General features: G+C 41.9%; 1 protein-coding gene and 1 long non-coding RNA gene across 45 annotated transcripts; one reads left to right on the top strand and one right to left on the bottom strand.

Annotated features, from left to right (window-relative positions):
• The first annotated feature begins 2,496 nt into the window (after positions 1–2,496).
• Positions 2,497–8,961, top strand: LOC147356080 (uncharacterized). Its single transcript, XR_015142602.1, has 3 exons — positions 2,497–4,638; positions 5,529–5,707; positions 5,902–8,961. It is a non-coding gene; the product is annotated as an uncharacterized LOC147356080 (long non-coding RNA).
• A 4,027-nt stretch (positions 8,962–12,988) lies between these two features.
• LOC147356079 (membrane cofactor protein) lies at positions 12,989–51,994 on the bottom strand. Of its 44 annotated transcripts, none has more exons than XR_015142587.1 (16): positions 51,729–51,994; positions 48,252–48,440; positions 47,804–47,906; positions 38,170–38,258; positions 37,084–37,281; positions 27,564–27,746; positions 27,103–27,168; positions 26,947–26,988; positions 26,793–26,834; positions 24,594–24,641; positions 23,880–23,933; positions 22,353–22,388; positions 21,577–21,637; positions 20,969–21,012; positions 18,012–18,100; positions 15,247–15,500 (listed from the first exon to the last, which is right to left on the bottom strand). XR_015142587.1 is itself a non-coding variant. In XM_086342215.1 (15 exons), exons 1-14 carry the CDS (start codon positions 51,847–51,849, stop codon positions 21,003–21,005), a joined length of 1,242 nt encoding a protein of 413 aa, XP_086198341.1. In that variant the 5' UTR covers positions 51,850–51,994; the 3' UTR covers positions 12,989–15,500; positions 20,969–21,002. The 44 variants fall into 44 exon arrangements, 33 of the variants coding, with proteins under 33 accessions (XP_086198341.1, XP_086198337.1, XP_086198345.1 ...); XR_015142589.1 differs by having other exon boundaries at positions 15,385–15,500; positions 22,357–22,388; XR_015142588.1 differs by lacking the exon at positions 20,969–21,012 and having other exon boundaries at positions 12,989–15,500; positions 22,357–22,388.
• Between the last annotated feature and the right edge of the window lie 20,095 nt (positions 51,995–72,089).

Below are 72,089 nucleotides of genomic sequence, written 5' to 3'. Positions count from 1 at the left end.
GAGAATCCTGCTTGTACCTGTGTAATTCGGGCCACCGTGCATCCAGGTCCCCTGACTCTGAGTGTTCTAGCTAGGGGACCCAGGGGTGGGGTGGGGACGGGGGTGGGTCTTGGGCAGTTGACTTGGCCATTCCAGGTCTCAGGTCTTTTCTCTATATATTGAAGGGGCAGGAAACCTCAGAATATCTGGGTTCTCTGTTTTTTCAACTCTCTCGGAGCTCTCGTAAAGACTGGCATGTGTTCTGTCTCTGGGAAGCCAGCCATGCACCATGCGTTTCTGGTGAGGTTTCTTGCATTTGGAAGCTTCTGGAATATGCTGTGCTTCCGACCATTCTGACACGTCTGTACAGCACTTCATGCTTGTGCATATGGTCTGCTTCTGCCAAGTAGCTCTCTCAGAAATGAGGCCTCACGGTGGGGTCTCTGAGACTGTTTTCCCATCGGACTTGCAAGCGTTGCTTATGGAGCTCTGCCTAGCTGCTCGTTACCTGTTTGCTCGCTGCTTAATGTGCAGCACCTGCTGGAAGAGCCGGCTGATGTGCGATGGGAACATGCGCTTCAGCTCTGGTTGTTTGCATGATGACTGATTGGAAGAAGTAGGCCTTTCCTGTGGAGAAGAAGGTGCTCAGAGAATCCTTGGGCAGCCGTGTGTTCTGAGTACTGAGCCCAGCCCCCACCCTCCACAAGGGCTTCTGAAGCAGAGCGTGGGCTGCACGACTCCTCGGCCATGTGGCCCTCTGTGTGATCTGTATTTGGTTAGGAAGGGGGAAGGAGTGTTTGTTTATAGCATATTTAACCAGGGTGACTTAAGCTTTATCTGGGTGGTGTTTGGGGAAGGATTGGGGTTGGCTGGGGGGGGGGGGGCAGCACACTTCACACATCTGTACCTCGTATCCCCTGATTGCAGCCCCAGCTTGTAGAGAAACCCTGTGATGGGCAAGCCACCTGGGAGCTGTTTTGGTGGCCGCAGACTTCAGGGACTTGACGTGTGAACGTTTGTTGTTCTGGAGTCTGGCTGTCTGGAGGATGGAGCGGAGGAGGTCTGCACCAGCACAGGGAGGGGGTTTAGGCTACACCCCGGGGAGGACCACCATGGTGTCCCGACGGCTCCCGAGGAGAGACGAGGCTTCTTTGAGAGGGGGAGCCAGGCGGTCCTCGGGAGGGTCCTTCGGGCCTGTGTTTGTGGACGCCGGGAGCAGCAGGAGGTGTGGGTGCTAGGATCCCCGGCGGGCTCCGCTAGTCCTTTCTGCCTCTGAGGCACGCCTAAGCTCGGGATGGGGGACACGCGAACGTTGTTTCCCTTTGCAGAGAGGACTTCTGGCACCGACCCTGTAGGACTGATTGTATTTGCGAATAAAAAGGGAGAAAGGCACGTTCGCCCCTCATCCCTGCCGGGAGAGCTCTGAGCTCTCTGATCCTGATTTGTATCAACACCGCCGCCATCCTGCCGACTGGCTTCTCTGCACTCTAGGGATCGCGGACAGGGATCAGAGATGCGTTGTGTGAGGGAGTGTGTGTGTGTGAGTGAGTGTGAACTGTGTGTGTGGGAGAGAGAGTATGTACATGTGAATTTTGTGTGTGGGGGAGAGAGAGAGACTGTGTGTGTGTGAGTGTATATGTGAATTGTGTGTATGTGTGACTCTGAACTATGTGTGTGGGAGAGTGTGTATATGTGAATTTTGTGTGTGGGGGGGGGAGAGAGAGACTGTGTGTGTGTGTGTTAATGTGGCACGTGAGGCAGGGCCATACGTCTGTTGGCTGGAGAAAGGCAGGAGAGGGAAGAGGAGCTCTCGGGGCAGGTGCACAGCTCTGGGACCACCGGCATTGCTGGCTCTTTTAAAGGCATGGGGGTGTGTTGAAGCACACCTAATGTACTATTTAGAAAGGACTAAAGTCCAAAAATCAACCAGTTAATGTCTAAATGAGGGTTGTGTTAAATACAGAGAATCATATATCCTTTAGTATTACAACCGCCTGCATGTTTAACACAGAAAGACCTGACAAGTCAGGAGCCTTCCACTGCCGAGCCCCTGCCTGCGGCCACCACGTCTATAAGCTCCTGCTGCTTTTGTGTCAGTTTTCGGCCTCCCTTCTTGCCTGTTTCCCACCCTCGCTCACTCCTTAGGCATACAGGAATATCTGTCCGCACGCCCGTGGTCTCGTTTCCTTGGGGACCTGTTCTTCCAGCGTCTCTGACATCGTAAATGGTGTTCCCTTCGTTTCACATGTGAACACAGCGTAGGCTTGCTGCAGAGGTGAACCATTTCTGAGACGGGGCGGCTTCCCGCCTGGTCCTGGAGGAGGTCGTCTAGACCCCTGAGGAGAGGGGATCAAGGGTACCCACGTGGGGGCCAGCTCGGGGGCCCCCCGCGCCAAGCTTCCTGTCTGGGGCGGGCGTTGCTCAGGCGTGAATCCCCCAGCCATCCTAGCGGTTGCTGCTTCTCAGCTTGAGCCCTGAGTAGCGGCCTGAAAGTCTGAGACCCTGTCCCCCTGCTAGGTTGACAGTGCCAGCAGAGAGGGTCAGAGAGGAAGTGAACATGGGCTCCCGGCCACGGGGCTCCCTCCAAGCCAGGTGAGCTCTGTTCAGAAAGGAACGCGTCTAATCTTTTGGCCCTGACGGCCCTATTTGTGTTTGTCTCCTTCTCTCTCTCTTCCCTCCTCTCTCTCCCTCATCTCCCTCCCCCGCCTCCAGAAGAATTTAATCTGCCGGACAACAAACAATACTGTTATAAAACTTGGAAAACAAGAGGGCGAGGCCTCCCTGACAAGGGAAGGGCACGCCGGGTAACTGCCAGGGAGCCTGCCAGGCCCGAGATGGAGCCGGGCGAGGGCCCAGTTGGCTGGGCACCTGGGCGCCCGCCTGGGCCTGGCCCACCAGCCGTGCCATCCCCGGTCCAGAGGGGGAGGAACCGAAACGCAAGTGGGGGCCCAGAAGCGCTTGAAAAGGGGAAGTAGCCTCTGTTCCCCTCTCCGATCTGATGGGAATGCACTAGACTGTGAAACTCTCCTCCCGCCCTCCTCCCCGCCCTCCTCCTCTCCCTCTGCCCTCCTCCCCCTCTCCCCTCCCACTAGTCTCTGTTGCAGGTCCCGGACTGGCAGACCCAGGTCCCGAGGCTGGCATAAGCAGTTCAGGCGCAGCTACCTGCTGGGCCAGCTGCAGGCGAGTCAGGAGAGGAGGGTGCTCCGGGCCACCCGGCACTGCAGACCTACCCCCTGCCTGCCTTCCCCGACCTAGGAAGTGGAACCAGGTCAGGGGTGTGCCCCGGTCCACGTGCTCTGCCAGGTGTGGGCCCAGGTACCAGGTAGAACTGCCACTGGGAGGTCTGTGGATGCTCCCCGGGCCTCCTGGTGCCCACAGGGGCCGCGCTCCCGGGAGGATGTCCACCTCCGGGAGAGGCCCCGCTCTCCTTCCAGGAGGAGTCCGGCGGCGCCGCAGAGGCCGGGCACGCCTCTGGGCCTGTTCCTGCTGACAGACACAGTGCTCCTCCCCACAGGCAGGCCTGCGCCTCCTGTTCACTCCCCGTGGCAGAGACGCTGGGCTCTGGGTGTCTCTTCCCCCAGCTTCCAGGGTTAGATTTAACCTGAGCCTGAAGTTTCACCTCCGAGTGCCTCCTCACCGGGTCAGTAAATGATGCTGGGGGGACACGCGGGGAGTGTTGGCGAAAGCTTCTCCTGGGGACCCGCTCTGGCGCGGAGCCGCGTACTGTGGTGGGCGGCGTGCGTGTGACGGACCGTCCGCACACCCCCTTTCCTGCTTGTGGAAAGTGCCAGCTTCCGTGAAGGCAGTCCAGGACTGTGCCCGCCCGTACCCAGGCGGAGCCGCGCTCTGGGCCACAGGGAGTCATCCTTGACCCCATCTTCACGCCCCCCACCCCACCGTCTCTTGCTGCCCCCCCAGGCCCCGCAGCATCCCTGGGCAGGATAGCCTTGTGCGTCCTCCCGGCCCAGGGCCTCCATGCCCTGTCCTGAGTCCAGGCCGTGGGGAGATTTCCAGACCCAAGTCTTTGGTGGTGGTGTCGAGGAAGGGACGGAAGCCTCAGAACGTAGGTCCCCCGTACCCCAGCCCCAGGAGAAACCAGAAGTGCAGGTGCTGGGCCCATCCCAGCTGAGAAGGCAGTGATTCCTGGCGTCATTATCTCAAGGGCGATGTGCGTGCGCAGTGGGGAGGGGTGATGGTTAGTGGGTCCGCGCCACCCCCACTTTGGGATCCAGGGCTGGTGAAGTGTGGTGGTTCCCGACGCTGAGCCCTCCGTGCCCTCGTGCTCCCGGCCCCCTGTCCCTATACCTGTCATTTTATTTCCCTTTCCTGATTCATTAACCACAAGCTAGTTGGCCACAGGCCCCACCCTGATCACTTGGAGACAAAATGTTCAGGACACTGGGCCGGGGCTGGAGCTGAGGGTGGCAGGAAGCTGGGCCGGGCCTCCGTGTTCACAGGGACAGTGGTCCAGGAGCGCCTCGAGGGCAGACCGCTCCCCGTTCTCCAGGAGGGCCTTCTCGGGGCCCTTGTCTCCCCAAGATGACTCTTCCTCACTACCCGAAGCCCCGAAACCAGCATTCCCAGCGGCAGGAAGATGGATGAGCTGGCCTCCACTTCCGGCTCTCCTCCCCCGCGCCGGCTGGAACTTGCGTCAGTCGTGTAAGTAGCTGTGACTCAGCACCCAGCGGGTCGGAGGGAGGGGGAGGCTGCCGCCTCCCAGGAACCTTCCCGGCTCTGGATCTGAACACGCCGTGGTGGCGCAGGACATGGCCGGTAGCCCTGGTTCCTGTGTGTTCTGTGTCTCTGCTTACAGATCTCATAAATAAGGGTTCTTCTCCTTCCTGTTTTCCTCCTTTATTATTTTTTTTGTAGGGGGTCACCATACTGGGCATAGGATTCTTAGGGCTTTAAATGACGCAGACAGCATCATTTACAGAATGCAGTAGACACTCTCTTTGCCATCTCTGGACTGTTCTGGACGCAGAGGCCCATGAATTGTATTTAACCCTCAAATGTTTGGTTTTGGCCTGCGCAGTTTTTGTGTCTTATTTCTTGTTTAGCTGCATCTGACTCTGCGTGCCTTTAGACTGAGCGGGGCCACTGGACTTTTGCTGCACACTGTCCCCGCTTCGCTTGTCTTATTTCCGCCTGGCCCTCCTTACATTTGAAGGTGCAGTGACCAGTCTGCCCCTGCCCCTCTCTTTTCGGATGAGCACCCTGAGGCCCGTTCCAGAAAAGTCCAGGCCCCCCGTTCTCAGAACCTGGGCTGAGCAGAAATTAAAGCTGCCGCTGTGTTCTGATGCGCTGTGTGGTGACCTTTCCTCCGCCCTTGGGTCCCTGCCCAGGCAGAGGAGTTTTCGTAGGCATGAGGGGGGTGGGGAAAAATCCTCCAAATAGAACGTGGACACGGAAGTGGCCTGGAGCAGCCCTGAGGCCCCCAAAGCCTCCTGTGAGGTGGCACCTCCAGGGCCAATGTCCCCACTCGTCCAGGGCTGGCTCTCCCTCCTGGGCAGCCCGCTAAGCCCCTGTCCACTGATTGGCTTGCCCAGGGCTGCTCGGTTGCGGTGGGAAGACCTGGAGGCTTCAGCACGCTGGGGCTTTCCCAGGCCGCCTTCCTCCAGATCCAGGAGGCCTCCGGGCTGGGTGCCAGGGAGAGCGTGCCGCTTCCAGCCACCTTGGATCACCTGGCTGGGTGCAACTTGGGGACAGAACCAGCGGCTGGGTTCAGGTAAGCGAGTCGCTCCCTGCCCGACTGACTTGGAGAAAGAAGCTTGGTTCTGTCGGGAGGTCTGAGACTTCAACAGACCCTTTTATCTGGTGGGCTTGGGAGCGCAAAAGCTTTGGACCCTAAGGTGACTCCCCTGTGCCCTTTTAGAGTGTGCCACAGCAGTGCGCTGCTGATGACCTCTTGTCTCTCTCCAGGGCACTGAGTCTTTCACAGCTCCGGAGCTGGGAGCACACACACGGGTTCGTGCCCCCGAGCTCCCTCAGTGACAGTTGCCTGTCCACCATGCATGGCCCGTGCTCCGCACTAAGAGCTGACACTTCCCGGGGAGCTGGGGATTAGTCACCCTCGTGACCTGATGACCCGAGTGTGTTCTGAAGGACCAGAGCAAGGTGGAGTGTGAGGGGAGCTTAACCAAATGCTGGGCTAGACTGGGGTGCTTTCCTGAGGATGGGGTAGCCCCGCTGAGACCTGAAGGAGGGCTTGAGACCACCAGGCTTACTGTGCGGGAGGACTGGGGTGGTTCAGGGCTGGGAGTTTTGGGACAGTAGATGCAGAATATTCCAGCAAGAGGGAGCGGCATGTGCAGAGAGGCCTTCTGGAGGGGGGGAGACATTCTGGGTCACCAAAGGAGTCCTGTAATACCTTCGGAAAGGGGGTGGATAGTGGCAGCTGGATGTCACTAAGGAAGAAGAGTTCGGCTGCAGCAGAAAGCAGCAAAGCTGAGAATTGCCAAATGCAGATCTCCTTCAGCCCCTCCTTTTATATTTTATTCGTATCCTGTAGTCATGACTCACTCTCAGTCTTGACCTTAAGCCTCAGTGATGACCTGATTCACACCCCAACCCCACTGACCCCACCTCTGCTGTTGACCGCAGGTGCCCATACTTAGAGCCCTTCCCCGCAGGCAGTGCCGACCCCTGCCTGGCCCAGACTCCCTGTCTGTGACTGAGGCCCTGCAGAGCCTCACAGGTTGCAGAGGCGTCCACCAAGGTGCTGCAGGGCCTTCCTCCCCAGCGTCTTCCTCACCGCCGCAGCCGCGCAGTGGAGACCACGCAGGCACGGCTTGAGGGAGAACGAAACCAGTGTCAAAGCACCGGGTGTGTTCCCATCTCCACCCAAGTTTAACACGCTGGACAGTCAGCAACACCCCGCCATCTATGCAGAAGCACTGCCTAGGATTCCCACCTGCCCTCAGTCTTGCTCATAATCAGGGGCAAGGGCAGAGGGAGACAGTCGCAAACCACAAAGCAGGCGCGGTGGGCAGAGGGGCAGGAGCGCAGACGCTGGGGTCAGACCTAGCTTGGACCCGGCTCACCAGTCATGTGACTGTGGACAGGTTTCTGAACCACACTGAGGATCAGTTTCTTCTGCAAAAACAGGAATAATCCCTGGTTCCTGGTGAGAATTGAAGAGCACAGCTCGGTGTTCGCATTTTATTTCCTTCTCTTCCCTAGAGCAGCACGTCACGTTATTTCCAGGAGGCAGAAAAAACAACGTTTTTATCTGGAGTCTTGAAGAGTTGGTAGGGAACCTGAGAGGTAAAGATTTTGTCTCTTCTTTCTCTCGGTTATGGTATCAGGAAATACAGACATACTTTCTTAGCTTCACCCATAGGAGATGGAAGTCTGATTTGAACCCTGTGCGCACATCTTATTTTCAAGCTGAATTTGAACACAAAAGTCCATTCTTGTATTAGAGAGTTGTCTACTTAATACAATTTTAGGACCCCAGTAGAGAATAAGATTGGTGGCTCACGGGGTCATACTTGAACGTCCTGACCGCTCATCTGTGATGGGGAAGGGCGAGCCGGTGGTCTTCCTCACCAGGGTCTGTGGGCGAGTTGCCCTGGTCCAGGTGAAACCCACCTGTGTGTAGTCGTCAGCGCCTCCCAGGCAGAAAGGGTGCTTGTTTCCTGATGCAGGGAGATAAGATCAGAAAATGCTTTGCAGACTGTGAAATAGTTTACGAAACAGGGCAAAACTAATGTAAATGTTCACACAGTTCAATGATAACTTTCACTATTTTATTTCATCATATATATAATAATGTGAAGGAACTGGTTGTGGAATTGAATAAACTAGCCTAGAATTCATGACTTTTGTAATGCGATTGTCTATGTGACTTACCAGCTTTGACTTTCATGTTCTTTGAGCATCACTTTGTAACTCTTCTCTGTGCCTTTTGAAGGGACCCTTATGTCCCGTGGCAAGTATAACTGCAGTAAGACATCTTTTTGCTCAGGCAAAGGCTGGGTCTTCTGATCGCATCTCCCTCCTTTCTTCAGTGAGATCCTCTTCTTCTGGAAGCTGGTTTCACATGGTGGCTTAGATTTTTCCATCTTTGTATCTAGCACCATTTGAAATCAGTGTTTTAGGAGTAAGAATTGCAGCACAGCCAAAGGCCACCTTCAGAGGAGCTGCTGCCCTGGGACCAGCTCCCCTCTCCTGCCAACTGAGCTGGTTCAAGAAAAGAAGAATTGGAGAAGAAAAGTATATTCTTGAACATGTTGGGTTGGGAAAGGGGACAGTGCAGGGATGGGGCTGTGTTCAGTAGAAACTCAGAGGCTTGAGCAGAGCCAGGGTTTGTGATGGTCTTCCTATGGACAGGTAGCAGCAGCCACCAGCAGGAACCTGTTGGTGGGGCCTTTCAGTGTGTGACTGGGCAGCACTGGGTTGGGTACGTGATCACAGTCGGCAGCGGGAGGGCCGTGGACCGGAAGGACTCTCTCATCACACCAGCACTGTCCACCTGCTCCTACGCGCCGTGGAACATTCAGCTGCAGTTGCTGAGTAGGTGAAATCAGACTTGCCACCTGTACCATCAAGGTGTGGACCCCACTGAGCACCACCGGACCCATCTCTTACACAGGCTGACCGATTTCTCCTGGTGTTCAGAGTCTGTTTTTGTCTAGCACCATTTGAAATCGGTTATGATGTAGGGGGAAAAGCAGCAGCCTCGAGGTCTCGTGCCAAGTCTGGTCAGCAGCAGCCTGTGGCTTCCTGGAAGATGGATGGGCAGAGAGAGGGGGAGGGAGGTTACACCTTTTCCTACTGACTTCCTTAACTACATCTACAATACTTTATGCACAGGTAATAGATCATTTAGTGGATTTTTAGAAACAAATCACCATAGTGTACCTAATGTCCTCAGTTTGCTAAAATGTGATAGTGCTGTAAACTCCAAATTGATTTCTGTTAAATTATCTTTCTGTTCATGCATCCTGACCTTAATAAATATTTACTGTATTAAACTTACCATGTGTTTGTTTTTCATAGATTATTTTCCATTCATAATTTTATGATAAGTGGGGCCCTGAAAAATTAATTTGCTATATGCAAATGTTACCTATTTCATAAAGAGTTCAAAGTCGGTTAAAGCGAACAGATATTAAAAATGTAGCCCGTTAAGAATGAAATTCTGTGAGCCAAGAAATAAAGTGAGAAAAACAATGATAGAGAAGTGTTGCAGACCTGAGTTGAAGGGGAAACTGACCTCAGTCGCAAATAGGCTGCAGCCCTGGAGCCTTTGCAGTCAGCATTCCCGCAGAAATGTTTGCTTAACTGAGCCGGTACTCACGTGGCCTCTAGAGGGAGGTGCACTGATGAATTCAGCGATGTTAGGAGAGATGCAGACGTTCTCTACTTTTGTTCTTCCTTTCTATCAACCCTTGAGGACAGAGTGAACCAGTTCTGTAAAGGTTCTCAAGAGATGAGCCAGATTTGACTTCACAGGGGGTTTCACTTGAGGAGTCTTCAGGTTGGAGAGCTGTGTCCCCTTGATTGACCTTTTTGAGCAGAAAGTGCAAGGCCAGCCCTAATCTACCTGCAGGACTTTGATTTCACATCTATTCTCCATACATGGTGGCACCTCAACCACTTGGGAAGCTTTTTAAGGTCCAGTTCCTGCCAGTCTCCCCCCAGCTGGCTGCCCTGCCCGGTGGGGTGGGGTGAGGTGGGTGAAGCCTCTGTTGGGAGAACTTCCCTGGGAATGGGGGGCACCTCCCACTGTAGCTGTAGGGCTGTTTGGGGCTGTTGACTGGAGAATTCAGGTTCTGGTTCCCAGGATGTGGTGGGAACAGTTAAGACCCTGGATTGTTTTCTTCACTTCTCTGCTGAGGTAGCTACAACAGACCTATGGGCATAAAAGCTTTGGGTCAACTGTAAGAAACTGAACAGCTTCTGATTCACCTACTGTGTCCCTGGCTCCAGGCTGCTGCTGCCAAGTCACTTCAGTCGTGTCCGACTGTGCAACCCCATAGACTGCAGCTCACCAGGCTCCCCTGTCCCTGGGATTCTCCAGGCAAGAACACTGGAGTGGGCTAGGTATTGCCAATAAAGCAAGTCACCCGTGGATTCTGCCAGCGGGTTGCTATGATTCCAGTCCCCAAATGAGAAAGTGCCAGAAGATCTGGGTTTAACACGAAAGGATAAAAACAATGACTTGGGACATCTTTTCCATGAAAGTAGTTTCTGGAGTTCTCATGAATGCTTAATTTTAAACAAGTGCTCATGGCTGTGTCATGAGAAGCAAAATGAAAGCCCCTTGGTTGTAACTGAAGGGCCACTCATGGAGGATTATTTTTCTTTATTCATCTGAAGGTTGACAGCTTTTTAGCTAAAATTAGCATCCCAAGGTGGTTTGTGCTAATAGATTGCTGAGCAGTGTTTATTTTGAAGACATCTTGAGTCTGCTTTTGTGACCATGCTTTCAACTTAGAAAATGCTCTGCCGGGCATGGGTCTACCTAAGTTTTACCACATGTTTATGGCTTTCTGGGTGGCTTAGTCAGTAAAGAATTTGCTGGCAACGCAGGAGACCTGGGTTTGATCCCTGGGTTGAGAAGTTCTCTGGAGAAGGAAAGGGCAATCCCGTGGGCAGAGGAGCCTGGTGGGATGTAGTCCATAGGGTTGCGAGAGTCCGACACGACTTGACTACGCCACAACCACTTGTTTATCACCCCGTACAGGTCTTCTCGAACCATCAGGTGAAGAATCGGGGTGGGGAACTTTCTCAGTGTCATCCAGACGTGGATCGATGTGGTCACCTTCTGGTGGTATGTACACCAGAGGAAAGGAAGATAAGTTTATTGACCACAGACCCCTATATTACGCTTCCCCCATATGTAAGCCATAAGGGACTGAGGTTAGCCATTTTTAAAGGTAATTCTTTAGAAGGTAAGTAGAAAAGAGCTAGTTAATTAAAGTTGAAAATGACTTCTATGTATCTCAGCAGTGACTAAAACCTCTGAGTTTGAACTACGCAGAGAACGTGTCAGATGCCCTCGCAGTCCACAGGAGGGCAGCAGTGTGGTGGTTTTAAAGTTTGTCCGCACTATGCCAGGGTAAGGTTTTCTAGATGAGCCTGGAAGTGATGAAAGCAATGCAGACTGGGAAAAGCAAACAACGTCCCCTCCCCACCCCATCCACAAATGTGTGTGAAGATCAAATGGTAACTCACTCCAGCATTCTTGCCTGGAAAATTCCACGGAGAGACACCTGGTAGGGTATACAGTCCATGGACTCGCAGAGTCGGACAGGAATAAACGACTAACACTTTTCAGTTTTGTATCATTTCTGGAAGACGAAGACTTTTCATTATCACCGTAAAAGCTCTCCCGGTATATCTTATGAAAAAGAAAAAAAAAAAAAAATACAGCAACTGGAGGACCACTGGTTAAAAATCTGCCCGCCAGTGCAGGGTTCGGTTCCTGGTCTGATTAAGAGTCCACGTCGCAGGGCAACTACCAAGACCACGTGGCAGAAGCTATGCTGCCCGTGCACCGTGGAGCCCACGCCCCAACAGAAGCAGCCTGCCACCACAACCAGAGAGGAGCCCTGCTTCCTCCAACTAGAGAGCCCTGTGCAGCAAGAAGACCCGGCCCAGCCAAAAATACTACAGTAGTCTCAGGTTCGGTTCGGTTCAGTCGCTCAGTCGTGTCCGACTCTTTGTGACCCCATGGACCGCAGCATGCCAGGCCTCCCCGTCCATCACCAACTCCCGGAGTCCACCCAAACCCATGTCCATTGAGTCGGTGATGCCATCCAACCATCTCATCCTCTGTCGTCCACTTCTCCTCCTGCCTCAATCTTTCTCAGCATCAGGGTCTTTTCAAATGAGTCAGCTCTTCGCATCAGGTGGCCAAAATATCGGAGTGTCAGCTTCAACATCAGTCCTTTCAATGAACATTCAGGGCTGATTTCCTTTAGGATGGACTGGTTGGATCTCAGGTTACAGGTAAATAAAATTTGGCAAAATGTTTTCTTTATAGCCAAGCTAATTCTCAGCGTTGGCATTATAAAGATTGTTTCCTTTCTTTTTAACCAGATAGCTTCTTTGGATTAGCTGGGTGACAAGATCTTAATTCAAGTCTTGGTCATTTTCTGACTTAACAGGCTGAATTACAAAAACACATTTTTTTCTTGCAGATATAAACACCTCTGTCGTTACAAGTTTGTATGTGCAAGTTCACATGCAGACGTGGACTCTGAGGCTGAAGAACCACTAACGCAGAGGTTCTCCCTTAGCTGTATATTATAGTCACTTGGGAAGCTTTACAGATACCTAATGCCCAGGCACACCCCAGGTCAACAGCATGACGGGGAGCGGGGGGGGCACCCAGGCATTAGTAAAAATCCCCAGGGGATTCCAGAGTGCAGCCGTGCTTCAGAAACATGCTGTGCTTTCATGGTTGGGACCCGGGTTTTTACTCAGCTACACCCGTGCATAAAAGTGATATGGAAGATACGTCTTCCACCACACACATAGACGTGTGTGTTCCCTCAAGGCCAGGAAATCATGAAGGCTGAGAGCCAGGCGGGAATCAGGAGGGGCTGCACACGACGGGCTCTGTGAACTGGGCCTGAGTGATGCCCAGGATCAGACAGGACCAGAGGCCTTCAGGCAACAGTGAGCCAGGAGTACAGCAGTGAGCACAGGATGGGTGGCCTGGGTGGCCTGGCTGGCTGAGAGCAGGCTATGTGAAGTGCTGCAGGTGGAGAAAAGCTGGGCATTAAGTGCAGCAAGTTTTCAAGCTTCATGAAATGGACGTTATGCTGCGGGTAACGTTATGCTGCGGCTAACTGTGGGACTGAACGCCGTGAGCAGGGGAGGCGCGAGGCAGGCTGGGAGGGGGGAAGCCTGGACAGACTTCAGGCTCTGAGACTGGAGGGCTAGAAGGGGTGACTGTGGGAGGGGAACGCTTCCAGAAGGTGGGCCCGATTAGAGGCGCACTCTCATCTGAGATAAAACACTCCAGAAATAAATGCACCATCACAAATGAAACTTCTCCATAATGACATATTATTTTTTAAACAGACTCAAAGGTTCAATTCTCAGAAAACAATACAGACATGAGACGTCTCATTCCACTGGGGATTCACTCTTGCAGTTTTAAGTTTAAATTCAAATACACTTTTCCCTCTCATTCAGACAGACATTTCTAGAAAAAAATGGTTTCTCCATATATTTAAGTGATTGACAAGTTATTTGCAGACAGAACATTATTTATATGTACACATATTTCGATCTTACATATAACTATGTTACACTGGAAAACCAAATCTGAAGTGGAAACTATTGTGAAAGCCTATTTTGGTAAGCACAATAAACTTTGGTTGAAAACATTTCCTTGAGGTTTTAAGAAATACATACTACAGCCACCCCCATGCTTCTGAGAAACTGTTAGATTCTTAAAGAGCATGTGATAAAAAGGGTGCAGCAAAACTTCACCTCTGGATTTGTCTCAGAATTCCTGAATTTATTCTGCTCAAACTCATCTTCCACGTGCCTTACCCAAGATTACAAAGGGAAGGACCACTTACAGAGGGCCTTACAAACATGTCCTCAGGGAGAAAAACAGCATCTACTCTTGTTCACCCTCGAGTCCTCATTCATACCTTTGTAAGGCAGCTTTTCTTTGGCCCAGTGTGTGCCACTAACTATGAAGTGTGACGACTCCCACTTCTTGGTGGTCCAGTGGTTGGGTTTCTGTGCTTCCACTGTGGGGGGCACAGGTCTGATCTCAGCTTGGATAGCTCTGCGTGTCAAGGTATGGCCAAAAAATTTTAAAAAAAAGAAAAACAATTTTTTTAAGGTGTAAAACAAAACCTGTAAAAATCTGAGTCAGAGCAGAGTCCCTCCTCTGTGGCCGTTGGCGTGAGGACAGAGAAGCGGGCTGGGGTCTGTTCCACCTGAGTGTCCAGACCCCCCCGAGCTGTCTCCTTTTTCCTTCCCTTTCTGTGACCTACAGCTAATCCACGGAGTTGAGTTTGCTTTTCTAAAATACAGGGCTTCATTTTTACTCTGCCCTTTACAGATGAGGTGAGGAGCCCACAAAGACTTAAGATTCTGATACAACCTGAGGTTATCTGATGAATTTATTCCCTACAAAACTGCTTACATTCTGATGACATGTGTAAAGACAGACATATCTTTATCCAAGTGGGCAGAGAAAAGCCCCTAGAGCCAGACTTTAGAGTGGATTCTAATTCTCTTAGAGAGTAGAATTCTTCAGCACAAACAGACACAACATTGTTAAAAAAAAAAAAAAAAAAAAACTATAGTACAATAATAATAATAACAAAGTAGAATTCTTCTTAAGCAAACTGTAAGGCCACAGCATTCACTTTGTCCTGAGCTGGCATTATTGCCATGGGTGCTAACAGTACTCTAACTTTGTATAGAAGCCTGAAACTGATGCTGAATTCTTGGTTTCTCAGACTGGCTTATTATAAATAAAAGGGGTGAAGAACAAATGCCAGATAAAAACTTAATAGCATCTCTAAATTACCACGAGGTTACACATTTTTAAAAATAGCATTTTAATCTATTCAATGTAAGAGTATTTTCCAGTAATATTCTTAGTTAAGAAACTCAAAGAATGAACCTTAAGAATTGGTAATCACCTCTGAACAAAAAAAGATTTCAAAATCACTTTCTTTGCAAATGAAATGTAATGTCATTTTGCAATATATTTCTCTGAGTTTGGAGATCTTATAGAAGAAAAAACAAACACATTTCCCTACCTTAGAATGCCATGTTGACCTACCCCATAAATCAAGTGCTATTTAAGGAAAAACAGGCAAGGTGTTTAAACCTAAATTCATACATGTTTCAAAGAAGCATTACAGAATAGTGACTATACTTCTGCCACATTAAAATGTTTTACTGTTCCTATGGCTATCGCTTAGCAGTTTTATTTCTGACAGTGTAAGAAAGTGGCAAATAATCTTTATACTTTTTTTCCTTCAGTATTGAGACAAAATTGAGAGAGGGCATTGCGTTAAGTTTAAGGTGTACAGCATGATTTGATAATGTCAATACTACAAAAAGCTTTTTTCTTCCATGTGATTAGAACTTTTTAAGATCCACTCTCTTAGCAACTTGCCAATATAAATACAGTATGAGTAACTCATGGTAGCCACTGTGCTGTAATTATACCCCAGTACTTTCTCACCCTATAACTGAAGGTTTGTATTTTCTGACCACCTTTACTCAAACCCACCCCCACCAGTCCCCCACCGCTGACATCGACAAATCTCATTTTTCTTCTGTGAAAGCTTGTTTTTTTCGATTCCATGTGTAAGTGAGATCAGACAGTACACGTCTTTCTTTACATGACTTATTACCCAGCAAAGTCCCCTCAGGTCTGTCTGTATTGTGGCAAATGGCAAGGTTTCCTTCATTTTCATGGCTGAATGGTACATGCGTTCCTGGAAACGGTTCAGTTCATCTATTCTGTTGCAGTGGCTGCTTTATCCTGATAAGTGGTGTACGTAGCGCTACATTCTGCTTTCCTATAAGGGAATAGAACAGTATGTACTGTGACATTCTGGTTTCCTAAGAAGCAAGGTTAAGAAGACAGCATCAGAGATGAACATAATTAATAATTAAGTACATACATTAATTCCAGAAGCCCATTTAGAATAGGGAAGATTAAAAAAAAAAAAAAAAAGCTACATACTAGTAAGAGTCACTGAACTAGGAAATACATGATTTTTTAAAGTTATTCCAATGTTCAACCAGGCTCACTCTACAAACTCTTTTTTCTAATTCTGTAGTGTAGCTTGGATTTCCTCCAAGACAAGAAACAGGGCAGTCACATATACTTAGTAAATATCCTCCTATCTTAATTTAGGACCAACGGGAGAGAATAGAGAGAAGCACATTTTCGTAATATTCAATTTAAAATCCAGCTCTGAGATGATTATACAAAAGTAATGATTCTGAGTGTTCACGTTCAATAATGCTTCATTTACACCTCACTGTCAAGGAAATCACATATTCTGGTTAGAGCCTCCTAAGTAACTAAAACTCACATCACACAGTTTTGGTGTTTGTTTTTTTTTGGTAACAAGGAACATCTTTCTAAACCCTGTTATTCAAGTCCAGCGGTTTCCAAAGAAATATAATGCAAGTCAGACAGGGAATTCTGAATTTTCTAGAAGCCATGTTAAAAAAGGGAAAAGAAAATTAACTTTCATATAGTTTACGTAACCCAACATCCCTGGTTGTACATTTTTTCCCCATGAAGTCTTTGACTCTGATGTGTAACTGTGCACGCGAGCTCACTTTACGTAGGAGGAGCCACTTTTGACATTCGCAGCAGCCACTCAGGACCACCAGCTCTAGAGCCGGGAAACGCAGTTCCACTCCTGCTTCGGAACCGGACTACAGCAGACAGACTACAACCGAACGCGGACGCGCCGGTTACTGACAGTGTGCCCGCCCAGCGAACCCTCGGGTGCCTGCCTCATGAAGAGCTGACCGTGTGAACGCCGGAGACTTCATTATTCCCCTGGAGGGGAGGCTTCACTATGAGCCGGCGCTGCCACGCGCGGTACTTGTTACATGGCCGTGTCCTCAGGTCTGCTGTGGAGAGCGATTCAACAGTCAGGCCTCTCACTGAATCCTCCAACACCACTGTATTCTGCTATTTGTTGAAGTGAATACACTTATTTTTTTTTTTTTCTCTAATAGTAGTGGAACACTTATTTTCTTAAATAGAATTTTAAACAGAAATCCAATATATGAGAAGGATAAATAAGCATTTACATAAAGTTAAAGAAACAACTCATTGGATATAACATCAAGATGATTAAAATGTGAAAGTGAGTTAGTACTTACAGTTATAAGTCATATTACCTTTAGCATTCACTAAGGTAACTTCAAGTGTTTACAGACAATTTGAAGCTCACGGATTGTCTGAAAACCGCTTTCCTGGTTGGTTGGAGCCTCAAAGGACTCCTTAGAGAACTGAGCAGATACATAGGGCGGGGTAGCTGGTATATTTTTGTCTTCCCCTCTGCCCCTGTGATCAAAGACATCGCTCTGCTTTTACTAAGGAACTGTCCATCTTACTGGTCTTTGTGGAATCTGCTCTCAACTTCATGACTGTCACCTAGGGTAGTGCCTTGCACGTGAGTGTGGAAGTCTATCTCCTCTCTTCCTAGCTATGCAGAGACACTCAGGCAGAAAAAGAACTTCCAGTTCATTTCATTCAGAGCCAGAGATAGAGGGGATTAAATGGCTAAAGGGAATGCATTTCACATCAAATTTGAGGATTTTTGTTGGTGCTGGTTTATTTTTTATATGCTAAAAATATAGTGGCTGAGGGAAACAGTTAAATGCCTTTATAGAACTAATATTTACAAGCTGAAACTGAAATTCTTTACCGAAATTACATAAAATGTAGTTTGGTTTCTGTCAATAAAAAACCTAAAAGTGAACTTCAAGTGGACCGACTATCTGATTATTTCCCATTAGACTAAAAAAATTCCCCCAGATTTGGATTTACAGCTGCTAGAAGGTAGAGCTGAGTTGTTTCTTTAGGTTTATATAAATGCTTATTTATCCTTCTCATATAATGCATTTCTATTTAAGAAAATAAGTATTCCACTACTACTAGGGGGAAAAAAAAGTGTATTTATTCACTTCAAATAGAAGAATATAGTGATCTTCAAGGATTCATTGACAGGCCTAACTATTGAATTGCTCACCACAACAGTCCTGAAGAAATGGCTATATAAAACACTTGTCACAGTCTGACCAAAGGTCAAGGGGTCATTACTCTCTGTTGGTGCCTATGTCAAAGCAAAAGCCTGTCAGTGCATATTATTTTACATTAAAACAGGGAAGGAGAAAATATAAATATCAATAATCTCACAAAGGGGAACCAGAATCCAAATGTCCTCCTTGCTGTCTACTGTCTACTTAGCTCAGCTCAGGATATCGATATCTAAATGTTCATCAAATACTTTACAGAAGAAAGGACATCTCTGAAAAGAAATGCAACAGAAAGCAGATACCTTTTAATGATAAAAGCAAACGTTTCTCTCATCTCTTCTCAGAGAGAAATAAAATGTCTTGTCTGTGGCTCTCACCAGTTACGTATATGCTGAACAGAGGAAGGGGAAAGTGTTGAATAAAATAGTGAGGTCACACCAAAAGGAAGCAAGAGTGGCATAAAAATGGGATAAAATCAATGAGGGGGGAGAAGGGAAGTAAAGCTGACAATTAGGCCCATACACTATGTCTCTCCTGATTCTCATTAGGAAGTTGAACCAAGAATTTGGTGCAAGAAGCAACTTTACCCTTGCGGTCTTATAGATCATACAGCAGGTAAACAGACTCTAAATTTGCATATAATCTGTTTACTTCTGAAACCGCCTAGTCTCAAGTGAATAATGTACACTCGTTTTCTCAGAATGAGAGTGTATGGGGAGACACGGTCCTGGTCTCCAGCAGCACAGCCTTTGAGGCGATACATGGGGCCTGTATTAATCCCATGTAACACTGTCTCAGAAACTGATGTCATGACATCCTCCATTTTCAGATCCATCTTTTGCATCAAGGACAGTTTCTTCTTGTGCACAACTGTTTCCACCTGAGGGAAGACCTCTATAAAGCATTACATGACTTCCCATTTTTCTAGGATGGATCTAAATTTTGTAAATATGCTCTCTCAACTAATTACAAAATCTTTTTTATTTACTAGTTCTTGCTTAAAAATTTTAAGGCCTTTGTTGAATGGTTAAGAATTTGAGAACCAGGCAGAAAAATGTTCAAGTTAATTTGACCATTCAAGTTTTGGACCGTGTCGTTACACTTCACCACCTGAACTGGATTTACCATTTACAGTATATCCAAAAAAAGCTTCAGTAAGATGCATTTAAGCAGACAACTTAAAAGTTACAACATTTCTCGATCAATCTTTATTAGGATAACATAGTTTACAATTGCACAAGTAATAAATATACTTAATGGAAAAAAAGAAAAAAGGTATTTAGTTACTATTACTAAAATACATAAATTATTTCAATAATTCTACTGAACTTAGCAAACTCTCATTTATCCCGTGATGATTTAACCCAAGCAGAGAAAAATGATCCATTTATGAAAAAAAAATATTCACCACAAATAATTGAAAACATTCATGTTAACAAAAGACATCTGGAACCACATAGTCAGGACATGCAAACAGGACTTGGGCAGGAGCAAAGGAGAGAGCGAAGGGCTGTGGATCCAAGTCTGAAAAGTGTGGCAGAAGAGCTGGTTAGGAAAGGAAGCTGTGCAGGAAAAGGAAGGCGTGTGCACATGGAGCCTGTCAGCTCACCTGGGACCCTATCCTCTTCTTCATTGAGAGCTAAGAAACAGAAAACTATAGCAAAATGCTTTAACCTTGTGGCCATTTTTCATAATTTAATGATCTTTAAAAAAACAAAACAAAACACTACTTAGGGGATTTCCCCGGTGGTTAAGGCTCTGCTCTTTCTATGCAGGGAGCTTGAGTCTGATCCTTGGTCAAGGACCTAAGATCCCCTCCACAAAAAAAACTACTTATTTTCATGCTTTGGTATAAATCCTGTAGGAGGGTAACTGTGTTCCCAAATTATCGAAAATACAAGCTCATATCGAATCCATTTTGTATCAAGTTTTAACAGCAAATTTGTGTTTTTGATTTGTTTTGAGGCTTGTAGGATCTTAGCTCCCCAACCAGGAACTGCACTCCTGCCCAAGGCAGTGAAAGCCTGAGCTCTAACCACTGGACTACCAGGGAACTCCCATTAACAGCAATTCTTGCGCCTGGTATCCTGCTTCCAGATTTATCCCTACAAATAGAGAAGGAACTGCATATAGTTTAAAGTCTTGTAAGGGAGTTTCCAAAGCAATGAAAGCAATTTGGGGTGGGGGAGAATGGACATTCAATAGTGCAAAAAATGTATCAATAATAAAAATAATTACCTCTTTAAAAGAAAAGCAAACTAAAGCTAGGTATTATTTCACATTCTTTTAAAAAGGCATGCAACAAAAATGTGGAGTCTTTAAACAATCCACTTGATTGTCTTGAACAGGTGAACCATTTCCCAATAAGCTTGATGGTGCTTCTTCAAAGCTAAAGAGCATGGGCACATCGTTAACAGTCTACACCCTGCTTTCTCTAAGTGTCCTCCAGGCCCAGCAGCAGCAGCCTCACTGGGGAACTCTTTAGAAATGGGATCTCAGAACTCTAATGCCCCTGGTACCTTAACCTGGGGGTGTGATGCTCAGATACTTGTTTAGCTTTAAAAGACTCATTCACTGGTAGACAGAGTTTGGCTAATATTTGTTAGGAAACTGTATTTTTGTGTAATGATGTTTTACAAAGGCCAGTAAGGAGCAGAAAGCTATTTTGTTCTGCTTTCTTTAGAGGTTACTTCTGGTTAACAAATTTTAGACTTGTCAAATATCTCCCTGATGGTGCTTCCATGTTATACCGCCTGTGTATACGCAGTTTTAAAATACACTGCTGATAGAGAAATCAAACGTGCATATTATATGTTCTATGAATATAAGATTCAAGGTTCAAATGAAGGCACTGTGGCTATTTTTAAAAGATTACCAAGAAATTTAAAAAATATATATTTAGCTCTTTATGAGTGAAGAATGTACTTTTATTACATAGTCCAAATGCAGTGATTAAAATAAAAGGAATATAAATATCATAAAGCCATTAATACCATTCATTTTTAATTATTAGTTTGATTTACAAAGCAATAGGGAAAAAAATCACGAAAAATGAGAAATATCAAAGCACTAATCTTGGTCTATGTTCCAGTTTTATTCTAAGTCTTTCATTAGATTTTAAATTACTTCATTAAAATTTAAGATGACGTTTAAAAGGTACAAATTATATATTTGTACCTTTTTGCAATTTTAACTCTCTCCCTTATTTCATTTTTATAGATAAAAAGACAAAGTTCATGAGGTTCCTTGTAAATCTTACCCTCTCAGCAACTTTTAGTTTAACCCCATCAGTTTTACTTCAACCTAGTAAATTAAGAGAACATAAGAGGGAAATCAAATGATGTTGCTTTAAATTCTCCAGTTTAACTGTATAACAAATCTAAAAGAAAAAAAACAGATTTGGTATCTGAAGGAGACATCTATGTAGCTTCTTACAACTACCTATCTAAATTATACAGACAACTGAAAACTTTCACCATCAAAATTGCAGTGACTACAGCTATCAAAGTCTCCACAGGGAATCATTTTATATGTAATCTTGGTCATTAGTCCAATCTAGGAAGTTGGGTATGCCTACAGTAGAGAAGACCCCAAAGCGGTCCATGATTCATTTCAGCACTTATACCTCAAATCCCACAGAAATTTTTCTTACATCATAATTAGTTGACACGACCTGCACAGATTATTCGTATGGCAGTGATATTAAAAACAGGTGAAAACATTTTTAGCGAAGATGTGTAATTCACACAGCACACTCAAGCAGGAGCAATTTTTAAAAAACACGTAATACAGAGTACAAACGAAAACTGCACGAAAGAGTGTCAACAGTGAGAAGGAGCAACAGGTGAAAAGCATGCTGTACTTTACCCTTTCTTCCTCTGTCTGCAAAAACAGCAGTACAGGCAGAGCAATAATCCAACGCCAATAACTACGAGAAATCAGGAGACAAACGTCACATGACCAGGAAAAATCGCTGCCAAGACTCAAAATCTAGCAGAAGAAAATGAATGCTGATCAGAGGTTCCCTGGAGGCTCAGATGCTAAAGAATGTGCCTGCAATGCAGGAGACCTGGGATCAATCCCTGGGTTGGGAACATCCCCTGGAGAAGGGAATGGCAATCCACTCCAGTATTCTTGCCTGGACTAGAACAGACAGTGGAGCCTGGTGGGGTTGCAAAGAATCAGACATGACTGAGTGACTAACGCTTTCATTTTTGGCTTTCAGATACCCATGGCCAGAAAATGGTATCTAATTTAAGCACATATACATTTCTATTCCATTTGGACTCTTCAGTATATTGTATTCTTTGGATTAAACAGTATACAGTAAGTCAGAGAAATTCTTGATTAATTTATAAAATTACCCAAAGCATATTTGGGATGAAAACTCATATGAAAAAAACTCACCTTTGAAACAACATATATTATTTAGAGTTTGTGAGTATGTGGACAGGCAGAATAGACAGGAATAGAGTAATACTAATACAAGGTAGTGTATTATGTAAAAAGTCAGGTTTTCCTGTTTTACTTAATTTCAAGCTATAAAGCTATAAATACTGAAAAACCCTAAAAAAAAAACACAAAACTACACTTCTTCAGAGCAATGTTTTGATTCCATTGGTATCAAACTTGTTGACACTTACGTACAGCAACAATGAGGAGCACGATGTATCCTGCACCTGTGAAAAATGAAAACAGTTTGGGAGATAAGTGAGTATCTGGGATCTCCTAAGAGCGGCTGCACCTTAATTTCACCAGACCATCCGTAACTACAGAGAAACAAACCTGCCAATCTAGTTTAAGCACAACTGCTCGTGCTTCCAGGTTATCTGCACCACAGAACCCTTCTGATCAGATTCCAGAGTCAGGACACTAACTCTGTGACACTCTTAATAAGGAATCTCACTTTTCACTGCTGTTTGCTCTGGCTACCATGCCAGGTTATTTAGTGAAGGTTAACAATTAGAATTCACTAGTTCGGAGGCAAACCATTTTTAAAATGTGAGTATCCAACTATGGATGGTTTAGTTCGACATTCAGTTCTTTCATTACTTATGACTTTAAGTTAGACATTTAACGTCTATTTTTCCCTGAAGTCTGTGGGATAAATCTGAACCCATCAAGAGTCTTCATCATATCACCACAGCTCCTACCCCACTTTCTCCCCAGATGAAGACGTGGCCCTAACTCCCTAGGGAGACTCGCTGAAAGTAATGCAAATTAAGACTGTAAAGGGAACACCAGGGCACATGATAACACTAGGCACAGAAGCGTAAACATGCATTTTTGACTCTCCGGAGGGCACTGAATATACCACCAAATCTTAATTCTTAGAAACGCTGGTCACTGGCACCTCTGCTTCTAAACTGCCATTACTTTTATTATCTATAACGTACAGCAGGTAACACAGCATACAATGTCATGTACAGCTCTGCTTTTTATTCCATAAACATTATCGAATGTAAACATCCTGAGATGGCACTGGATTCTCTTGGCAGAGTGCCAGTGTGACCACAGTTTTCACAGGGAAAATATAACAAGCCCAAAGTGCATTTTATAAAAGGACTAACTAAATAGTATAACTAAACTAGTCTAAAAATAATAAACTATTTTTCTTCATTTCCTTATCAGTAAGTCTTTATACTTCATGTAACTGCCACAACTATACTTCCATCAAGTTCTCTAACACATACTGTGTGAACTACGTGTGCAAACATTAAGTGTGCTACCCCACCCTTGTATAGAAAAACTAATCCAACAATAGTACTTCAAGCCTTTTGTTCACAAGGTACCAACAGAAAGAAAATTCATCTACAAATTGCCATTATAAAGTAAAACTATTACATGGAAAATAACTTAAATGTTATATGTGTTAGACTACGTATAGCCATATTATTATTTTAAAAAGTAAACTTATTATTAGGTATCCTAAGTTGAGCACCCTCCTAAAATCTGTATTATCTACATGTGTCTAAAAGTACCCCTTAAATATGTCATAGGATCTGCACCTTTAAAATTCCTTAAAACGTGCAATTTTACAACTACAAACTGAACAATTATCACCAATTTTTAACATGTTGTTTCTTCTCTAATTATAGACAATGGTAATATTTCCACATAGAAAACTAGGGCCTTATGACACAGAGTTATAATCAGTAACAAAATAATACCTAAACCCTCAGCACCGTTAGGGGGTGATGCATCAGTAGGACGGGGGGGATGTCCTAGAAAAAAGGAAAAAAATGCAAGTTAAAAAAAAAAAAGAAAAAACAATAGAGCTTAATGTCCTCTAAGTTCACAGGTTTTGATTTTTTTCACTTTGTACAAAAACTCTTATAATTTCATTCTCCTTATATAAACTACATTAATGTTTGTCATTAAAAGTAGTATCAAAATATTATAAATTTATATTCAATACCAAAGCATTCTACTTCTTGTCCAGTAACATTTCCTAGGACAATATTCTGTGGTACAGCAAGCAAATTTATCATTAGTGTGGTGTCAGAATAACCCTATGGATTCGATGTGATTATACTTAAAACTAAAACAGAAAAGCACATTTGTGGAGGCTAAACAATATGCTACTAAACAAGAATGGATCACTGATTGAATCAAGGAAGAAAGTTTTTAAATATCTGGAGAAAACGAAAACAAGAAAACAAATCCAAAATCTATGGGATGCAGCAAAAAGCAGTTTTAAGAGGGAAGTTTACAGCCACATAGCCACAATCATCAAGAAAAAGTCGGCCCCAATTAACAAAATCAGAATGAAAAAAGAAGGTACAACCCACAAACACTGAAAAAATTTCAGAAGCTATGTAGAACAATTTAAAGAAGGACATGAATAAATAAGTGTAGATGGAAAAAAAGCTCAGCCACTGAACCTGGATGACTTAGTCCTGAAGTCATGGTTGGAGAAGTGGGCTTGGAATCTGGAATGGAAAATTAGATTCAATTCTCCAGCCTTATCCATACAAAATTATGGATTTAAATCTGGTATTTGATTTTTTATAAAGATTCTCAAAATGAATTATTTCTCAAAATGAAAAATACATGTACTCCCTAAATTTTGCAATTCTACTTCTGTAAAGCTAACCTAAACACATGTTTACCGAAGTGCACAAGAATGTTGCACGGGAATGTTCCCTGTGCCTTTGTATACAGTGGAAATCCTAGAAGTTAACTAATGACAAACCATAAAAAAAACGTGCTCAGAATAAACATATGGTTCTTTAAAAAAATACCGTCCATATAGTTTCCTGTTGCATAACTTGTATCCTTCTCCAGTTAGTATTTTGCCTACAGTTTTTCATATTTGCAAAATCAGATCTACTTGACCACCGTTATATGTTGCTAATGATGTTTTTCATACTAAATGATGACAGAAAATGATTGACAGTCTCATGAGGAATTTTGATTTTTTGATATTTTAAAATAATCCATAGTTTTATCTTCACTGTACATCTGTCCTCAGAACTCTTCTTTTAAACTGTATCAGTGCTTTATAAATCCTTTATGAAATGCTTATGTCAACTCTTCCCTGGGGCTCAGAGGTTAAAGCGTCTGCCTGTAGTGCAGGAGACCTGGGTTCGATCCCTGGGTCGGGAAGATCTCCTGGAGAAGGAAATGGCAACCCACTCCAGTATTCTTGCCTGGAGAATCCCATGGACGGAGGAGCCTGGTGGGCTACAGTCTACCGGGTCGCAAAGAGTCGGACACGACTGAGCGACTTGACTTTCACTTTCCTTTATGTCAACTCTTTAAAAGTCTGCCCGACTGATGCTCTTTCCACCCTTCCTCTAGTCTCTAGCTTCTGCGGCAACTAAATACAAGCCAGAGATAGCAGCCCTGAACTTAGGAAAACAATTCCCTCCAACATATCAAAATACTCATTCAAGTCTCAGGCAGAGGAGCTGATCAGCAGCCCCTGCTAGAATTCCTCCATTTCATTCCAATAAACAAGGGCTTTTTCTGCCTTTTAGTTGTTATACCACTTACTTTCTGTTGCCAATTCCCCCTTTCCCCCTCAAAAAACAAAAACATCCAAAACAAACAAAAAATGCTCAGTAAAGAGAAAAACAATAATTGTTAGGAGTGGGAGAGTGACGGAGGTGGTAGAAATACTAGTCTCATTCTAGAGACAATGGTAGTCTCCCAGTTTATAAAAAAGAACCAAGCTGGTCAACCTGGGAAAGGAAACAGTCCTGGACCCAGAAGACACCCTGTACAGGTGTCGAGAGATCACTTTTAAAATGAATAAATCATCCGTGTTGATGACACAGAAAACATACATGCTAAAAAATAGAACCTGTGGACCTTCCTCTACACTAATATTAATCTGAGTGTAACTGGTACAAGCTGCCTTTTAAGAGCTTTATAGATACCAGGGGCTATGCTAAGTGCTTTAAATGAATCCCACTTTAAATTTACTGTCACTAAGTAAGGAAGCCGAAGAATTGATGCTTTTGAACTGTGGTGTTGGAGAAGGCTCTTGAGAGTCCTTGGACTGCAAGGACCTCCAACCAGTCCATCCTAAAGGAGATCAGTCCTGGGTATTCATTGGAAGGACTGATGCTAAAGCTGAAACTCCAATACTTTGGCCACCTCATGCAAAGAGTTGACTCACTGGAAAAGACACTGATGCTGGGAGGGATTGGGGGCAGGAGGAGAAGGGGACGACAGAGGATGAGATGGCTGGATGGCATCACCGACTCAATGGACATGAGTTTGAGTAAACTCCAGGAGCTGGTGATGGACAGGGAGGCCTGGCGTGCTACAGTCCATGGGGTCGCAAAAAGTCGGACACAACTGAGCAACTGAACTGAACTGAACTCAAGTAAGGAAGGTTTGAAATCATTTTACACATAAGTAAACATATTAAAGTTGACTTAACTTGCTATCTGCTTGTATCTGCAGACTGCACATAATTTTAGAATCACTCAATCTAAGAACTAAAAGGGCTGTGAATATTTCATTACTAAAATTGATAAATGAGTATAAATCATTGGAATTTAAAAGACTTTGAAAAAAAGATCAAAAGAATGTAAAGGATTTTGAAATATATAAGCAGGAAGTTACTAAACCTGAGACATTGGGAATTGGATGTTGGGTGCTGCGAGTCGACACTGGGGGGGAAAAAAAAACGCAGATAGGATCAAACATTTGGGAGTTACTACTGGCATTTTCACCAGGAATCTAAAAGATTTTTGAAAAAATATATGTAGGAAGTTACTAAACCTGAGACACTGGGAACTGGATGTTGGGTGCTGCGAGTCGACACTGGAAAAAAAAAAAAAAATGCAGATAGGATCAAACATTTGGGAGTTACTACTGGCATTTTCACCAGGAATTTAAAAGATTTTTGAAAAAAATATATGTAGGAAGTTACTAAACCTGAGACACTGGGAACTGGAGGTTGGGTACTGGGAATTGGAGACTGGGTGCTGGGAGGAATCGACACTAGAAAACAAAATAATGGAGACTGAATCAAAAATCTGGGCATTAATACTGTCTTTTCATTCACATGAATTATGCCTTTCATTCTTGACTTATTTAGGTAAAACTCCCTACGCTTCAGTTTACCCTGAAAAATGACTGCTATCCATTTTTACATTTAAGAATGCCTAGCAAGAGACATTTATATACCTGTGTTATGTACGTGAAATGCTAAGACCCTACAAAGACAGAAAATCGCTGCAGCGGATTTCTTGTGAATTTGAAGTCATACAACTATCATAGAAATGAATATAACACAGTTAAATATGAACATTGTTTCTCTTCAGTTTTTCTTGCATCATTGATATTTAATGTGAAAGAAATAAAGAACAAAAACAAAAGGAAGATAGTACTTTTACCTTTAATACACTTTGGTAGCTCAGGCTCCCAAGTACTGTTCTCACCACAGACAACTACACTGTTGCCATGAAGGTTAAAACCCTCATTGCATTTAAGTACAACCGTCGCTTTGTAGTAATATTTTGGTCCAAATCCTGAGACTATGGTTCCATATTCAATGGCTGGATATACACATTTGACCACTGAAAAATTGAGAAATTCCAGAATTAATGGAAAGCCGCTTCTACACGGGACCAGAAAGACTAGTGTGAAGTAATCCCAGGGAAGAAGCAGGAGAGAAATGAAAGATGCTAATTGGGGAAAAAAGAAAAAAGAAACCTTTGAGCATCTGAACTCCAGGTAAAGAGATCTAGAGAAATCTAGCAATGTTTTTTTTTTTTTTTTTTTTAAAACCTAGAACAGACTGTCATAGTTCATTTGCTTTTCTACATTTTCTTTCCATTACTGACAAGTTTTGAGAACCGTCTGATACCAGATACAAACTCAGGGTAAGGTCAAAAGTAATTTTCTTCAGTTTGAGGATTTTTTTTAAGATCATTCTGACACTGATTACATACCTTGCTCTTTTAGAAAGGTAGCAAAAGCTTTTCTGAGAAGGTAACGTTTGAGCTCAAATTTAAGTTGCAGAGAAGCTAGCCATGCCAAGATACGAAAAAGAAAGTTTTCAGGAGGCAACAACACACAGAAGCTAGAAGTTCAAGATGTAAAGGCAGTGGGGTTAGGGCAGTGTTTTCCAAACGCTCTGGGCTACATCAGAGATCAAGAAACACATTTTATGCTGTCAACCAGTATATAAACCAACAGGCCTGAGATAATCTTAGTAATGGTATGTCCCATTCTGCTGCTGCTGCTGCTGCTAAGTCGCTTCAGTCGTGTCCGACTCTGTGCGACCCCAGAGACGGCAGCCCACCAGGCTCCGCCGTCCCTGGGATTCTCCAGGCAAGAACACTGGAGTGGGTTGCCATTTCCTTCTCCAATGCATGAAAGTGAAAAGTGAAAGTGAAGTCGCTCGGTCGTGTCCGACTCTAGCGACCCCATGGACTGTAGCCCACCAGGCTCCTCCGTCCATGGGATTTTCCAGGCAAAAGTACTAGAGTGGGGTGCCATTGCCTTCTCCTGTCCCATTCTACTCCACTCATAAAAAGTACTCATCCTGACGGTCTCAGTTGACTTTAGTATCCATTAATGGGTTTGGCAGAATTGGGGGAAAAAAAATCAAGAAAACACTTGCCTGAGTAGTGAGTTCAAGAGAACATCTTATGAGATTAAATCCGAATGACAGATAAGGGGCAGATAATATACAGCCTTTTAAACCAGAAGAGTGTTCTTTCTCTTTCTTTGGGTCTGAATTTCCGCCAGGTATCATTTCTCTTCAGCCAGAAGAACTTCCTTATCAATTCTTATAATCCAGGTTGTTAAAGTTGCTCAGTTGAGTATGACCCCATGGTCTATACAGTCCATGGAATTCTCCAGGCCAGAATACTGGAGTGAGTAGCCTTTCCCTTCTCCAGGATAATCCAAGTTGACCAATGACAAATTCACACAACATTCTACATTAAGTGTTATTTTTTGGGGTTTTGTTTTTCCTTCAGCATATTAGCAGAAATTGTCTTTTACTTTCAATAGTTCCATGAAAGTCAGCTGTCACTCTCACCTTGGGGTGAGCAGAAAAAGGAGACAAGCTTTCCCGTCTGTTTCTCCCTCTCATTGGCTGCTGCCTCTTTCGTCTCCAGGAGTTCAAACATGCTGTGCTTAGCTTAATTGGGGGTTTCTTGGTAAATTTTTAAAATTTATTCTGCTAAGGGCAGTGAATTTCCCAGACATGTGGGGTTGTTGTTTGTGATCAAATTTACATAATTTTCGGCCAGTATTTCTGAAATGATTTCCTGTGTTGTTCTCTCTTCTGAAACTCCAATTAGATGTATGTTTGGCTGTTTGCTCTTTCTCCCAAAGGTTTCTGTCTCTCTCTCTTGTTTTAATCTTTCTTTTCAAACCATGCTCGATTTCTATTGCCCTGTCTTCAGGTTCCCTGATTTTTTTTTCACTGTTGGGCCAATATGCTCCTAATTGCACCTAATGATTTTCTTGTCAGTTGGGTTTAGTAGATACAAAGTGCAGACAGTAAATCTCACCCTTTTCTAAGGTGTACAACTGTATTAGTTTTCATAAACCAAAATAATCATGTAATTACCAACACAGTAACAAAAATTCCATTATCTCCACATACTTCATGTCACTTTGTATCAACCCTCCAGTTCTCAAGCACCTTCCCCACCCAGCCCAGCACTCATCTGTTTCCTGCCTGATAGTGCTGCTCTCCCAGGATGTCCGAAGAGAATCACAGCCTCTGAGTACGGGTATTTTAGTGTAATGCACTGGAGATTCCTTTGCTGCGTGATTCAAGAACTCATTTCTTTTTATCACGGAGTATTATTCCATTGCATGGATACAGATTAGGCTGTTCATCCATTACCAGCTGAAGGACATGTGAGTTAATTCCAATGTGGAATGATTATGACTAACGCTGCTTTGAATATTCTCATGCAGGTTTCTATATAAATATACGTCTTTTTCCTTACATTGCTGAGTTGTATGGTAAGTGTATATTTAACCTTATAAGGGATTGCCAAACTATCTTCCATAATATTCGTATCACTCTGTATTCTTACCAGGAATGCCTTGAGTTCCAACTGCTGTATATTCTTGCCTATTAATCATATTGTTAGTCTTTAGTTTTGGGGTTATTTGTTCAGCTATTCTAATAGCTGTTTACTGACATCTCATTGTAGTTTTAAATTCCATTCTGTAATTTACTATGACACTGAGCAACTTTCCATGTATTTGGGGATCCATATATTTTCTTTGGTGCAATAGGTCTATTCATGTTGCCCATTTTAAAAAACTGGGTTGTTTTCTGATTGTGTTTTGAAAGTTATTTATATTGTAGATACAAGTCCATTAGCAGATATGTACTTTGTAAATGTTTCTTCCCAATTTATGGCTCATTTTATTCCTTCTTTTAATAATGTATTTGAAGTAGAAGTTTTGAGTTTTAATAAGTCCAGTATATTAACCGGAGAAGGCAATGGCACCCCACTCCGGTACTCTTGCCTGGAAAATCCCATGGATGGAGGAGCCTGGTGGGCTGTAGTCCATGGGGTCGCTAAGAGTCAGACACGACTGAGAGACTTCACTTTCACGCATTGGAGAAGGACATGGCAACCCACTCCAGTGTTCTTGCCTGGAGAATCCCAGGGACGGGGAGCCTGGTGGGCTGCCGTCTATGGGGTCGCACGGAGTCGGACACAACTGAAGCGACTTAGCAGCAGCAGCAGTATATTAACATTTCTTCTTTAAAGAATCATGGTTTTAGAGTTGTATTTAAGAGTTGTATTTGTGCCTTTGACTAAGGCACAAATATTTCCTATGTGCTAAAGCAAAAACCTTTTGGTTTTAGATTTCACATTTAAGTTTTTGGTTCACTGTGAGTAAATACTTGCAAATGGTGCTAACACAGTGTTGAGGGTTTGTTTGGGTTTTTTTTTGAAAGGTTGTAGTTCTGGACACTGCTGTTCCACGCTCTACATGGCCGACCTCTCACCAACACTGCACTGTCTTGATTACAGTCCTCACAGCAGTGTTTATCAGAAGTCTTGACAGCAGGTAGAACGAGATGACTTTTTTCTTTCTTCCAAATTTCTATTGACAATTCTAGTTGTTTTATTTTTCTAAATAAATTTTACAATCTTTTTGTCAAGTTCTGCTGGGATTTTATGGGATTGTCCTGAATTTATAGATCAATCATAGAGGACTGACATCCTTATTATATTGTATTTTCTAACCCATAATCACTGACTTTTCTCTATTTATTAAAGTCTTGTTTAATTTCTTAGGTTTAGTTATTTTTACCATTTAAATATTTCACATTGTTGCTAGATTTACATACAAGTATTTTGGGTTTTCAAGTTGGTGTAAATAGTACTTGAAAATTTTCAATTTCTATTGGTGTTTTACTAGTGTATAGATGTACAGTTGATATCTGTGCTGATCCTGATAAAACTTCAGTCTTTTAAGTTTTCTACAAAAACAATCTTGTTGTAACTGAATAAAGTCTATATTACTCCTTTACTCTTCAATATGTATGGCTTGTTCTACTATCTGCTGCTGCTGCTGCTAAGTCGCTTCAGTCGTGTCCAACTCTGTGTGACCCCAGAGACGGCAGCCCACCAGACTCCCCCGTCCCTCAGATTCTCCAGGCAAGAATACTGGAGTGGGTTGCCATTTCCTTCTCCAGTGCATGAAAGTGAAAAGTGAAAGTGAAGTCGCTCAGTCGTGTCCGACTCTTAGCGGCCCCATGGACTGCAGCCTACCAGGCTCCTCCATCCATGGGATTTTCCAGGCAAGAGTGCTGGAGTGGGGTGCCATTGCCTTCTCCAGTTCTACTATCTAAGAACTCCAAATACAAAGCTGAGTAGTGTTTTAACAGAAGACATTTTTTTCTTGTTCCTACCTTAAACATAACCAGTCTTTTACTATTAATTGTAATATTAGCTGGGGAATTTTTATAGCTGCCTTTTGTCAGCTTCAGGCAGTTCCCTTATATTCCTCATTTGCTGAGTTTTATAATGAAAAGATGATGAATTTTGTCATGTTTTTTCTCTGTGTCTATTAAGGTGGTCTTTTTTTTTTTCCTTCAAAGTTTCTTGATATGGCAAATTACACTGATTTTTAAATTTGAATCATTCATGCATTCATAGAATAAACTTCACTTGAGTATGATGCACTCTTATTTTTTGTAAGAAAGGATTTGATTTATTAATATTTTGTTTAAAAGTTTTAGTTCTAAGCCCACTTTGGATACTGTATAACACTTGTCTTGCAGTGTTTCTGTCTGGTTTTGGTATCAGAGCAACACTGTTCTCATGAAATAAGTTAAGAAGTATTCCCATCTCTTTAATTTTCTTGACGACTTTGTATAGGGCTGCTGCTATGTATTCCTTCCTTAAATGTTCGGTATAATAATACCCTAGTGAGGACCTGGGGCCTCTACTACACTTCATGAGGTTTTGGAAAAATATTTATTGAATATAGTGGATCTGCTATCCTGTGTTAGTTTCAGGTGTGCAGCACAGCGATTTACTTGTTTTTTTCCCAGATTATATTCCATTACAGATTATTACAAGATATTGGATATCATTCCCTGTGTGTGCATGCTCAGCTGCTCAGTCGGGTGTGACTCTTTGCCCACCAGTGTCCTTCTCCCATGGGATTATCCCAGGCAAGCGTACTGGAGGAGGCTGCCATGTCCTCCTTCAGGGGGTCTTCCCAACCCGTGTCTCCTGTGTCTCCAGCACTGGTAGATGGGTTCTTTACCACTGAGCCACCAGGGAAACACCAGATAATTCCCTGTACTATGTGGTAGAATCCTTGCTGCTTTATTTTAGGTGTAGTAATTTGTATCTGTTACCCCTATACTCCTCATTGTTGTCCCTAACCAACCCCTTTGGTAACTATGTATTCATCTACTTCACCTGAGTCTGTTTTTGTTTTGTAGCATCACTTGTATTTTTTTATTCCACATTCAAGTGACATCACATAGTATTTGTCTTTCTATGTCTGACTTAATTCACTAAGCACAGTATTCACTAAGTCCGTCCATGTTGCTTATTTATTTCAGGTATAGCAGTTTGTATCGGTTAACCATCCCGTGCTTCTAACTCGCTGCTCCCTCCCCTCTTCCCACTGGTAACTGTAAGTCTGTCTTCTACATCTGAGTCTGAAATCATCTGTATTTTTTTTTTGATCCCACATATAATATTGTGTGTGTGTTTTGTCTCACTTATTACACTGAGTATAATATTCTCTAAGTCCATCCATGTTGCTGAAATGTATTTTATTCTTTTTAAAAAACCAAGTAATATGCCAATATACACACACAAACACAAAACCTGTTAATCCAATCACCTGCTGATGGGCACTTGAGTTATTTGTCTTGGCTATTGTAAACAGCGATGTTATGAACACTGGGATACTTGCACCTTTTTGAATTAGAGACTGCTTTTTCACATGTATACTCAGGACTGTGTCTGCAGATCATAGTTCTATTCTTCGTTTTTTAAGGAACCTCCAGACTGCTTTCTTTACTAGCTGTACCACTTTCCATTCCCACCAACAGTTTAGGAGGGTTCCCTTTTCTCCACACCCCCTATAGCATCTATTATTTATAGACTTTTTGATGATGGCTGCTCTGAAGCCTGGTGACACGTCACTGTGCTTTTGATTTGCATTTCTCTAATAATTTATGATGGTGAGCATCTTTTCATGTACACGTAGGCCATCTGTATGTCTCTTTTGGAGAAATGTTGATTCGGGTCTGCCCATTTTTTAATTGTGTTGTTTGTTTTTCCAATACTGACTTACACGAGGTGTTTGTGGATTCTGGATATTAACCTCTTGTCATTTGCATCATTTGCAAGTACTTTCTCTCATTCCATAGGTTGTCTTTTGGTTTTGTTGATTGTTTCCCATGCTGTGTTAAAGCTTTTAAATTTGATTATGTGCCATTTATTCCCCCCCACCTCCTTTTTTTTTTGCCTTGGCAAACTGACTTAAAGAAAATATTGCTACAATTCTGTCAGAGTTTTATGTGTCATGTTTTACACTTAGGTTGTTACACCATTTGAGTTTGTTTTATATGTGCAACTTATTTTTGTATATGGTTCTATCTAATTTCACTGTATTATATGTGGCTGTCCAGCTTCTGAAGCACCACTTGTTGAAGAGACTGTCTCTTCTCCATTGTCTCTTCTTGCCTTCTTTGTCATAGGCTAATTGATCGCAGGTGTATGGATTTATTTCTGGGCTCTCTCTTCTGTTCATTGATCTATGGTTTTTGTGCCAAGTATCACCCTGCTTTCATTACTGTAGCTCTGCAGTACAACCTGAAGTTAAGGAAAGGACATACCTAGAGCTTTGCTCCTTTTTCTCAGGATTGCTTTGGCAATTCTGGATCTTTTCCATATACATTTTAGGATTATTTGTTTTAGTTCTATGAAAAATGTCATAGGTATTTTGAAAGCAATTGCATTAAATCTGTAGATTGCTTTGGGTAATATGGTCATTTTAGCAATATTAATTCTTCCAATCCAAGATCTAACAACACAGTGTATTTCTCCATTTCTTTAAAAATTGTTCAGATTCCTTTACTGATGTTTTACAGTTTTCAGTATATAGGTCTTCCACTTCCTTGGTTAAGTCAATTTTAGGTGCTTTTTATTTATTTTGGATACAATTTTAAATGGAATTCTTTTTTTTTTAACTTGGTGTGGCATTTCATTATTTGGGTAAAGAAACACAACAGATTTCTCCATGTTCATCTTATATCCTCCTACCTTTCTGAATTCATATATTAAGTTCTTCCAGTAGCTTTTATGACTAACCTAGACAGCGTATGAAAAAGCAGAGACATTGTTGCCGACAAAGGTCCATCTAGTCAAAGTCACAGTTTTTCCAGTAGTCATGTATGGATTTGAGAGCTAGACTATAAAGAAAGCTGAGTGCTGAAGAATTGATGCTTTTGAACTGTGGTATTGGAGAAGACTCTTGAGAGTCCCATGGACTGCAAGATCAAACCAGTCAATCCTAAAGGAAATCAGTCCTGAATATTCATTGCAAGGACTGATGCTGAAGCTGAAACTCTATACTTTGGCCACCTGATGCAAAGAACTGACTCACTGGAAAAGACCCTGATGCTGGGCAAGACTGAAGGCAGGAGGAGAAGGGGATGACAGAGGATGAGATGGCTGGAAGGCATCACGAACTTGATGGACATGAGCTTGAGCAAGCTCCAGGAGATGGTGACGGACAGGGAAGACTGGCATGCTGCAGTCCTTGGGGTTGCTAAGAGTTGAACATAACCGAGTGACTGAACTAGAGCTTTTATGAAGACTTTAGCATTCTCTATATAGAGTATGATGTCATCTGTAAATAGTGACAGTTTTACTTATTACTTCCTATTTTGGATAAATTTATTTCTTTTTCTTTTCTGACTGCTGTGGCTGGGACTTCCAATACTATGTTGAATAGAAATGGTGAGTGGGCATCCTTGTCTTGTTCCTGAATTTCAGGAAGGCTTTCAGCTTTTTACCTTTGAGTATTATGTTGTTTGTGGGCTTGTTGTAAATGACCTTTATTATGTTGAGATATGTTCCTGCTGTACTCAACATGGTGAGTTTTTATCATGAATGGACGTTGACTCATTTGACAAAATTTCTTTCTGTACAAAGATGGTTCAACATAAGCAAATCAGTCCACGTGATATACCATAATAACAAAAGACAAAATCTTCATGAGAGAAAGGTTTAACCTGTTATATTTACAGGCATAAAGTTGTTTGTTTTATTCCTTTATTGTCATTTAAATGTCTACAGTATATTTCTTGACATCTTTTTCACTTGTGATACTGGTAATCTGTATCTTCTGTTTTCCGTCAAACTGCATATAGGTTTATCAATTCTACTGATCTTCTACAAGAAGCAGGTGTTGATTTCTTGACTGTCTCTATATTATTTCTCTTTTCAATTTCATTGCTTTTTCTCTGTCTTCATTATTTCCTATTTTTGTTTTATTTGCTCTTTTTCAGTTTCTTAATGTGGAAGTTCAGGTTATTGATTTGAGACCTTTCTCATTTTCCAATATAAGTAACTTCACGCTTTAAACATCCTTTGAAGCAATGTTTCTGTTGTACCCAACAGGTTCTGATATTTTGTAGCTTATTTTTACTATGCTTAAAGAAATTCTGATTTCCTTTGTTATTTTGTCTTTATTAATTTTAAGTGTCTTGCATAATTTTCAAATATTTGGGGATATACTAGATTATGTTTTGATTTATACATTCACCCCATTTTTGATCAGATAATGTACTCCAAATGATTTCAATTCTTCAAGATTTGTAAAAATTTTCTTATTGTCTAGAATATGGTAATAAGAATAGTCTCTCTTCACTTGAGAAAATATTTTGCTATTATTCAGTGGATCCTTTCTTTCAAGAGGAAAAATCCCTCCAGTGTCTCCCTGCTTTTTGATCAAGCTCTAACACCTCAAATATTCTTTACAAAAAAGATTTTCCCAAGCATTTATCAATCATATCTATGAGACAATTTACATCTCTTACAATTTATACTACCATTTCCTGCAGCCACATTGTCATACTTCTTGTAATACAAGACAACACCTAAGAAAGTGTGTTGAATTTTGATGCTTTCATGGAAAACAGTCCTAACTCATGCAGACGCACAGCAGTTAGCCATGTATCAGCTGGAACGCCAAGAGCCTGCCGGGTGAGAGGCTGGAAACTCCACAACTAGTTTTTATCTGGTTTGACTGATATTAAATCAAATTAGAAACCAACTTAACAGGAGACTCCAGCATATATGACTGCTTTTACTTATAGGTAAAACTATTTACACAGTTTCTACAGTACTTACAAATTAAGAAGGAAATAAATAGAAATATTATTACCTTTACACTGAGGGGGTTGACTACTCCATTCACCATTTCCAATACAAGTAAGCTTGCTCTCTCCAACAAGTGAATATTCATCTGGTCCATTTGAAGGATCACAGCTATAAGTTACTACTTCATTGTATTCAAATACATCCTTGTGGCTATTGGTGTATTTTCCATTTTGAATTTCTGGAGGTGGTTGACACAAAATCTCTTAAAAAGAAAAAAAAAAAGAGAGAACATGAAAGGCTAAAGGGAAGGGTAAAGGATTAAACAGGATTAGTAAAGTCCTATGAATTGCCTTCAATAAATTCATTACCATATGATTGCTATATGCTAGTTGTGAATCCACTATCCATTTAGAAGAAGCTTTTTATGAGAAAATATATTATCCTAAACTCAAGCTATTAATCTACAAATGAATTTCTAGAATAAAACTCATTTTCTTAAAGTCATGAAATATCTACATGAGATACATACATTTACCTGTAAGGCCAAACTAAGTTTTGTTCTCATCATAAGAGATGCTGACAATTTAAAGATATAATATGATCCTGACTAAAAACAGAACTCAGTGCTAGTTGAGAAATGCTTCATAATTTGTAAATGTATCTGTTTGCTAAGTCAGTTCTTCCCATTAATACCAATTATTACTGTCATTTTCACTTTCATCCTTATAAGTGTATTGTGAAATTTTCCAGAGGCTATAAATTGTGTGATTTCTCAAGGGACTAAATCCTGATGTTTTCCTTAAAGCCAAACATTGAAGAAATTTGCAAAAATGTAAAACAAAACCATTATTTTAGATTTTTTTTCATTAAATATGTGTTATACACTAATAGGTACACATTTATTCTTCTTAAAAATGAATTAATAAATAATTATTTTGAAAAATTTTCAGGATTAATTCAATATAATAGAACTGACACAGCATAACCCATAACATTATATGGGTTATGTCTATACACATTGTTGTTATGACAGTAGACATAACCCATATAAGCAAAAGCTCACAGGTGTCTATGTTAATTTGAAAGTATAAGGGAATCCTGAGGCCAAAAGTTTGAGAATTGCTGCTCTACATTCCGACAACATACTTACTTTCACATGTTGGAGGATTATCACTCCAGTTCACACCAGTTCCAGAAGAAACTTCACAATAAGAAATATTTGTCCCCAGTAAGTAATAACTAAATGAGAAAGGAAAGGTTACTATGTTCTTTAGTAGTTACAAGGTGAACATAATAATGAAAACAATTTTACATGGCTGTTTTTCTGCACTAGAGTAACTGGAGAGAGAAGTTCCTTAAACAAAATATAATGGAAATGCTCACTAAATCTGCAACTTAATCAAATAAAAGTCTCTGCATCTGAATGAATACACATTGGCCCACAGCAAAATGTCTAAATTGCTCTGTCATGCTGTCTGGCATCTTTGCCATATCTGGCAAATGCATCACACATTCACGTCTACGCTTTTGCTCACACCTTTCTACTCCGTAAGAACTGGACAGACAGATGAGGCCCTAGAGCTTGGGTTTCGCCCACCCTGGCCCCCACAGGCTACTCAGAAGCTGCTCTAGTGGGGTGTGCACAGATGCCTGCCTGGGTTCAAGTTCCAGCCCCAAGATCAACCTGTTACCTGGGCTTGGCAAAGTCCATTAAAGTTCACATCTTCAGTTTCCTCATATATGAAAAGGGAGACAATAGTACGTATCTCATGAGACTGTTTTAAGGATTGTTTGAATCAGCATCTGGCACAGTGAGTACTAGGTAAGTTTTAGTTCTTATTAATAGTCTTTAGAGTATTAATACTCAATATATAGGCATACCTCATTTCACTGCTGTTCACTTTATTGAGTTTTTAACAAACTGAAGATGTGTGGCAACCCTGCACCGAAAAATCTACTTGTGTTAATTTTCCAACAGTGTTTGCTCACTTCATGTCTCTGTGTCACATTTGGTAAATCTCACAGATTTCAAACTTTACTACTATTATTATATTTGTTATGGTGACCTATGATTAGTGTCTTTCTTGTTACTACTATGACTCTCTGGGGCTCAGATTATGGTTAGCACTTTTTGGTAACATAGTATTCTGAAATTAAGGAACGTACATTTTTTCATACATAATGCTACTGCACAATTAACAGACTATAATGTAGTGTAAACACATGTAAAAACTCATTTGATCTGCTTTACTGCAGTGGCCTGGAAGTGAACCTGCAGTTATCTCCAAGGTATGCCTATATCTTTCTAATAGTAAAGTGGTTTAGCAACACTACTCAATGAAATCTTCTCTGATCGTTTAAATTCATACTACACTCTTCTCCTGGACTCTCATGGTAAAGATCATGAAAATGATCTACTTGGTGCTTTTCATTTACTATTTTGTTTTGACACCTCTCTATATAGTGTTTCTCAAGAAGTCTACAACTTCCTTGAGTCTCCTGGTACCTAGCAGCCTCTTTCTATCTATTCACCTGATCTCCTACTATTTTCACTTGATCAAGTTAAAAAATACCCAGTGTATCTGCCTGTGCCCACTTCCAGATGACTTTTCCCCAAGGGTTAACGCACTGACTCTACATTATGACACGTTAAGTAAAGGACTCTGGGATGATGGCAAGACAGGTGGCAACAGGAATCTGTCTCCCCACCTTGACGACAGGTTCACTGATAGAATCTGCCTGATTTCCACTGTTTTGGAAATCTAGAATCTCTTCATGACTTGCAATTTGGAGAAGACTTGGACAGGTAAGTTAACTTAATTTCGGTCAATCAGCTTTCAGCACAGCGGCAGCTCCCCACCCCCGATCTCAGCAGCCCTCTGTGCACACGCAGCTGGAGCAGCTTGTAAGTAGCCTGCGGGAGCTAGGGTGGGCAAAAAGGGGCCTGCCCTCCAAGGAGCAGGGAATTTTGCTCTTATCACTGCTGCTTCTACTCCCAGAGGAGCAAAAAAGAGACGGGCAGCCACTGTCTCACACCTCTGCCAGCTTTTCCAAGCTCCTTCAACACTGGCCAAATGATTTCCAAGAGATTTGAAAACCAGCACCCCTTGCTGCCTCCTTCACTTTTTTCCCCCCCATTAGCAGAAGTGTGAGTGAAAGTGACTCAGTCATGTCCTACTCTTTGCAACCCCATGGACTATACAGTCCATGGAATTCTCCAGGCCTGAACACTGGAGTAGGTACACTTTCCCTTCTCCAGGGGATCTTCCAACCCAGGTCTCCCACACTGCAGGCAGATTCTTTACCAGCTGAGCCACAAGGGAAGCCCAAGAATACTGGAGTGGGTAGCCTATCCCTTCTCCAGCAGATCTTCCCAACCCAGGAACTGAACCAGGGTTTCCTGCATTGCAGGTGGATTCTTTACCAGCTGAGCTATCAGGGAAGCCACTAGCAGAAGCTGGACATTAAATACTAGGATATTCCAAAATAATTGCCATGTGGGAAAAAAAAAAAAAATTAGAAAGCGACTGTGCACGCCCAGAGAAAGACTCAGAAAAGACCTGAATCGGCACTGAGATGCCACACAATAATCAAAAACAAAATCAAAACAAAAGAGGGGCGAATCTGATTTTTCAGAGTTACCACATTGTTAGATTTCATATATCGATTCCACAAAAAGTCACAAGGCATACAAAGAAACAGAAAAAGAATCTATGGCTCATATAATGGAAAGATAAATGAAAAGAGCTTTTTTTCTGAAGGAGACCTTATGACAGATCAATTAAACAAAGACCTTAAAGGGGGTGTCTTGTGAAGTCACTCTCTCTGGAAATAGGTGGGTGCTGGTTCTGCCACCCCACTTTTTGTCCACAAAGCAGCCAGACAGTAGACCCACAGATGCAGATCTTTGTGAAGACCCTGATGGACAAGACCATCACTCCTGAGGTCAAGGCGAGTGTCACCATGAAGAAAGTTATAAAGTCAAAATCAAAGACACGGGGCATCCTGCCTCACCAACAGAGTTTGACTTTTGCAGACAGACAGCTGAGGGGGCCAAGCTCTCTCAGACTATAATATCCAGAAAGAATCCACACGTGGGGTGGCATCATCAAACCTTTCCTCTGCCAGCTTTTCCCGGAAGTACGACTGTGAGAAAACAATCTCCGCAAGCGCTGTGCACACACGCTGTCACCTGCCACAGGAAGCGAGGCCAGACCAACAACCTGTGCCCCAAGAAGGCCAGTCAAATACAGCCTCTTCACTGGCTCATCTCTGCCCCACAGGGCGGCCCCCTACTTTGGCTCTGTGGACCTGGAGCCTCAGTGAAACTGGGAAGAAATAAATAACAGCCGTTAAGATGGACAAAGAACTAAAGGAAGAAATATAGAAAGTCTAGAGAACAGTGAACCCAGTGGAAATATCTATTAGAGACAGAAAACTAAAAAGAACCCAAAAGTAAATTCTTGAGTTGAAACTTACATTAATGGAAAAGAAAAAGTCACTAGAAAAACTGAAGGCGTATTTGAGAAAAAAGAATTAATAGAACTGATATAGGGTAACAGAAATTACTGACTTTGAGAAAGAAAAAAGATTGAAGAAAAATGGATACAGCCTAAGGAATCTGTGGGACCCCCAACTATGGGGCTCTCAGAAAAGGGACAGAGAGAATTCTTATAGAAATAACGGCTGAGAATTCCCCAAATTCCATAAAAGACATGAATATGAATATGTCAAAAGCTCAAAATCCTAAGATGAATACAAAGAGACCTGCATAAAGCCATAATAAAACTTTCAAAGACAAAGAATACTGAAAACTGCAAGAGAGGAGAGAAACATCACATGTCAAGCATCGTAAATAAGATCATCAGCAGATTTGTCATTAGAAATTCAGAGTTCAGAAGCAAGTTATTGATACAATTAAAAAAAACCAACTCAACCAAAACCCCTCTATCCAGCAAAACTGAGCATCAAAAATGAGGGACAATTTAAGACATTCCCAGAATTAAAAACTTAAGAAGTTTGTGACCACTATACACTCAAGAAGAAATGTGAAGGGAGTACTGAAAAGGGAATGAAAGGTCTCAAAGTCTTAAGCATTAAAAAAACATAGAAACTCAGCAAAGGTAAATATAAAAGCAATTATAAAAGCTAGCATTACTGAAACAGTGGTTTGCAACTACAAATTTTGTTTTCTATGTGATTTAAAAGACTAAATTATAAAATAAATAGATTATTAAAGTAGAAGTTAGCATTACAATTAACTGTGTAGACAGCAGTATGATATCAACAACCAGAAAGGGTGGGTATGGGGCGGTAAAGGACTGATTATGTAATTTATCGAATTTAAGTTGGTATAAACTCAACCTGGAGTGTTGTAACTATATAGTGTTTTTTTGTTTTGGTCACGCTGTGAATCTTATTGGACTCACAGCTTGGATCTTAGCTCCCCAATCAGGGATCGAGCCTGTGCCCCCTGAAGTGGGGGTGAAGAGTCCCAACCCCTGGGCTACCAGGGAATTTCCATGTACAGTATTAAATGTAATTTCCAAGGGTAACAACAAACAATACAGCCATAGGATATATACGTAAAAGGAAATGAGACAGGAATTTAAACATTTCACTACAAAAATCAACTACACAAAAAGACAGTAATGCAGGAAATGAAGGACTAGGCGAAAAGCTACAAAGTATACAGAAACCAAACAGCACAATAACGGCAATAGGTCCCTCCTTGCTCCAACCAAATCCTGTCTGCAAGAGACTCGCTTGACAACACAAGACATAAATGGAGTGAAAATGAGAGCCTGGAAAAAGATATTAGTAACCGTAACACAGTTGAGTAGGTACACTAAAATCTGACAAAACAGACTTTAAATTAAAAAAAAAAGGCTACAAGAGACAAAGAAGGAAATTTTATATTAACAAGGGTTCAATACTGCAAGAAGACCTAACAGTTATAAACATTTATGCACCTAATGACCTGCCATCAAAATATATGAAGCAAGAAATGACAGAACTGAAGGGGCAAAAAAACATTCCTACATAATAAGCATTTCTCCAATATTAGTTGGAGACTGTAATACCTAATAATGGACAGAACGACTACACAGGAGATAAACAGAGGACCTTAATAAGAAAACCACCAGATCTCAGAGACATACGAAGCACTCGAGCCAACAAAAACAGACTCTACAGTCTTTCCAGCAGCACGTGGGGCATTCTCCAGGATAGACAATATGCTAGGCTATAAATAAGGAAACAACGTTATTCAAACATAATTAATTATTTAACAATAATACTATGTTTATTTTATGCTACAAATTAAAGTAATAGATTTTAAAAGGTAGATATTACACAAAGTATATTCTTTGACCACACTAGGAAGAAGTTAAAAATCATTACCAAAAGGAAAACTGAAAATTCATGAAACTGTGAAAGTTAAACAGTATGTTTTAAATCAACCAATGGTTCAAAGCAGAAATCAGAGTGATTAAAACATACCTTGACAAATGGGAATGAAAATATAACATATCAAAACTTATGGGATTTAGTGCCAAAGGGGAAATTTATACCTATAAATGTTTACATTAAGAAATGGTACCTCTGAAAGTTCAAACTAAGTTTACAAGTTAAGGAACCAGAAAAAGAAATAAATCCAAGGCTAGCAGAAGGAAGTAAATAATAAACATTTATTATGGTTTAGTTGCCATATTAGAACAGAGATAAACAAACAAAAACAGAGCAAAACAATAGAGAAAAATCGAAGAAACCAAAAGTAGGTTCTTCAAAAACTGCAAGAGCTGAAAAACCTTTAAATAGACTAAAAGTGATTAGACTCAAATTACTGTCAGAAACAAAAGTGGTAACGCCACTACTGATTTGACAGAAATAAAAAATACTGAGTGTCATGAACAACTTTATGCCAGAAATGGAAGCACGAGATAAAACAGACAAACTCCTAGAAACACAAAACCTACCACGACTTAATCACCCAAACAGATAGGCTGAATAAACCCTAACTAGTAAGGAGACGGGAGAAGGAAAGGCAACCCCCTCCAGTATTCTTGCCTGGAGAATTCCGTGGACAGAGGAGCCTGGTGGGCTGCTGTCCACAGGGTCGCACAGAGTCAGATATGACTGAAGCGACTTAGCACGCATGCATGCATTGGAGAAGGAAATGGCAACCCACTCCAGTGTTCTTGCCCGGAGAATCTCAGGGACAGAGGAGCCTGGTGGGCTGCCATCTATGGAGTTGCACAGACTCAGACACAACTGAAGCGACTTAGCAGCAGGAGCAGCAGTAAGGAGACAGAATCAGTAACCAAAAATCTCTCAATAAAAAAAAAAATCTGGATCTGATGGTTTCACTAGTGAATCTAACAAACATTTAAAGAAGTAACACCAATCTTTCCCAAACTTTTTCAAAACACTAAAGCGAAGGGAAGTCTTCTGAGCTCATTCTATGAGATGAACGTTACCATGATAGCAAAATTTGACAAAGACACAATGAAAGTTAGATCAACAGCCTTTAAAAACACTGATGCAATTAACCTCAACACAATACTAGTAAACAACTCAACAGCATCTTAAAAGGATTAAACATCATGAGCAAGTGAGAGTTATCCCGAGAATGCAAGGGATGGCTCAACACATAAAAAAGTCAATCATTGTAATAACCACATCAAAAGAATGAAAGAGAAAAAAAGCACATGATCACCTCAACTGAGGCAGAAAAGAACTTGACAGAATTTGATCAGAACAGGCAGGGACAGCTACTGTTAGCACTTTATTCAGCATGGTACTGGACGCTCTAGCTAGAGAAATTCAGCAAGAAACAATATATATATATACATTTCTACTACATAGAAAACCCTAAAGATTACACACACACACACAGAAACAAAAATACAAATGTGGGAACTAATAAACTCAGTTTATTATTGAGTTTATTGGGCTCGATAAAGGACAGAAATGGTATGGACCTAACAGAAGCAGAGGATATTAAGAAGAGGTGGCAAGAATACACAGAAGAACTGTACAAAAAAGAACTTCACAACCCAGATAATCAAAATGGTATGATCACTCACCTAGAGCCAGACATCCTGGAATGTGAAGTCAAGTGGGCCTTAGAAAGCATCACTATGAACAAAGCTAGTGGAGGTGATGGAATTCCAGTTGAGCTATTTCAAATCCTGAAAGATGATGCTGTGAAAGTGCTGCACTCAATATGCCAGCAAATTTGGAAAACTCAGCAGTGGCCACAGGACTGGAAAAGGTCAGTTTTCATTCCAATCCCAAAGAAAGGCAATGCCAAAGAATGCTCAAACTACCGCACAATTGCACTCATCTCACACGCTAGTAAAGTAATGCTCAAAATTCTCCAAGCCAGGCTTCAGCAATACGTGAACCGTGAACTTCCAGATGTTCAAGCTGGTTTTAGAAAAGGCAGAGGAATCAGAGATCAAGTTGCCAACATCCGCTGGTCCATGGAAAAAGCAAGAGAGTTCCAGAAAAACATCTATTTCTGCTTTATTGACTATGCCAAAGCCTTTGACTGTGTGGATCACAATAAACTGTGGAAAATTCTGAAAGAGATGGGCATACCAGACCACCTGACCTGCCTCTTGAGAAACCTGTATGCAGGTCAGGAAGCAACAGTAAGAACTGGACATGGAACAACAGACTGCTTCCAAATAGGAAAAGGAGTACATCAAGGCTATATATTGTCACCCTGCTTATTTAACTTATATGCAGAGTACATCAAGAGAAACGCCGGGCTGGACGAAGCACAAGCTGGAATCAAGACTGCCGGGAGAAATATCAATAACCTCAGATATGCACATGACACCACCCTTATGGCAGAAAGTGAAGAGGAACTAAAAAGCCTCTTGATCAAAGTAAAAGACGAGAGTGAAAAAGTTGGCTTAAAGCTCAACATTCAGAAAACGAAGATCATGGCATCTGGTCCCATCACTTCATGGGAAACAGATGGGGAAACAGGATCAGACTTTGTTTTTTTGGGCTCCAAAAACACTGCAGATGGTGACTGCAGCCATGAAATTAAAAGACACTTAACTCCTTGGAAGGAAAGTTATGACCAACCTAGATAGCATATTCAAAAGCAGAGATATTACTTTGCCAACAAAGGTCCGTCTAGTGAAGGCTATGGTTTTTCTAGTGGTCATGTATGGATATGAGAGTTGGACTGTGAAGAAAGCCGAGTGCTGGACAATTGATGCTTTTGAACTGTGGTGTTGGAGAAGACTCTTGCGAGTCCCTTGGACTGCAAGGAGGTCCAACCAGTCCATCTAAAGATCAGTCCTGGGTGTTCAATGGAAGGAATGATGCTAAAGCTGAAACTCCAGTACTTTGGCCACCTCATGCAAAGAGCTGACTCACTGGAAAAGACCCTGATGCTGGGAGGGATTGGGGGCAGGAGGAGAAGGGGACGACAGAGGATGAGATGGCTGGATGGCATCACCGACTCGATGGACATGAGTTTGAGTGAACTCCGGGAGTTGGTGATGGACAGGGAGGCCTGGCGTGCTACGATTCATGGGGTCGCAAAGAGTCAGACACGACAGAGCAACTGAACTGACTGAATAAACTCAGTAAAGTACCAGGAGACATAGACAATACTAAAAAAACAGTTGCATTTCCAGAGATATCACATTTATCCTTTAAATTCACATTTTTAAAAAAGGCTCAGTATGCTTAATATATACTATTAAGAGAGCCCTGTAGAACAAAGGCTGTTATTAAACACTCGGTACCTCTTTGAGATGCTTCACTCCTTTGTAGTAGTTTCAACAATAAGGTTTTCCAACTAAAAGATCCTGATGAAGATTACTGTCTAAGCTAGCCAGGTCAGCTTTGGTCTGGTAACATCTTACAGATTACTTCGATATAAGAACAACTATAGTTGGCTATTCCACTTCCCAGTTTCATAAACCCTATTTCAAATCCCAGATTTGGACATTTTATTGACAAAGACAGTGCACTGTGTTGTCAAGGATACAGTCACCGTGATTTTTCAATGTTTAATACACATACTAAATTTTGTGGACTTCCCTGGTGGCTCAGACGGTAAAGCATCTGTCTACAATGCAGGAGACCCGGGTTTGATCCCTGGGTCAGGAAGATCCCCTGGAGCAGGAAATGGCAACCCACTCCAGTACTATTGCCTGGAAAATCCCATGGACAGAGAAGCCTGGTAGGCTGCAGTCCATGGGGTCGCAAAGAGCCAGACACGACTGAGCAACGTCCCCTGTAGTCACCTGTATACTAAATTTTATACTATCTCACTTTCCTTCAAGTTAAATTTCTATTAGTTATTCATCTTTTCAATCTTCATAAAAAGCCCAAGGTTATTTGGCTACAGTATGACTTACATATAAAGCAAAACGAAATCAACTTTACAGCAATGCTTGCTGCTACTACTGCTGCTGCCAAGGCGCTTCAGTCGTGTCCGACTCTGTGCGACCCCATAGACGGCAGCCCACTAGGCTCCTCTGTCCCTGGGATTCTCCAGGCAAGAACACTGGAGTGGGTTGCCATTTCCTTCTCCAATGCATGCATGCATGCTAAGTCGCTTCAGTCATATCTGACTCTTAGTGACCCCATGGACTGTAGCCTACCAGGCTCCTCCGTCCATGAGATTTTCCAGGCAAGAGTACTGGAGTGGGTTGCCACTGCCTTCTCTGACGGCAATGCTTAAGAGAGGCAAAATGAAAATGGACTTAGTCATACATAACCTTATTTCCTCTAAGGAGCAGCCTACTTACCCATTATTACAAACATAGTGAACCTCTGAGCCAAACTCAGTACTTCCATTTACAAGGATAACTTGGCCATTTGTGGGATCAGCTAGGTTAGGACACCGTCTTCCTAAAAGCAAAAGATCAAACTTGTTTTATACCCATTTCAAAATAGATCTGAATCAAATTCAAAATTCTATATGGCTTGTTTGAACTCATGGAAATATTATTACTTTTATTATTATTTTCTTGCTTTAACTATTATAATGCCACATAAGATTCTTAATTACCCAGGCAACCAATTGTGACGAAAACAATTCCCTGGAGATTTTTCAAAGCCTGAATGCATGGCTATCTAAAAACCTACGTTCACATGAGAAAACGATCATTTCAGTAGTAAAATACGTACTCTAAAATGTGTGAAAATCTCTAGAGCAATAAAAAGTTTTTTGAATTAAAAAAAGATTTTACTTACTTTTACAGCCCTCCTGGAGAGACGACCATGTATTATTATCCTGACAAACGAGAGCCAGGACTTGACCAGGAGTTATTGGCTGGAAACCCAGACGACATTCATGCAGAATCTGCTCCCCAGGACTATAACTGGGTTTAAGGGTACCCTGGGGCTTCATAGAGACAAATCTTGGTGGATCATCACAGGCATCTAGGAATAGAGAGAATAAGAGCATGAAAATAAATCGTTTTGTCTTATTCACCAGACAGGGACTGTGGCCTGGCAACAGACAGGTAGTACAGGACAAACGGAAAAGTTCTTAGCAAGATTTTATACATGCCTTGCCTACTTTAAATAACCTATGAGCTTCTGGCCTGTTGGAGAATAAGATGAATTTTAATTCAGCAGTAAATGGAAGAGACAGCATCAATGTGCCTGGTTCTGAAATGTAAATATGTTTATAGGTCCGTATCCTTCCCCACTTCTTTCTAAATTCATCATCTCAAAACTCACCTCTCTTCTAAGAAGTCTCCTATAGCACTATGCTCAGATTATTCTCCCAGAGTTTGAAACACAAACATATCAGGCTGTTTTCTCTCAGAAGACACGGGCCCAGAGGGCAGGAATCAGATGCCTTCTTTTTCTACTAAACTGTATACTCAGTTGTAACTCAAGATATGCTGTGGTAAGAGGTGAATACAAAATACGCATTGAGGGATTAATAAATCAAAATAAATAGGGACCAAAGTATTTCAAAATACTTCATTTGTTTTCTATTAGTGAACTGAACATTTTTTAAGTGATATATAGAGACACTATAAATATCAAAATACAATATTTGGATAGCATTACATGAAAAAAAAAGTGTTCTCCTGGATATTAAATATAATTTCATTTTCCTTCACAGATCAATCCTTCAGAAGCTCCCTAAGGTAGCTGGGTTGTTTATCCAATATATCCTGACGTAAAGCTACTATCCTGATACGCTTTTAGAGTTTTTTACTTCTGGGGTTTTTGCGGGGAATGTTGGGGGAAAATTTTTTCTCCCTAGAATAATGTCATTTCTATTTCAGCAAGTCCTCTTCCTTTTAAGTACCTGGGCACTTGACAACCTAACAGGTCTGTTAGAAAAATTATATAAAATAACGTGATGGAGACACATCAAGTCCTAAAGAGCTAAAGGAAAGCAGAGGCCTCGCTTACAAGGAAAACAAGAGACAGACCTATTTTGATCCCTGAGGAACATTTACTTCCTTACTCCCTGGATCTAGGTCTTACTTCAGATTGAGAGAATTCCAAACAAGTGAAATATCACCCTTCTTTCCCTCATATTCTATATTCACTTTCCCTCTAAATTCTTTTCCATCATATTCTAAATTCTAAACTTCTCTCTCAATACTCATCCAACATTTCACTTATAACATGTCTTATATCATGTCAAGTGAATTGTTTCAACATTTATCAAATGTTTTCAACATTTCTACTTTGCTGATCATGATACATGAATTTTCTTCAATTAACTGCCCATAACAAACCAAAATCAAAAAGTCACAGATATTAACATTAAATTTACTGAATACTGAGGCACACATTCTATTTTTTATAACAGAAAAGAATATGAGCTAGAAATGTTATATAATTCCATTTTAGATAAAAACACACATCATCATTCAAGAATATCCTGGAAGCACCAAGGAAGAACTCAAGTGACCATGCATATGATTAAATTATATGTGTTCTTTGCTTTATGCATTCAATTTCAGTAACTATCCTGAAAGCATAAAAAGAAGGGAGAATTTCTGATATGACTCTCACATACAGTGTATGGAAAAACAAATGTCAATTGGTTTTTTTAAACCATTCAACTAACTTCAAGTATCTCTTCCCAATAACATGCATCATGAAAAACATGCTTTCAACAATACGCAGTTTAGAACGTTTGCTTCGGAAATCAGTGGATTATAAGGTTCATACACTGTGATGACTGAGTCCGATATCGTATTTGTTTTATAAATCAAATTTTCTCTCTTTCTCAGAATACTGAATTCTTTTTCCTATAAGGATTTTCAAACGCTGCCAGCATCAAAAAATCGTATCTTGACTCAATTTTTCCTAGAGAATTTACAATGTAAACATTACCAGGCTGCAGTGCTATGCTTTGCCTGATGAGTTATAGTCCATGGGGTCACAAAAGAGCTGGAGAACACTGAGTACACACACACAATGCTATACTTTAACAGGTGCCATTATATAATTCGAGAGGCTGCATTCAGAAAATTCTCCAGTTTTCCAGATGAGTTTCAAGAAAGGTGAAATAGTCTCTACTATGGGTCAAGAGAACTGCCCACTTCCGTACACTTACAAAAGTTGTGTAAACACTCCCTACTTGCTTGCCAAAGTTATAAAAATAACTCTCTGAGTCTAGCATAGGCCCACATCCCTGCCCAGATGGTACCTTTGGATAATCACCGTCTCTAACCAAAACCAGAACTTCAGTGAAACCGAAGACTCCCTTTTCTGTCTACACAACCTATTTTTAACTTTCCTTTGCTTCCTCAAAACTGAGGCTTTAACATCTATACCTATCCATTTTATCTCACATTCTACTCATTTCTAGACCTTAAAAAAACAAACAAACAAACAAACAAAACATCTACCAGGTTCAAGCAAATAGCCAGCCTCCTTCTAGGTAAATTCAGCCTCATTCTCTGTCCCTCAGTAATTGAGAGTTAACCTGCCTGTACCATCTGGAGCTACTGATCATTCTCTTAGCTCCCTCATGCCTGAAAAGCTCTCTTTCCTTGCTACCTATATTAACTGGGTACCAAGTTGCCTGTTAACCTGAATTACAAAAAGCGCCCTTTTCCCCTTGCAAACCTTCTAACCCTAGCCAGGGCCTGCTCTCAGCATAGACAACGGGCACCACATGGACTCCGCAGGCCCCCACTTTAAAGGCAGGAAGCTTTCCTGTTCCGCATTCGGCCCAGCTGGACTGGCCACTTCCTCAAAGCACATACCTGGGCACACCTGGCCCGGACTCCCCTAATCCTAGACAAGCTCCGCGGGGCACCAGGCATCACCCCGCCCCGGAAAAAAAACACAGGGCCAACTCTCCCAGGAGACACAGCAGCAGCCTAGCAACAACCCCGGACACCGTCACCACCCTGCACGTCGGCTCTCGCCTTACCGACTGGATCAGTCCCAGAACCACTCTGGAAGCTTCGGCGGGGGTCCCAACCTGGCCCCAGCTAAACCCGCCAGCCACACCACCAAGGAAAGCCGTCTCCGTGGTGCCCACCCCACCCACCCCTCGGTACACCTTCCAGCCCACCCACCCCTCGGTACACCTTCCACCCCAACCCCTGACGATCGCGGGGGGACCCGGCCCCGCGCCTGCGGCCCGAGCCACGAAGGCTCCCAAGCAGCGTCCAGCCGGCCGGCCCCCACGCTCCCCGGGCCCGCTCCAGTCCCCCTCCCCGGCCAGGGCGCACACACTACCGGAGGACGTGGGCAGCAGGAGCAGCGGCGCCAGCAGAAGCACCCAGGCGAAGCGCCCAGAAGAAGCCAGTCTTTCGGGGCGGCGGAGCGGCGCCTTCAGCGGGGTGCAAGACGCCCTCATTTTCGGGGAGACCAGCGGGACACCCAAGACTGCTCCGCAGAGACCTTGCTGAGTCCAGCTCCCCGCGATACAGGACCCGGACGCACCGGCGGCGCGGGCAGCCTGAGCCCGCGGCGCACCCAGAGCCTCGCGGCGCACCCAGGGCGGAAGTGACTCCGGAGAAGGGGGCGGGGCCGATGGACAGGCGGCCCCCCTCCCACAGGCCTGCAGGCCCCGCCCATGAGCGGGGAGTGCCGCGCGTCCGGGGGACCCTGACAGCCTCTAGCTCCGCCCCCTGACTGCCTCTAGCTCCGCCCTCTTGCGGACCTACCCGGAAGCTGCTGCGGCTTGCGGGAAATAGCTGGTTCCCCCGGGCCTAGCTTTGTTAAAGGGACTGTTAACGCCCTGTGCAGGAAGGGTGGAGCGGAAACTCGAGGTAGCGTTGTCATCGGTGTCTGTTTTCCGGAAGGCTGGATTAAAGAATAAAGGACAGAGACCTAAAAATAGAACCCTAGAGCTCGGGGCAAGGGGAGCAGACACCCCCTCAAGACTCCAGTTCGACCCTGGGATCCAGAGTGTCAGGACACCTCTGCCCTTGCTCAGACTTTGGCATGTGTCAGTGTCAACTATAAATCGGCACTTACCAAGAGCCCTGCTGACGACTGAACAACAAAGGCATTTGCCACCTGCCTCTAGGGAGATTGAAACCCATGCTCCTAGAACTGTTGACCTTCAGCAACCCCTGAGGCAGTTCAGGGTGGAGTGAGGCTCTCTGTTCTCCAGGGAATCTGGTGGGACAGGTCTTTGGGTAGTTGAATGTTTTTAGGAACAGGTTCTATGATCTCAATCCTTGCGTCTCCTCGTGGCTAGAGAAACACTGAATCCCTTCATGGTGACATCAGATCCTCATTTTACTAACTTTTGTAAAATAACTGCTTCATGGCATTGAGCTCCCCCTTCACCAAAACTTTATATATTGACTTTCCCCCACTGCCGCTTTGGAGCAGTCTCTCAGAGCTGAGGTGCTGCCTTCCAGGCTGCAGTCCTCATGTTGCCCCAAATAAAACTTAACTCACGACTCTTAAGTTGTACATCTTTTTTTAGTCGACATCAGTCATACTTTGGGACAATAATTGAGATTTCCATGGCTGAACGTCTGCTACTGAAAGTTTCTCCTGGCCTGATAGATATCAAAATCACAAAAGGTTTGGCCATTGCTCTCCCAACTGCTAAAGTCAGTTCAGTTCAGTTGCTCAGTCATGTCTGATCCTTTGCTACCCCATGGACTGCAGCTTGCCAAAAGTTGATTAGTCTCCCCTGTAATTCCCAGGAGAGGACCCTGGGAAGGTAAATTATTAAATAACACCAGGCCGTTAGCATATGAGGCCTCAACTCTATGGCCTTGCCTTTGAATTAACTAAATGTTTTATTGAAGATGAAATACACATGCATGAAAAAACCAAGGATAAAGGGTGCCTTAAGCGCCATATTTCTGGAAGCAATGAATGTCATAAGAGTTGGAATGGGTAGGAATTAATGAGTGACAACTTTTCTGATGAACCAATCTCTCAATGCTGGAAAATGAAGAATGAGTAAAATTTATTTGTAGAGTTGTGAGTAAACCTGTATGACTAGTAATAGGAAAGAAAAGTAATGTGACCGTTATTAAACAGCAGACAAAGGAGTTGACATTTTCTTGGTAATAGTTGGTAAAGAATAAAAATGTCAACCAATGTGTAAACATTGCGGGCTGGGGGAACCAGTACCCTCAAACTTTTAGTTTTTAACATCACTTTTGCTTGGTTTAAAAATTTAAATGGACATGACTTTGAAACCACTAGATCCATTTAGAGTTTCAGTTCAGTTCAGTCACTCAGTCGTGTCCGACTCTTGGCGACCTCATGAATCATAGCACGCCAGGCCTCCCTGTCCATCACCAACTCCCAGAGTTCACTCAAACTCACGTCCATCGAGTCGGTGATGCCATCCAGCCATCTCATCCTCTGTCGTCCCCTTCTCCGCCTGCCCCCAATCCCTCCCAGCATCAGAGTCTTTTCTGCCGGGGTCCAGCCCCGGCTGATCCAGGGAATTTGAAGGGGAGATGGCTTCGGCGAACTGGATACAATAGCTTTAATTAAATATTAATCAAAGATATAAAGAGTCATAGAATGAGGATAGCTCAGCAGGAAAATTCAGTGGAGAAAAGAGGCTGAATAACTTGGTTTACGCGGAAAATCAATATAACCTGTGACATCAGGTTAGCTCTGACCACCGAGGCCGCAGGTGCCCTCTGGAATAGTGGAAGGTGCCGCACCTTAGACACCTTCTCGAGTGGGTCTTAGAAGCCCAGGCAAATAAGTGGTCGCAGAGGACCTCTGCACTCCAGATGAGTATTCAGCCAGAATGTGAAAGAAAGAATGACATGGGGAGACCAAGCTTCGGTGAGCTAGGCCTGTAGCTTTATTTGCAACAGGGGCTTTTATACCCTAAGTTGCACATAGACGATAATAGGGGATGTGAAATCATGCAAAGTCAGCAGTCTTTGATCTTCATCGAAACCAGGGTATCATATACAAATGGTTTAGGTGATTTACATCATCTTCTGGCCAGAAGGCCTATTAACATTTTATGACTTTGACAAAGGTTTGTCAACCATAAGACTTATTTTCTCTACGAGTAATTATTTTAAAGTTTGGCGCCATCCTCTGAAGATGTTAGATAAAGTTGCATTCCTAGAGGGCAGAGGTGCAGTGGGTTTACAACAAAGGAAAGAATTTATTACCTTAAAGGTCTAAAGTTACTAACACCAAGGCCACTACTTATTTTTTCTACACACCAACTATATTAATTAATACATATTCAAAGATACCATACAGGGGATGTGGAAACTTGGCAGCAAGCATTGGCTCATCAATGAAATCTACTAGTTTCATTCTGACAGTTTCTAACTCTCCGAGAGGCTCTAAGCTATTTGAATATCTTAAGCTTCCTGTGCCTCTCGCAGCTGGGAGACTGTAAACAATCGTATGCATAGCTGTAGGAGTCCGGGTAAACTTGTCAGGCAAGTTAGAGAGCCATCTGAGGGGTTTGGATTTAAACACTCCTATTATGCCCAGGAACTTTATTAACTGGAGCTGTAGGTTAACTCCTTTTCAGAGAGAGCAAGATGGTGGTGGGGGACAGCCCCCCGTAAAGTCAGAGGTTAGAGCACAAAGCAGTAAAGTAGGCAGACTCTGGTTTTGGGGGTAGATGCTCGAGAATATCCAGGGGGACTCCTGAGGCTTGATCCTGCCTTTGCATATGCCGAGCCTCCTTCCTCATGACCTTTGCCACGGGCGGAGTTCCTCACGCTGGCTCCTGGCACTTTTCCAACGAGTCAACTTTTCGCATGAGGTGGCCAAAGTACTGGAGTTTCAGCTTTAGCATCATTCCTTCCAAAGAACACCCAGGGCTGATCTCCTTCAGAATGGACTGGTTGGATCTCCTTGCAGTCCAAGGGACTCAAGAGTCTTCTCCAACACCACAGTTCAAAAGCATCAACTCTTCGGCACTCAGCTTTCTTCACAGTCCAACTCTCACATCCATACATGACCACAGGAAAAACCATAGCCTTGACTAGACGGACCTTTGTTGGCAAAGTAATGTCTCTGCTTTTCAATACGCTATCTAGGTTGGTCATAACTTTCCTTCCAAGGAGTAAGTGTCTTTTAATGGCTGCAGTCACCATCTGCAGTGATTTTGGAGCCCCCCAAAATAAAGTCTGACACTGTTTCCACTGTTTCCCCATCTATTTCCCATGAAGTGATGGGATCAGATGCTATGATCTTCGTTTTCTGAATGTTGAGCTTTAAGTCAACTTTTCACTCTCCTCTTTTACTTTCATTAAGAGGCTTTTTAGTTCCTCTTCACTTTCTTCCATAAGGGTGGTGTCATCTGCATATCTGAGGTTATTGATATTTACCCCAAGGAAATCATCAGAGTTGTAAACAAAGATGTATACTTTTGGAGAAAATATAAACTCTTAAATATTTGGCAGAAGTATAAGACTTTTTGATAGGTATCTTTTTGAAATGAAATTTTGTACAGCAAGAAGTGTACAAAAAGAGAAACTATGACATATTAATAAGTTGAAAAAGCAAACTTCAAATCAGTGTGTGCTTTTTGGCATTCCTTTTATTAAAATAGTATATTGACACACTTTTAAAAAGAAGTTACTTGAAAATAAATCAAAATTAACAGTTGATAGGCTTCTGTATATTTCATTTTTGTGTATTTTTTAGTTTTCTGCATTGACCCTTTATTACATTTGGAATCAGGTAAAAAAAAAAATCTTCTTTTTAAATCCAACCTGTATATCAACTACTCTTTTGTTCACAGGATGGTGGAAAAAAAACCTGTATCACATAAGGTTAATGTATGAGAGGATGGTAAGGAAAGAAAGCTCTTCATGTAAACCTCAAATGTATCTTCTGTAATTATAGAACTTTGTATATATTTTAAACAGTTTGTATTAAAGATTTTCTGGGCTCAGCAAACTTTGGAATTTCTGCTTCCTCCCAGATCAACACATGTTTGGATTCTTGGGAGAACATACAAGATACTAATTGTGAAGGTGATGTATAAAATGAACACCTTAGCATCTTGGGTTATAAAATTCAGATACTCCATGATGACAATTAAAGGAGGTATAATTAAGGAGACAGGGAATAGGAAACTCAATGAAGGGTAATTGTCGTCTTTGTTATTTCTTATAGTTGTAAAACAGTGATACAACAGAAATGTTTTGTGGCTCAGTGTTGGCACTTAAGAAAACAGATCTATTCATTGTTCTCTGCAGCTATCAGTATATAATGTTATATGTCAGTTATAGCTGAATAAAATTGAAAAACACTTCCAACCTATTTCTAGTCTTAGAAGTAAGTTCTTTTCTCATGAGAAAATTTAAAAGGAGAAAAAATGACTACTGTTTGGTTTCCTAGTTACAAGTGCTATATTAGATCCAAGAATTGGGCTTTGCTGGAATTTTGTTTCGGTCAGTGATATTTCTGGGGTTCATCAAGTCATTCTTAATATAAATGAAGAGTTTTACATAGATTTCTTAACTTATTTTGATTTGACTCAAGGGATGCTACATTTGAAAGGTTTTTGAGCCTTGTTCCCTATTTTTCTGAACAAGTGCCATGGGGCAGAGATTGTTTTCTTGCTGTATCTCCAGTGTTGAGGCAGTTCTAAACTGATACTAAGTGCTTAACAAATACGCATTAAATACTGAATGAAATAAATGGATGTTGCTGTCAAGTGCTTCTAACATATTACTGCTGTTTCTCCCCTAGTGAGGATTTACCAAATGCTGGAAAAATTCTGAGAAATTTTTATTTTAATAATGTTAGGTACTGGGAGCAAAGCTGGATTTGTCTCTGAAAGGAATGAAAGGAATGTCTATACAGGAAACTTTCCTGAATCAGGAATGGCAAGCTGACCTCTGAAGTGGGTCCACTGTTTAACACTTAGCCTTGAAGAGATCATTTTAGTGAGAGTTCAAAGGGAGAGTATTGACTGTCAACTTCCTAAGGTTCTGAGAGGCATAGAACTTCAGAGTCAGGCTTTGAGTGAAGTAGGAGCTTAAACACTAGTGGTTCCTCCAAATTTCCCAAAGACTTTGTCAAACTGCCAGCAAGAAAATGAGGAGAGAATGGAGAGTATGATTGTTTGTAGACCAGATTTTGAGCTCTGTAGTAGCTCTCCTGTAAGCTTTAGGAATGGCGGTAACATGGAGGGAGGTGTCTGGGGATGTCAGTACATAAAACAGTGTTAGATATCCTTTTCCTCCTAAATTGGTTTATTTACATTTTGTTTTTCAGAGGTGGGGTAGCAGTATGAAGGGGCCTGTAAATGCTCTCGGAAGAGGCTTTCCCCTCTTTTTTCGTTGTTGTTGTTGGTGTTCAGTCACTAAGTCCTATCCTCTTCTCTTTGCAAACCCATGGACTGCAGTATGCCAGGCTCCCCTGTCCTTCACTATCTGCCAGAGTTGGCTCAGATTCGTGTCCATCGACTAAAAAGATACACAACATGAGAGCTGAGTTAAATTTTATTTGGGGCAAAATGAAAACTTCAGCCCAGGAGACAGTACCTCAGATAGCTCTGAGAGACTGCTCCGAAGAGGCAGTGGGAGAAGGTCAGTGTATGATTTTGGTGAAGGGGGAGTTCAATGAAATGGAACTCTTACTTTACAAAAGGTTTTCTGCTAGTCACGAGGAGCTGATGTCACCGTGAAGGGATTTAGTGATTTTCTAGCCATGAAGAAATGCAAGGATTGGGATCATGAAATCAGTTCCTGAAAATATCTAGCTACCAGAAGCAATGTTCCCCCAGTTTCCTGGAGCACAGGGTGCCTCACTCTCCACCCTGAATTCCCCTCAGGGAGAGTTGAAGGTCTGCAGCTGCAGCAACAGAGGGCTCAGTCTCTGCAGAGGCAGATGGAAAATGCCCTTGTTGCTCAGTCGCTGGCAAATGTTCTTGGCAAGTGCCGATTTGTAGTTGACACAGTGAGTGATACTATGTAACCAGCTCATCCTCTGATGCACTATTCTCGTTTTGCCTTCAATCTTTCCAGTGAGTTGGCTCGTCCCATTAGGTGGCCAAAGTATTGGAGCTTCAGCTTCAGCATCACTCCTTTCAATAACTAGTCAGGGTTGATTTTCTTTAGGACTTGACTGCTTTGATCTCCTTGATGTCCAAGGGGCTCTGAAGAGTCTTCTCCAGCACCACAGTTCAAAAGCATTGATTCTTTGGTGTTCAGCCTTCTTTACGGTCCAACTCTCACATCTGTACGTGACTGTAGGAAAAACCATAGCTTTGACTATATGGACCTCTGTTAGCAAAGTGATATCTCTTCTTTTTAATAGGCTGTCTAAGTTTGTCATAAGTTTACTTTCAAGGAGCAAGCATCTTTTAATTTCATGGCTGCAGTCACCATCTGCAGTGATTTTGGAGCCCCCCAAAATAAAGTCTGTTGCTGTTTCCATTTTTTCCCCATCTATTTCCCATGAAGTGATGGGACCAGATGCCATGATCTCCGTTTTCTGAATGTTGAGCTTTAAGCCAACTTTTTCACTCTCGTCTTTCACTTTCATCAAGAGGCTTTTTAGTTCCTCTTCACTTTCTGCCATAAGGGTGGTGTCATGTGCATATCTGAGGTTATTGATATTTCTCCCGGCAATCTTGATTCCAGCTTGTGCTTCTTCCAGCCCAGCGTTTCTCATGATGTATTCTGCATATAAGTTAAATAAGCAGGGTGACAATATACAGCCTTGACGTACTCCTTTTCCTATTTGGAACTAGTCTGTTGTTTCATGTCCAGTTCTTACTGTTGCTTCCTGACCTGCATATAGGTTTCTCAAGAGACAGGTCAGGTGGTCTGGTATGCCCATCTCTTTCAGAATTTTCCACAGTTTATTGTGATCCACACAGTCAAAGGCTTTGGCATAGTCAATAAAGCAGAAATAGATTTTTTCTGGAACTCTCTTGCTTTTTCCATGATCCACAGATGTTGGCAATTTGATCTCTGGTTCCTCTGCCTTTTCTAAAACCAGCTTGAACATCTGGAAGTTCACAGTTCACATATTGCTGAAGCCTGGCTTGGAGAATTTTGAGCATTAATTTGCTAGCGTATGAGATGAGTGCAATTGTGCAGTAGTTTGAGCATTCTTTGGCATTGCCTTTCTTTGGGATTGGAATGAAAACTGACCTTTTCCAGTCCTGTGGCCACTGCTGAGTTTTCCAAATTTGCTGGCATATTGAGTGCATTAGGAGTTAATAATTAAACCACCTTTTCTGATGTTGGTCCTGGGAGCTCTGCCATCTCTGCTTGTACCTGGTAGGCACCTGCCAGTCAGTTGACCTTCTTACTTGTCTGTGACCTCAAGAGCTTTACTGTGGAGCCACACCAGACACAGGGATCTGGAACCCCGCCAGGCACAGAGAGGAGGGCATTTCTCAGAAGGACCATGCACTCACTTTGTTTCCTCTTGGTTTTCAGAAGCTTCGCACTGTAAACATTACAAACCATATTCCACAAGTAGGTTTGCAAAGATAAAATCTTTTATTCCTTTCTCATTATAATAGTGGAGACAGTACATTTCAACATCATAGACTTAAACTAACTTACAACTCACACTTAACTGTACAAAAAGTCAAGCAAAACAAAACAAAATTAGAATGCTAACATTAGGAATAGCTTTCAAGACCAGTTATTCCAGACCCTGCTTTTCAGATGAAAAATGTAAGGCCAGGGTTGAAAAGACTTGCTCAATAATGCAAGTTAGGCTATATAATATTTTAGACTTTTATATGTATCTTTTATATATACAGTATTTCCCAGAGATAGCTGATGTAATAGAAAAAAATCACACAGATTCCTGCAGTTACAAAGTCTCAGGTATCAGATATTTGTTAATCTAATTGCTCACCAACCTACTCCATTTTTGGGGGTGGGAAACAGAACATTTTTTTCTTGTGATAGAGAATTTTCATTCTAAGGAAGTTGCATTTCTGTGCATTTAATTTCTAGGTCCTTTAAATGTTACTTCTTCAGAAAACCAAGAATAAACAGAGATTACTAAATTTCAACTAAGTAGAATGTTTGAGCATCTTTTCCTATATTTATGGGCTACCTGCCTTTCTTTTTTGAGTTACCTGCTTGCATGTCATTTACCCGTACTTTAGGAGGTTGGGGGAGGGTTAGTCTTTGAATAGTTGATTCTTTAGAGAAGCCAGTTACCCTTTATCTGTAATATAATTTCAATTTTTTTGGTCACTGTTTGTCCATTGACTTTGCTTATGCTAGTTTTTTTCCTATGTTGCATAATTTCAAATTGAAATTCAAGTTGGTGTCCAGTTCATTCTTTATATTTATCAAGGTAAATATGGCAGAAGTATATTCTAAAAGTAACTGTTAAAGTCCAGAATTACACAGAAGTTAGCAGTAGTCATACATGGATCTATTGTTAAATATTCAGAAATATACTGACGTTTTCTAGAGGTCATTAGCAAGTCTCACAATATCATTCCATATAAATTTTAGATCTAGAAAAATGTGGACCATAGAAATAGAACTGCCTTATGACTTAGCAATCCCACTACTGGGCACACACACCGAAGAAACCAGAATTGAAAGAGACATGTGTACCCCAGTGTTCATCACAGCACTGTTTATAATAGCCAAGAAATGGAAGCAACCTAGATGTCCATCAGCAGATGAATGGATAAGAAAGCTGTGGTACATATACACAATGGAGTATTACTCAGCCATTAAAAAGAATACATTTGAATCAGTTCTTAGAGGTGGATGAAACTGGAGCCTATTATACAGAGTGAAGTAAGCCAGAAAGAAAAACACCAATACAGTATACTAATGCATATATATGGAATTTAGAAAGATGGTAATGATAACCCTGTATGTGAGACAGCAAAAGAGACACAGATGCATAGAACAGTCTTTTGGACTCTGTGGGAGAGGGAGAGAGGGGGATGATTTGGCAGAATGGCATTGAAACATGTATAATATCATATATGAAATGAATCGCCAGTCCAGGTTTGATGCAGGATACAGAATGCTTAGGGCTGGTGCACTGGGATGACCCAGAGGGATAGTATGGGGAGGGAGGTGGGAGGAGGGTTCAGGATGGGGGACACATGTACACCCATGGCTGATTCATGTCAATGTATGGCAAAAACCACTATAATACTGTAAAGTAATTAGCCTCCAATTAAAATAAATAAATCTATATTAAAAAAATAATAACAATTTGGATTACAAAAAAAAAGACTCCAGGGCCACTTATTTAGAAAGTATCAATACATGTTTATTAATTTGATAAATTCTTAAAAGTCATGCTTTCTTAGTTAATTTAGTTTATTCTGAATCCTTTAAAAGTAAGCTAGCTAATTTTATGATAAAAATTATTCTTTTATTCAAATATTAGTGTTTTTTATATAGAACATAATACAAAGTACTTTTGAGCTACAGTTTAGGAAATGTTAATTTCCTCATTTTCTTTCAGATATTTCCCTTAACCCACTCTCTGTAATCATTTAATGCCTTTTTACTAAACAGAAATTAATTTTTTCCAAGAGAAAGTGAAAACTGGCATAGCATAAACCTTACTCCAATCTATCTGTATGGATTGGGTTCTCCTCTATAAAAGAAAAAGAAGGTATTTAAAAAGGAGGATACCTGTGTTTATAAAGAAATATATCTGAAGAAAGATTAGCAGAAAATGAATTAAAATATTAAAGTGGTTATCACTAGGTAATATATTTATAGGTAACTAATCAGATTTTCATATCTTCCTCCTGTGTTTTCCAAATTCTCTTCCATGAGCCCATTCCATGTTATAAACATTTAAATATAAGAAAGAAAAAGGACAAATGTGTAAACAGAAATCCTCAGTGACAGCTCCTTTCTTTAACTAATTGAGACTGCTTATACATCCAGAGCGTAGTTTCCCCTGACTAGATAATGTGTGCTTTCAACACAAGAGAAGAGAGCGGAGGAGTGATCGGAGACCAAACGAGAGGAGGGAGCTTCAGGACGTGCTGGGAGAGCTTCTGCATCCTCAGGTTCCCGTGTTTGTATCTCTGTGTGGTCACTTTTAAGGTTTTAGGGATCTCAGATCTTATTCTGTTGAGAATAACCAGCTCCTTGTCAGTGTTTTATTTCGAGATGTTCCCAACTTTATAGTGCTTTGTCAAAGAAGGACACTGAAATCCCAAGTCCCTTTATTTAGATGACAGCATGGTTGACAACTGGCCTACCCCAGAATTTATATGCTGATAATCATGATGCAAGCAACATAAATAACAAGTTCAAAGGAAGTGTTTATTGCCTTCTATGGTTGCTATGTTGGGAACTAGAAAGTATTGCCTAATACTGAGAAGATAAGTGAGAGTAAAGAGTAACTTGACCTTTCCTCTTGGTTCTTTTGTCAAAACAAAGTGTCCTCCAAGTTGAGTAACTAAAAACAGCCTCATTCTAGAACACATACAGGTCCCTATTAACACAGAATATATTTTCTTGTTTCTTTCTCTGAATGATGGTTTTGTTAGAGGAAATGAACAGGAACTGGTAGTGTGCAGGAGGGTCAGCTTCCGAGAGCATGTCCTCTTTTCCCGCTCACAGTCAGGACTGAAAGAAGTTATTGTATAATCTGAGATATCAGAATGTTCTCTTGGCCGTGCTGGTGCCTGGCTCTGGTTTTGTAAGACCAGGAACACTGTCCACCAACACACTCATGATGAGGCCTGTCAGTTGATCTGACACTCCCAGTTACTACTGATTGCTCATCATTGTTCTACTTCTACTTCATAAGGCTTTCCAGCATCATGTGTTACCTGCATCATCACTGAATATTCTCATGGCCTTCAAAACACAGCTGTGTATTTGGAGTCTGCTTCTTCAATGCATTGCCATCTCTGCCCCTCTGCCTGCCCTGGGTGCACAGGTGTTAAGCTTGGTACAGACTCTGACTTCGTGTCTATGATGTGTTACCACAAATAGTTAACCTTGCTCCTTTGGAAGACTGTGGCCAAGACTGCAAGCTTAAAAGAAAACATTTTGAGAAAATTATTATTAAAAGTCATCAACATGCACAATTTGAGATGCACCTTGGTATAAAAGAATGATTTCAAAATGTTGAGGATAAGTAAAATTTTGGTAAGTTCATTTTCAAGTACTTACCATATACTTCTTGTTTGATTAAGTCTATACTCAGAAATGTGGGGACAGTGAAAAAAGTGATCCTTCCTCATAAGTTAATTTAGTATGGGAAAGGAAATACATAAGCACAAAATTTGGTACATTCTAGTTAACTACTGAGTAAAGAATGAATCATGAGCAAGCAAATGAATGTAATACCATTACTAGGTAAAAAAGCCATGAAATATCAAATTCTATGAGATGTGTCTAGATAAATGTTAGGGGAAATGATAGGGGAATGTTTTTCATTTGGTTAAAAATATACAGTCAATATAATCTCAAGTTATAACCTTGCAAATGTAAAATAAAAAAGAAGCTTAAAAATACTAATTACTGGGTAGAGGCTTTTATAGGCAATTTTAATATTCTTCATATTTTTCTGTATTTCTGTGCTTTCGATAATGAGCCCATATTATTTTTAAAATAAGTTATTTTAAAATGGTATAGAAAGTAAGTGCGTTGAGTTCCAAAGAATGATATCACTTTGCACTGGAGTTATTTGGGAGGGTAAGTGAATTCTGAGCTGGTTATGCAATTTAGATAGAAGAAAGGTGAAATGTGTTTTAGACAGGCAGCCTGGCAGGAATGAGACCAAATCCAATGATGTTTTCAGATCGCCTATGAAATATTTTTTCATTGAACTCTTGGAAAGACAATATTGCTTCTGGGTCTGTTCTGTTTATATTTGGTGACAACATGGCTGCCTATGGAACAGATTTGCACAACTTTTCCATCCTAGCATCCCAATATCAAGAATCCCTCAGAAGAAATGGAGTAGCCCTCATAGTCAACAAGAGTCTGAAATGCAGTACTTGGGTGCAATCTCAAAAATGACAGAATGATCTCTGTTTATTTCCAAGGCAAACCATTCAATATCAGAATCTATGCCCCAACCACTAATGCTGAAGAAGCTGAAGTTGAAGACTTCAATGAAGTCTGTGGAGACCTACAGGACCTTCTAGAACTAACACCCAAAAAAGATGTCATTGTCACTATAGGAGACTGGAATGCAAAAGTAGGAAGAGATACCTGGAATAACAGGCATGTTTGGCCTTGGAGTACAAAATGAAGCAGGGCAAAAGCTAATAGAGTTCTGTCAAGAGAATGCGCTGGTCATGGCAAACATTGTCTTCCAGCAACACAAGAGAAGACTCTACACATGGGCATCACCAGATGGTCAATACTGAAATCAGATTGATTATATTCTTTGCAGCTAAAGACGGAGAAACTCTATACAGTCAGCAAAAACAAGACCAGGAACTGACTGTGGCTCAGATCATGAACTCCTCATTGTAAAATTCAGACTTATATTGAAGAAAGTAGGGAAAACCACTAGACAATTCAGGTATGACCTAAATAAAATTGCTTATGATTATACAGTGGAAGTGAAAAATAGATTCAAGGGATCAGATCTGATAGACAAGAGTGCCTGAAGAACTATGGATGGAGGTTCATGACATCATACAGGAGGCAGGGATCAAGACCATCCCCAAGAAAAAGAAATGCAAAAAGGCAAAATGGCTGTCTGAGGAGGCCTTACAAAAAGCTGAGAAAAGAAGAGAAGTGAAAGGCAAAGGAGGAATGAAAAGATATACCCATCTGAAAGCAGAGTTCCAAAGAATAGCAAGGAGAGATAAGAAAGCCTTCCTCAATGATCAATGCAAAGAAATAGAGGAAAACAACAGAATGGGAAAGACTAGAGATCTCTTCAAGAAAATTAGAGATACCAAGGGACCATTTCATGCAAAGATGGGCTCAATAAAGGACAGAAATAGTATGGACCTTACAGAAGCAGAATATATTAAGAAGAGGTGGTGAGAATACACAGAAGAACTACACAAAAAAGATCTTCATGACCCAGATAATCACGATGGAGTGATCACTCGCCTAGAGCCAGACATCCTGGAATGGGAAGTCAACTGGGCCTTAGGAAGCATCACTATGAACAAAGCTAGAGGAGGGGATGGAATTCCAGTTGAGCTATTTCAAATCCTAAAAGATGATGCTGTGAAAGTGCTGCACTCAATATGGCAGAAAATCTGGAAAACTCAGCAGTGGCCACAGGACTGGAAAAGGTCAGTTTTCATTTCAATCCCAAAGAAAGGCAATGCCAAAGAATGTTCAAAGTACCGCACAATTGCACTCATCTCACATGCTAGCAAAGTAATGCTCAAAATTCTCCAAGCCACGCTTCAACTGTATGTGAACCGTGAACTTACAGATATTCAAACTGGATTTAGAAAAGTCGGAGGAACCAGAGATCAAATTGCGAACATCTGTTGGGTCATTGAAAAAGCAAGAGAGTTCCAGAAAAACATCTACTTCTGCTTTATTGACTATGCCAAAGCCTTTGACTGTGTGGATCACAGCAGACTGTGGAAAATTCTGAAAGAGATGGGAATACCAGACCACCAGACCACAACTGAGTGACTGAACTGAACTGATCCCAACAGCAAAGAGAGGAATACATCACCCCTGAGCCTTAGAGGCCCAAAGCATCTCTTGAAGCACAGTATTCTCTCTCTTATTCATCTTAGAATATCCTGGCTTATTTGTCTTCTGCTCCCTTATTATATATTTGTTTTAATATAGAAATAATGCTGTTTTCCATTTAAACTACTGAAATAACATTAGAAAAAATATTCTCCCAGGAAGCCTTGCCATGTTTATTGCATTATTTCTATATCCTATTTGTATAGCAGCCAAGCACTCCCAGGACATATGCAAACACCCTTAGAAAAGCATTGTTAAAGCTTCAAAAAATAAATTACCAATTCGGAATTTTTAAAAAACAAGCCATATTTCATTTTTTCCATTAACAGTCATGAAAAACAAGCTGCTTGACAGAAACAAACTGACTAGCAACCAGAAAGTAAACATGTTGTTCAGTCACTCAGTTGTGTCCGACTCTTTGTGACCCCATGGATTGTAGCACGCAAGGGTTCCCTGTCTATCAACATCTCTCATAGCTTGATCAAACTCATGTCCATTAAGTCAGTGATGCCATCCAACCATCTCATCCTCTGTTGTCCCCTTCTCCTCCTGCCTTCAATCTTTTCCACCATCAGTCTTTTCTAGTGAGTCGGCTTTTCGCATCAGGTGGCCAAAGCTTCAGCATCAGTATTTCCAATGAATATTCAGGGTTGATGTCCTTTAGGATTGACTGGTTTGATCTCCTTGCAGTTCAAGAGTCTTCTCCAACACCACAGTTCAAAAGTATCAATTCTTTGGTTCTCTGCTTTCTTTATGGTCCAACTCTCACATCCATACCTGACTACTGGAAAAACCATAGCTTTGACTAAATGGACCTTAGGTGGCAAAGTAATGTCTCTGCTTTTTAATATGCTGTCCAAGTTGGTCATAGCTTTTCTTCCAAAGAGCAAGTGTCTTTTACCTTCATGGCTGCAGTCACCATCTGCAGTGAATTTGGAGCCCAAGAAAATAAAGTCTGTTACTGTTTCCGTTGTTTCCTCATCTATTTGCCATGAAGTGATGGAACCAGATGCCATGATTTTCATTTTCTGAATGTTGAGTTTTAAGCCAACTTTGTCACTCTCCTCTTTCATTTTCATCAAGAGGCTCTTTAGTTCCTCTTTGCTTTTTGCCATAAGGGTGGTGTTACCTGCATATCTGAGGTTATTGATATTTCTCCTGGCAGTCTTGATTCCAGCTTGTGCTTCAGCCTGGCATTTCACATGATATACTCTGCATATAAGTTAAATAAGCAGGGTGCCAATATACAGCCTTGACATTCTCCTTTCCCAATTTGGAACCAGTCTGTTGTTCAATGTCCAGTTCTAACTATTGCTTCTTGACCTGCATATAGGTTTCTCAGGAGCAGGTAAGGTGATCTGCTATTCCCATCTCTTGAAGAGTTTTCCACAGTTTGTTGTGATCCACACATCCAAAGGCTTTAGCATAGCTGATGAAGCAGAAGTAGGTGTTACATAGGCCTTTCCAAATTCATTTCTATTTAGGAGAAAATTGACCTCATCCTGTACATTATTGTTTAGAAAAATTTGAATTGCATGTAACTTAACTGTAAAATGTCTCTCCCATTTCCTTATCTTTTCCTGTGGCCCCTTCTATTGTTCTCTGTTAAATTTATAACTTCAAACATGTATGTAGATATAAAATCCAGATTTGGATTAATGCACACTGATAGGGGAAAAGGGTAGGTCATAAAGAAAGGAAATTTACTTTAAAACGTGATGATTTTGTTTCTGCTTCTACAGCAATGGCCTAATCCCTTTCTAGCGCTTTCGGTATGGTTCCTGAAAATGCCCTAAGGATTTTATGGATAGGAAATTTTAGGACTCCTGGCCATAGCTGGTGAATTACTCTATAATAAAGGCAACTGAAGTTTTGCATTTACAAGAAAACCAAGAATTGAAATGAGATACCCTGTGATTACAGAAAAGATTTGAAAGGATGAGTGTCTGTTGGGAGAAAGACCTTCTTGAGAAAAGGGTGTAAAGCCACGGCTTAAAGGAGAAAAATTTTTCCTTGAGAAAAATCTTGATAGGCTGATATGATATAGTTCAAGGGTTGACAAACTTGTCCTTTTATGGGCCATAAGTCAATATTTGGCTTTGTGTGTCATGCAGTCTCTGTGGCATGCTCTCAGGTCTGCTGTTGTGATGTGAACGAGCCGTAGACGTTGAGTAAGGAATGTATGTGCCTGTGTTTCAGGATAGATATTTGCAAACAGTGGTGTTTAGTTCAGTGTTTCTGCTATTCAGTCTCAGGTGTGTGCCCCTTTTGGTTGTAGCCTAATTTCCCTTTCCACTCCAAACCCTAAGCAAACAGGGACATGTGTATTACAACCGCTTCTGGTAAGGCTACTTTCAGTAGGTGGGATGATGGATAAGGTCTGGTATAAGCCCAAGTGGAGGAGGACAGAAAGGAGAAAGCAGTCACCGGAGGCCAGGAGAGGCCAAGAATTCAGTGGACGTCAGAGCAGGGGAGGAGGTAAGGCCAGAGTCTCCACAGGACCCTTAAGAGGTTCTGCACGTTTAAGGGAGTTGGAGGGCTTGGGAACTCACCCAAGGAGTCAATGCTTAGATTCCCCACGAGAAAGAAAAGCTTACTATTTCTCCAAGTTTATAGCATAAATGCAAAGTATAGGAATGTTTTGGGAAAAAAAAACAATCAAAAGCACAGTGCCTGTGCACAGCCCTGACAGTTATCACCCTTAATCACTGGAAAAACAAGAACCCAAGAAAACAACAACAACACTTTGTTACCACTTGTCCGACTAATGACGATTCATATTCAAATCCTGTTTTCATTTCCAACATTTAAATCGTTGAAAAACATTTGAGTTCAGTGTGTGTATTAGGTGCTTGATATTTTCTTGATTTGCAGAGTTTGAGGATGGACACTACTGCTTTCTTTGAAATGTAATTGGATAATCACTTTTTTACATTTTTTCATCTGTTATTGCTGACTGGCGATGGATAAAAAAATAAGAAAAGTTTATCAATTATATGTTTCTTATAATTCCTTAAAAGAAATTATTAAAGAAGGAAATGGCATGCTACTCCAGTGTTCTTGCCTGGAGAATCCCACGGACAGAGGAGCTTCAGACTGTAGGCTACAGTCCATGGGGTTACAAAGAGTCAGATGCGACTGAGTGAACTAACAACTTAAAAGAAATTAGATAGTAGCTTTCATTTTTTAATTTAGAGCATAATTTGCCTTGAGTTTTTGAAGTATTTGCAGTGTCTAAAAGGAAAAACATGACTAAATCCCAGCTTTCAAGGCTAAATACTTATTAGGAAATAATAATAAAACCATACCCACTGTGTCTGGGCTTCCCTGCTGGCTCAGTAGTAAAGAATCCACCTGCCAATGCAGAAGACATGGGCTGGATCCCTGGGTCGGGAAGATCCCCTAGAAAAGGAAATGGCAACCCACTCTGGTACTCTTGCCTTTGAAATCGTATGGACCGCGGAGCCTGGTGGTCCACGGGGTCTTGAAACAGTCGGACGTGACTTAGTACTAAAGAACAGCAATCCACTGTGTTAGAAGAATCTAAATTGCCTATTAGACCAGGGCCCATGCCTTAAACAATACCTTTCACTATTACCAAAGTAATGTGATTACTAAATATTATTCACCACAACATTGTGACATGTAGGCTTCACAATGTGAATGTCATTGCGCTGCAATCTTACAAGGCTTCCTTCTTCCCCTGTAGTGAAGATACACATTCTGTTTTCTGTGCAGTTAACACCCACAGTTAGGAGAGCGGCAGTAGTTGTCCTGAAGGTATACGAGAATAGAAGGTAAACAGCAAATAGAAGTATTGTATTTAATCGCACTCTTAAATGTCAGTAATTTTTCCTGACATCCATCTGAGACCCTGTGTTAAATGAAGTAGAAACTTCAATTTTCCGTATTTTATAAGCAAGGAAATTAGAATTCAGGTAGGATAAGTATCTGGATGGTCTCATAGCTAGTCAGTGGGTGTGAACACGGGTCTTAGCGATTGCAGAGCCCAGCGTCTTACCTAATACTCCTCTGCCTCTTTGTGGGCCGTTTAATAAGCACTTCATTTTACATAAGTGAAATGATGAATCATGCAATACCAGTACCTTTCGACTTCAAGTCTGGGTTGGCGTTAGAGATTTAAGAATAGAAGCACAAGAAGGTCCCTCACCCCACCGCTTCCAGATACGTCCTCACTCCTAGTTACTCTCTCCCTCCTGTGGAGGTTAGATGATGGCATCACTTGAGATGGAAGCGGAGACTGTGAGTCAGGAGCAAAGTTTCCACAGGATAAGGAAGGTCAACTTGACATTAGGTGTGAGGGAGCACAGACGGCTGGACAGTGGGCTTCCAAGGAGCAGTGACTAAGTGCTTAGGTGAGTAACGGCACGAAAGTGGTCGTGGGTGCTGGGAGGTACACAGGGTGTGAGAAAATACAACCTTAGTGAGTATGTGTTCAAAGAATGGCTGAGCAGGTGATTGATGGTGGCTAATGTGAATTTTTTTTTTTCCAGTAGTTATGTATGGATATGAGAGTTGGACTATAAAGAAAGCTGAGCACTGAAGAATTGATGTTTTTGAACTGTGGTGTTGGAGAAGACTTTTGAGAGTCCCTTGGACTGCAAGGAGATCCAACCAGTCCATCCTAAAGGAGATCAGTCCTGGATGTTCATTGGAAGGACTGATGCTGAAGCTGAAGCTCCAATACTTTGGCCACCTGATGCGAAGAACTGACTCACTGATTCTGGGAAAGATTGAAGGCGGGAGGAGAAGGGGGCAACAGAGGATGAAATGGTTGGATGGCATCACCGACTCGATGGACATGAGTTTGAGCAAGCTCCAGGAGTTGGTGATGGACAGGGAGGCCTGGCGTGCTGCAGTCCATGGGGTTGCAAAGAGTCGGACACAACTGAACGACTGAACTGAATGTGAATATAGGGCAAAGCAGAAAGCCTTTCCAAAGAGCGGCCTTAATAGTTTTGAATTCTACACGTAATACTAATGAAGACCTATGGCTTTATCTAACTGTGGACAAAATAGTATTTTGTACAGAAATGAGAGTGGATTCAAGGCGGAAACAGTGGCAGAGATTAACAGGCTCTGTGGAGCAGTCTAACATTATTTCTCAGTAATCAGTGCATAACTTATCTTGTTTAATACTTGTCACAAATTATTGATGTATTGTAGTAAATACAGAGTAAAATATCAAATATGCTGATAACAGTAATTTTTTTTCACCATTGTCCTGAATGGTAGGGCTCGGGGTAAGGAGTTTGGTGGTGACCAAAAAGATGACAGAGGATTTGATGAGTGTGGAAAAACCCAAAGCAGAGGGTGGGAGATACACAGGCTAAATAGACATCCCGAATCTGGGAAAGCTGAGGACTGAGGAGTCATGTGAAATCCTCAGTAATGTGATGTATCTAAAACAAAGTTTGCTCACTCAGCTCAGTGTTCGTAGAGTAAAACGGTGAAACCTGGGGTGAGTTTAGGACAAGTTGGAGGTGTACCGTTTAACATGGCAGCAAGTTGTGGCAGCATTTCCTGAGGGACAGGAGTGGCAGTTTCATCCATCAGAACCCTTCATTCTCAGGGCACAAAACCCCTAGAAGGCATTGCTAACTGATCACCACGCCACTTTCCTCTGGATACTAAACACACCTGAGCTCACTGACCAGTGTTTGTAGCTGGTATTTCCCCTGCTAACATCGCTGTCTGGCTGCTTCATTCCTAGTATCCTCTCTAAACTGGGCATGAAAAAGTATCTCCTTAAAAAAAAATAAGCAATTAGATGTTTTACTAAGAAATTAAAATGAGAAAAAATAAATACACACACACACACCCAGAAAGATCTCAGTGAGGTCTACTCTAACCATTGTGTTAAAGATTGCATGTCCCCCACACACGTGTTCCTGACGTCTCCTCCTCTGCTCATTTACTCATAGCATTTATCCCCTGTGATATGGGTGATCCAGGTGGCTCAGTGGTAAAGAATCCACCTGCCAATGCAGGA

This window comes from Bos grunniens, chromosome 16 (genome assembly GCF_055505025.1).
Source record: "Bos grunniens cultivar Pamir isolate PY7600 chromosome 16, Bosgru_T2T1.0, whole genome shotgun sequence".
In the NCBI taxonomy this organism is placed as follows: Eukaryota; Metazoa; Chordata; class Mammalia; order Artiodactyla; family Bovidae; genus Bos; species Bos grunniens.
The sequence above is the reverse complement of the archived record's forward strand: the minus strand, read 5'-3'. Positions and strand labels throughout refer to the sequence as shown.

Bases quoted from the DNA above. Each gene is read 5' to 3' on its own strand.
- LOC147356079 (XM_086342209.1), bottom strand. From the start codon at position 51,849: ATGAGGGCGTCTTGCACCCCGCTGAAGGCGCCGCTCCGCCGCCCCGAA. The intron at 26,835-26,946 runs GTTTAGTAACTT...TTTCCCCCCCAG, and splicing joins TCCAGTTCCCAGTGTCTCAG to TGTCGACTCGCAGCACCCAA. The intron at 22,389-23,879 runs GTATTATTTTGT...CATTTTTCACAG, and splicing joins TAACGGTGCTGAGGGTTTAG to GTGCAGGATACATCGTGCTC.